Genomic DNA, 72,089 nt, shown 5'->3' with positions numbered 1-72,089 from the left:
TCTCCACGCCACCTACCTTTATGCCCGACACGCAATAGACCCTGCTATAGATGATTGTGGCCCTCTACACCTGACCTTATACCTTCACCACCGTGCAGGTCAGTTCTACGCCACTAACATGCCCACTCATACTAAAATCTCCACTACTCGCATGTCCCTTCCATCTATGCCTCACATACTCCCGGACTACAATTCAATCACACCCACCTGCTTCCTTACACCTCTCATCCACTCGCACCAACTACAACCTAGGAACATCCCAGCCTATCTCTCCCATAAGGAGACAACTACCAACCCATTCCCGACACTGACATCCCTCCAAGCACCTAACAGACCATGCCAACTCACCACTAGAAATTATTATTATTTTTTTATTTTATTTACAAAGTGTGTTAGTTGCAAGCACTCCTGGCGCCCATCAAAGCCCTGTACTCTGATACAACCATGAGAGTGCGACTAGACCAACAAGGCACACTCTCCGAACAAATACAGACCCAACGAGGAGTAAAACAGGCATGCCCATTGGCACCGGCACTGTTTCTTGCGTTCCTTGGAGACATTAAAAATTCTGAAATGGAGCTCCATATGTTTCCACCGAAAATTGGCAAACCCCAAATAAATAGACTTTTGTACGCAGATGATTTGATACTCCTAGACTATACACCGATAGGATTGCAACGCCAATTTAGCAACCTACAGTCATACATGAAAGAAAACAACTTGGAGATCAATGAAACTAAAACCAAATGTATGCCTGTGTCAAAAGGTACAAAAAGGAACGAAAAAATAAACCTGGTCCTGGAGGGAAGACGGATTGAAAACGTTGTGGAATTCAAATACTTAGGAGTGACACTAGATAACTCCAAGAACGAAACAGCTATGCAAAAATCTTTGAAAGAAAAAACTAAAAAACTCACGGCCCAAGGACTTGCAATTGACAGAAAATGTTGTCGATTTTCTTTAATTCCTGTACTAAACTTTTACAAGATGAAAGTTGTCCCGACATTGATTTATGGCGCAGATGCCATGCACAACATCCCAACCTCACTCTGGTCAATTTTAGAGGCCCGATTCTGGAGGAAAGTGCTAGGATTACCGAATAGCACTGCAATAGCTTGTATCAGAAAAGAACTAAGCCTACTTTCTCTAGCGGCCTCCGTGAGATGCAACTCCTTGAGGCTCTTTCGCAAATGTCAGTTGGCAGAACATCCGTCACTATACAACCTCATTTCCCGAGAAAGTTCGAATCAAGCTGCAAAATGCTAAACAGGTGAGTTCAACGGAACCTGGAAACTCTTCACAAAGTCGCCTTAGACGCAGAGACACTTAAAACAAACCCTGTGAAAGTGTTGAACAAAATAAAAGAGCTGGATTGAATCAAGGCTGGCGAAACAGCAGCTGCTAATAAATTGATGCGCCATCTTCCTCTAGTCCCGAGAAAATTAAACGACTTACTACCTCTCATAAAACAGTTTCCATCAAAACAGGCAAGGAATCTGCTGCTAAGAGCGAGACTGCACCTACTTCATACTAACGAAATTTTAACCACTCGAGGGTTATCCATTTCTAACGGCTGTCGATTTTGTGGTCTACCTGATGTGGTGGAGTCTGTTCGACATTTACTTCTCGCCTGTCCAAGCTTTTCGAAGATAAGAGGTCATTACTTTAGGCACTTAGTCTCGGACTTCGTTTTACAAGACAAAGACCTTTGCTGGTCCAAAATGATAATGGGAGACAATAGATCTTGGTTACTGGCAACTTATAACATCCTACAACATATACAAAACTCTTTTCCTACGCCAAAAGAACCAACGAATGACTGATGACCGTGGTCTGATGTACATAGATAAGAGTACTCTACGCCTAAAAGTTTGAATGGCTAACCTCTTCTTGCGACTTCAAGACCAGATTAATGAGACTACAAACTTTTTCTTGTGTCTGCTGTTACTTCTGCTTTATTGTAAAAATCTTTTTTGGATTAAAATACAAATAAAAAAAATTAAAAAATTACATGTAAACAAACAATTTGACATGATTTCATTTAAAAAGAAAATACTGAACAAGGGAGATACAACAGATTTGCTTTGACTTCTCATAATCAAATTTCACACTACACCATAAAATAAGAGTAAAATAGACAAAGGGTCCCTTTCATCAAGATCATATAAATTGATTACCTATAAAATCCGTCCATTTGGGAGTGAACCCCGTTAATCAACATAAAATTCCTATTAAACAATCATTAATTCCATGTCTATTAAAAACATATTCTACATCATACTTCAATATACTATTCATACCATGAAAGAACATAAGGTCTAGCATTTCTTTAATTTTAATAGCGCAATCATAAGAAAACTATTGCCTAATTTTAGATTCAGTTTTAAGAAAAAATTTACTGTCGCAATTATCAATGAATCAAAAGAGGCATTAAAAACCTCATGCCACATTTGTTCTTTCGTTAGCATTGATCTTTCTTTAAAATGTTTCATAAAATACTGTTTTCTCAATTCAGTTAACCCCACACATTCAGTGATTAAGTGAACGGTAATCTCTTGATGTTTATCTGATTTGCAAAATCTACAATCAGTAGACAAACCGAGTTCTTTAGAATATAGAGCAGTTCTAGATTTTGTTGCTAGGAGGTTAAAACGAAATCGTAAAACAGTGTCTGCATATAACCTATCAGGAAAATGTTGAATATACCAAGGAATGACATTCAGTGCTTTGCATAAAAAGGAACCTGCCTTGTACGCATTATAACTAGAACATCTATTTCCAGTAGTGATCCAGTCGTTCCTATGTAGCTTCAGTTTAGCTTTGTCCAGAAATTGCATTAAAAGGTCGATTGTAATATCAGCAGCTGACAGGAGTGTTTCACAATGAGCTTTCCATTTTGTAAAAGGAGTATTAGAGCTGCTTTTTAAAAGACCTTTTATAACAGGGAAAAAGGTTTTTGGATAAACTAGATCAGGTGTCTTGGGATGGGGAATCTTTTATATGAGTTCCATTCAAGTAAGAAAATTGCCTTATTTTCATTAGCATTGTCCAATTGTCAGCTCTAGGATTATAGTTGGAAGAGGAGTTTATAATTAAATTCATTTTGAAATCCCCGGCAATAATGGTCATTGCATTATTAACATTTAGCAATGTTTGATCTAGTAAGGTCTCAATTTTGTTTATAAACTGGGATTCGGTTGGTGAAAGAGGGTTCGAGTAGATATTCAAAACCGTCACCATCAGAAAAAAAGGATGATGTTTGTTTGTAGTTCGAATGATGACAGGTTGAATTCCATGATCAGGGGACGGCAGTTGATCAATGGGTAATTGGGAATCAATACGGACGGCGATTAGAAGGCCTGCAGCAGGTCTACCCCTGGCAGCCTTAGAGGCCGGAACTAGGGCAACCAGATGGTCAGGCCAAACAGAAGGCGACATTATCCAAGTTTCTTGCAGCAATACTAGGTCATACTGGTTGAGCAGTTTTGATTTGGATGTTATTAAATGGGAAAACCCACGAGTATTCCAAGAAACCATGGAGCACTCGTGGTAATTTAGTGAGGCTGAGAGCTAGTGATTATTGGCAACCCCATTCTTACTGTGAGCTAACCAAGCCCATTTTGAAGGGACAGTTTGGGGGTGAATAGAAGGAGCAGATTTACAGTTGCAGCACATATGTGTTTCTACCTTGCAGATATCAGAAGATTCCTTACATCCCGCCAGCATAGGTGGCGCAGTTGAAGTAGCTGGTTTTATCGGAGGGGCGACAATTTCAAGAGCTAAGCCTTTCTCACGCAGAAGGTGTCTCTGTTGCCAGACATAATTCTTAATTATTAGTGAAGGTATTACAACATCAACTATGTCCTGATAGGCTGGTTTAGGGTAGGATACCCTAAAGATAGCATTAGAGTTGATATGTCGTAGGGCTGGAATGAGCTGAAAAACAGCCAAAAGCGTGGCTCTGCTAGGAAATGGGTCAGAGAACACTCTGTCTACCATAGTGATTCTTAATTTTTCATCCTGAAAATGTTCCAGATAGTTAGGGTCAGCAATTGATGGTAGAGAAGCAGCTTCTAACACAGATGCCCTAGCAGCAATCGGGACTTGATCTGGCTGCAAAGGCACACTCGGGTTGCCATCATCGGGATTGGGTGCAGGAGATCAGGTGTTCTAAAGGAGGAGCCATCATAATTTAAATTGACGCAGAACTTGGGACTTTGAGGTTGAAGGCCAGGGTTATTTTCATGTAAACTTTGATAAATAGCATTCTGAATAGTTGAATTATTATGAGAATAGGCAGAGAGGATCATCAGTTCTTCTTTAGAGACAGAGTTGTCTACTGAATCAAACACAGCAGATGGAAGGTTTACAATAGCTGGGATAAGCCTCTGACCTTCCAGTGTCTTCTCTTTCAGCAGGGCCAATCTAGGAGACAAGGGGCTTTCCACACGCAAGATGGGATGCAAATTCTTTGCAGGTTCACAATTAAGTGACGGGTCCTGTGAAGGGTTCAGATCAGAAAGGTTAGCCATAAAGGCTTTTGTTTTAGATTTGTTTTTTTAGTTTTTTTAGGAATAGGGAGATTTTTCATTTTTTTCCGTTTGGGCTGATCAGAGGAAGAATTAGGATCCATACCCCGGTCAGAGGTCCTTTTTCTATTCCTTTTTCTTCTTCTGCAGGAGTTTTGAGATGGACGGCAAAAGACGTCATATAATTGGACCTCAGGGACAGGAGGATCAGGTATAACAACCTCCATATGCTGACTACTAAGAGGTAGCATATCATTTTCAAGGCCAATATTCACAGGAACATTGTTCTCTTTGGTCATCGGAGATGGAGTAATCACAATGATTTGCTCAGCTTCTAGAGAAGACACTGAGGGTACATTTGGAACAACGTCATGACATGAGCAGAGTTGTGCATTTTTTAGTATATTAGGAAGATTTAAAACCTGCCATTCAAGTTTGTTAGTCAATATTGATGTTACATTTTCTTGCGTTGAGGCTCTGGTTTCAATCATTTCAAATAATTTTGTAAGGGTAAAGATAGAGGTGTTAATTGCTGTTAGAGCTGATTCCAGAGCAGGATTGTTCACCGAAGGGAATCCAAAAGAGGGACGAGCCATTGGCTTGGCAAAAGAGGGAGCTGATGAGACATTTGAATCGGGTGGTAATATTATGTCATCAGGACCATCAGTTGGATAAAGGTCAGGTGATATTGAAAGTCTGGAATCCTTGAGAGGGGCACAGGAGTCCTCAGCAATGAGAGGGGGAACAACACCCGGCAATTGCGTAGAGTGAGCTAAAGGAACATTCGTAATTTGCAGTAACTTATGATGTTGAGGTAAGGACACATCCCTAAATTGCCTGGATTAATCGGAAGAACAGATCCAGACAGAACCTGGGAGTGCAAAGGGTTAGGGGTTGGAGGAATCATAGACTGAGATGCTCCAGACTCCGACTCCGAGTCAGATAAATGTATAGGACGAACCTCAGCTTCACAGGCGCCAAAATCTACAGGTCTAGATATTTGGTCTAAAGCGTATTCATGCATAGTGTGATCAGAGAGAAATTGCGCTTGCGAAGCTTCATTGGAGGAAACAACGAAATGAACATTAGGAGCTCCTTGATTACGTAAACGTGGAAAACATGGAGCGTGAAAATGCGTTGAGTGATCCATAGAGGCAGCGATGTGAAATCCCGGCCTTTGATTTACCGGCATGCGATACGGGTAGCAGGAAGGCATGCCGTGGTAAGTCTCATCATTTTTGCAAAGCTTCAAGAGTGGGGCTCAGGGAAGTATTTAGAAGACCTCTTTTTTTTTTTTTAATATATTATATTTTTTAATAAATCAACCTATGTAGCATGCAAAATATATGTATGCGCACTTCAGCAATGTCGGCAATATCTTAGTTGAGCCAGCGCTCGTTAAATGGGATGTAACGAGCAAGTCGAACGTCAGACAAACAAAAGGACGCTCTCACCTGGCAAAGCAGGGGGTTTGTACACAATGGAGCAGGGAACGTGGGGAGCGTTATAGAGTTGAGCAGCGATACAGCGGTCAGAGGACAGTACTCGCCTGTACTCGCTCGTGGTGTGTGCGCGCTGGTGCGCACGGGAACTGTGATTTATGGGAATTCCGTGTGACGTGAAGGGGCGGAGCTATAAAAGGAAAGAAAATATATTGTTTTAAGGCGTATACCGCTGTTCAGAAAAGATAATTTTAAAGTATTTTAAGGTATAAAGATGCAGTATGTATACCCAAGGGTCAAGGTCCAGATAGGGCGTGGAGAGAGCTAATCCAAAGCTCACATTTCCATGAAACAAGACGGCAATCCAGCAATCCAGCGATGGGCAGAGTCTGCAGCAGGACAGCTGGCAGTACTCGTCTGTATTGGCTAGTGGTGCGCGCACTAGCACTGCGAACCAGGTTCAGCAAGGCCACGTCCCTAACAGTCACCCCTACAACGAGCAAAAGAAACTACTACCTTAGCCATGCAACCATTAGAAACCCCACTAAGATTACCAAATCGAACGTCACCAAATCTAAGGACAAACACCCTTGCGCAATGCCCCTCCTCGAGTCCTAACCCATCTGACACCTGTACTCGGCTCGCCAGCCCGACCATCAAAGTTCAAGAGCACAATAACCTCAGAAAAGTGAACCAGGTAATACGAGGAGCGCTCATTAACACCAGGGCTCTCCCCGCACATGCCCTAGACATCGCAGACTGCATCACAACTGAGACACTGGACTTTATGGCAATTACCAAAACTTGGCTTCACCCAGCAGCAGGACCCTCCCTTGCACTAGCGGTCCCAGAAAACAACATGATCTACAGATCAGACAGACCCACGGCCGAAGGAGGGGAAGTAGCTATTATCGCAAAAAATACCCTCAACATTAGAGAGATGCCTAACACTGAGTTCCACTCGGGCGAAATACTCTGAGCCAAAATGACTTTATCACACACAGCCACACTAAATATGCACTTGATCTACAGGCCCCCGGGCCCTACACTATCTTTTGAGGACGATGTAGCCCAATTCCTCTCAACCAATACTAAACCTAGCTCCCAAACCCTCCTTCTGGGGGACTTCAACTTAGGTCTCAACGATCCTAACGTCATCAATGTACTAGCGCTTGCTAACTCTATCTCGGCACTAGGCCTCACACACCGGATAAAAAACCCCAACACATACTAAAGATCGCACCCTCGCCTGGTTAGCCGACCTTAATTGCCATATTGACATAACGTCCAATACCCGTTGCCCTTGGTCAGACCACCACCCCATCACCTTCAATATCACCAATGATCTAGGGACCAACACGGCCCCCTTAGTGGCCCCAGCTGCCCTATCTAGAAACAAACAAAATTAGTATGCTAATAACATACTACCTCCACTACTTCCAATTACAGCCCATCTAAACCAAGACAACAACGACCCCATCTACTTTAGTTGACCTCTACAACCAAACTGTACCGGCAGCGATCAACAAAGTTGCGCCACTATCCATGCGTAAACTCAAACCAGCAGCCCATCTCAACTCTTGGTTCATGCCAAAACTAAAAGCTCTGAGAAATGCTAAAAGAACAGCGAAGGCTAACTGGTACAAAGCACCAAATGACCTAAACAAAGTGAAATTCATCACAGCAGCCAAAAACTTCAAACAGGCAGTTATCCAAACAAAATGTTCCACTTACAACGATAGGATAACTACCATTAAACATGAGCTACCTCTGCCACAATCTCCCACTCATTTGAAGAATTCCGCTCCACAATTTGAACTTACCCCCGTCTCTGACTCTGAAGACCTAAATATCATCGTTAGCCTCAAACCATCAAGGTGTCAAGGTGGTGCTTGCCCTGCGGCGGTGATCAAGGATTGTGCGCCTGACCTAACCCCCTTCATTACAAGTCTTATTGACGCCTCCTTCAAAAGCAGTACTGTCCCATGCAACCTCATAAACGTGTGGGTGCTACCTCTACTAACAAAACCATCACTTGACCCCAACATTCCGACTAACTATAGACCAATTACAACAGTACACTTCTTACTCGAAATCCTAGATAGAGTTGCGTATCTACAGATCCAAGACCATCTGAAAGTCAATAACCTCCTTGGTTTACGTCAGTCAGGATTCTTGCCCCGACATGGCACAGAAACTGCATTCCTGTATTTGAATATTCAAATGGACGAGCTCATAGATAAAGGTAAACTGGTCCTGCACCTCCTACTTGACCTTTCAGCAGCATTCGACCTGGTCAACCATAACATTCTCCGTAAACATCTCTCCTCAGAGGCCAGCTTCTCACCAAATGCTATCCAATGGATACAATCCTTCCTCTCGGACAGATCGACTCGAGTATTCTCACCTAATGCAGAAGCACACCCAAGCCCAGTCACATGCATGGTTCCTCAAGGCTCCCGTGTCTCTCCGACACTATATAATATTTTCACGAAACCACTATTTGACCGTCTGGATAATCTGGGTGTCACCTACACTAACTATGCGGATGACACTCAAATCCTCATCCCCTTCACTGGCTCACATGACACGGACTCGGCATCCCTCAAAGCTATTTCTCAAACCATCCAAACTTCGATGCCCACAATGGCCTGTGCTTGAATGACGAGAAGACGGAACTCCTCCTCCTTGGGTCGCAACTCCGTCTCAACAAACTTGATGATTCCTTTAAAGCCTTCAATATAAATGGCAACACGATTCAAGTATCTAAGGCTGTAAAAACCTTAGGTTTCCACCTGGACTCTCCTTTGATCCTTACCAAACAAGTTAATGCCACAGTGTCAGCTGTCGCCTACACATCCAAGCTGATCAATGCTTGCAGACCATTCCTCCCACCTGACAGCTTTATCACACAAGCTAGAGCACTCATCTCATCGAGATTGCATTACTGTAATGTACTGTACGCCGGAACTAAGACCCAAAACATCACAAAGTTACAGGTGATACAAAACAACGCCCTTAGGGCATCCCTAAACATACCAAGAAACTCACACATCTCTACGACTAGAAGGAACATACACTGGCTCCCTGTTCAAGAGCGGATCCTCTTTAAAACCCTCACATTGACTCATAAATGCCTCCATAACATGGCCCCTATGTACCTGGCTGACAAAGTGGCTAGATCCCAATCCAGCAAACCTACACGCTCTGCTCACCGGCACCTGCTCTCCACACCCAGATTTAAACTACAGAAAGCTGGTGGTGGCAGTAGTTTCCCTTCTATAGCCGCCAGACACTGGAATACTCTGCCTGCCAAACTCAGGTCCCAAGACTCGTTCTGGACCTTTCCGAAAACAGTTGAAAACATGGCTCTTCTCGCTGGATACACAAAACGAAGCCTCCCTGAACCACCCGCTAGATAGCAACACAAACAACACACTCAAGCCAACCTTAACTTTCGAACAGCGCACATTATTCTCTCCCTAGCTGACTTCACTATGTAACCGCAGGAGCATTATTTTGCATTGTTGCCAGATGACTGACAACTGTATAACTGTGTAACTTGCTACTCTGTAACTGTAACCCTGTAATGATGCAACATGTACCTATGCATAACCATTGCTGTAAGAACAGCGCCCAGATGCCTCCGGGTTGGGTGTGCTATATAAATTGCAAAATAAATAAATAAAATAAATTACTGAGAGGTGTTGAGGTCGCACTTTGCATCTGCAGCTCCTACACACATGGGAATGAACATGACATACAGTGACTTTACAGGCATGCCAGGCACTAACTGGCATTAGAGGAGTTTGAAGCTGCACTTTGCATATGATGGAAACAACTGCACAAACGTGAGACTGCACATACCGTACTCAGCATTAGAGGGTATTACTGGGGCATTTGGAGTAGACTAGCTGTCACAGTGCATCATTCAGTGACCTAGCGATATCTATATGTGCGCTGTCTCTCCCACAATTTCTCTCTAGATCTCTCCTATGGTACAGGCTTTGTCTCTCTCCCTCTCTCTTTCCATCAGTGCTGTCTGTTTTTCTATCACCCCATTCCACATCGCTCTCCCTTGCTCTGTGTGTCTCTCTCTCTGCCTCCCCCTATCATTCCCCCTCTCTTTCTCTCCTGGCCCTATTGCCGTATCTTGCTCTCTGTCCATTGCCAGCTCTGTGGGTGTGGTGCTCTCTCTCTTTCTTTCTCTTTCCCTGTCCAGCTCTGTGGGTGTGCCCGCTCTCTGCAGGGTGGTGTGCCAGTGGGCAAGAGCGGTCTTTCATGCTGTCCCTCTCTCTCTGAGGTGTATTGTGAAGTGCACTCTCTTGGTTCTCTCTGTCTGGACAGTGTGGTGTGCTCACACTGGTTATCTCTGTCAGTGTGGTTTATCCCTCGGTTAGAGAACAGAACCTGCAAGATAGCACTAGTGTAGTCTGGTGTGCACTTTCCCTCAATGTCAGTGTGGTCTAGTTCTCTCTCTCCTTCTGTCTATGTCCCTCCATCCCTCTACTTCCCTGTCCCTTCCACCCCCAGCATCCTTCCCTACCAGTCCATTTCTGTCCCTCCCTAACACTCCCTCCATCCCCCTTCACCTCCATCTTTCTCCTCCCTCCTTCCCCATCTGTCCTCGTGTCCCTCTACCTCAATTCCCCCTTTCTCTCTGCCCCCTCTCTCTTTCCCTTGTCCCCCCTTTCTCTCTGCCCCTCTCTCTTTCCCTTGTCCCCCTTTCTCTCTGCCCCCTTTCTCTTTCCTTTGTCCCTCTTTCTCTCTGCCCCCTCTCTCTTTCCCTTGTCCCTCTTTCTCCCCCCCTCTCTTTCCCTTGTCCCTCTTTCTCTCTGCCCCCTCTCTCTTTCCCTTGTCCCTCTTTCTCTCTGCCCCTCTCTCTTTCCCTTGTCCCTCTTTCTCTCTGCCCCCTCTCTCTTTCCCTTGTCCCTCTTTCTCTCTGCCCCCTCTCTCTTTCCCTTGTCCCTCTTTCTCTCTGCCCCCTCTCTCTTTCCCTTGTCCCTGTTTCTCTCTGCCGCCTCTCTCTTTCCCTTGTCCCTCTTTCTCTCTGCCGCCTCTCTCTTTCCCTTGTCCCTCTTTCTCTCTGCCCCCTCTCTCTTTCCCTTGTCCCTCTTTCTCTCTGCCGCCTCTCTCTTTCCCTTGTCCCTCTTTCTCTCTGCCCCCTCTCTCTTTCCATTGTCCATCTTTCTCTCTGCCGCCTCTCTCTTTCCCTTGTCCCTCTTTCTCTCTGCCCCCTCTCTCTTTCCCTTGTCCCTCTTTCTCTCTGCCCCCTCTCTCTTTCCCTTGTCCCTGTTTCTCTCTGCCGCCTCTCTCTTTCCCTTGTCCCTCTTTCTCTCTGCCCCCTCTCTCTTTCCCTTGTCCCCCTTTCTCTCTGCCCCCTCTCTCTTTCCCTCGTCCCTCTTTCTCTCCTACTCTCTCTTTGTTGATAGATTTTGTTTGTTGTGTAATTTGGACAGTGCTAACGGCCACACTCGGGCATCAAAGTACTTGCTAACCTGACCCCCGGTTTGAGGAGGAGAGAATGTTCTCAGTTTATCGTGGAAGGCCAAAAATAAGCTTGAGTTCACAGCCTGGCCGCCTGTACTTGGTAGGAGCTGCCCTTGGCATTATTTACATTTAAAAGACAGAGTTGCAGGCAGATATTTGTCATTTGAGCGAAGGTGCCCTGGTATTTCACCCCATTCTGCCCTGCGGGGTAGGAGCAACAGGTGAGACACCATCTCATTTCAGAATATCCCTTCATAATAGTAGAACAAGTGTTAGCTTGCAAAGTGCAAGTAAAATATAGTGCCTTCAAGGGGATAAGCAAGTGATGTTCCTTTATTGTATCCTCTGAGGATATGGCATACATGACTTACCGTAATCGTATTTCTGATGCGTATACCTGCTTAGATTCACATGCCATGCATAGTTCGACATCAAGTGGTAGTCGCAGAGTATTGCATGACTTGTTTTCGAAATTCTAAATAAAAAGGGAAGTCGACTAGTCGTGTTTGTAATAATATCCCTTGTGTGATGTGTACTGTACCCATGGTCCTTCATGCTTCGAGGTCCCTCAGAATGTTTTGTTTCTGACATGAGGGAGCATGAAGTGTTTGCGTGAGTACAAGAAAGTCAAAGCATAAAAGATAAAGGTGACAGACATCTATGCACCTTGAACTCCAGGCGGGGAGGAAGGCTGGCGCATGTGAATCTAAGCAGATACATGCATCAGCAATACGATTACGGTGAGTAATGTATGCCTTCTGAGGCTTGTGGATCTGCTTAGAATCACATGCAATGCATAGATTAGCGAGCAGTACCTGGAGGAGGTAGGTTGTGTGAAGGGACAGTGGCAAATGGATGTCTTAATAACGCTTTACCCACCTGTGAATCTGCTTTAGAGTGTGTGTCTAAGCAGCAGTGTTGTGTGAATGGAACTCCAAGTAGCAGCATTGCAAATTGCATCTAATGGAACATTTGCAATGAAAGCTAGAGTAGCCCCTGTGCCTCGAGTAGAGTGGGCTCTCGGTGTGAAAGGTAAGGATTTTTTAGATAGTGAGTAGCAAACTTGGATGCATTTGACTATCCATTTTGTGATAGCGGATTTAGAGACATGATCTCCTTCTCTACCAGATGCTATAGAAACAAAGAGCTGATCCGTTTTTTGTAGGGGTTCCGTTTTGTTTAGGTAGTGCGAGGGGTCAGAAATGTGAGCCGGACAACTTTTAGATTTTTCAAAACATGCCGTTGTATTAAATCAAAAGTGCAATCCAAGGCCACACTTGCCCTAATCTAACAGGGATTAATCTGCCTAAATAAACTAAGGCAAACACTCCAGCATAACATTTCTGGCCCTTACACATATACATAAACATAAACAAGAAAACATGGCAATACTTGTATTAGCAACACATTCAAGTCTTTGATTGTATCCTGAGCGAATTCCCCTTCCCCAGGTTTTAAGTCAAGGTTAGTTCCGTTGAATAACACAAAACAACAACAAAATCCAGGGTTGAAGCAAAGTTCCAACACCGTTTTTGGCCAAGTCAGTTTGTTAAGAAAAACGTCCAACACTCCACAGTTCAACACAGAAAAAATAATTTTCCTCCAGGAAATGCACAAGTCAAAGTTCCTTAAACAGTATCAATGGGATTCTTGGTTAGGATATTTTCCGTCACAACTTAGTTGATTCAGAAAACACAGTTTAGTTGAAATCTCATCACAGTGCTTCTCTCTCAGCACCATTAAACACAACCACTTCTTTGTCAGGAAAAGGCCACAGTGTTTCTCTCCTAACACTGTGAGCAACACCTGCTTCCTTCACAGTACATTCAAATTCTGCCTGGGTCACTTTATACCAGGACTTTGACTTCCACTTCTGCCTGGGTCACTTTATACCAGGACTTCCACTTCCACTTCTGCCTGGGTCATTTTATACCAGCACTTCCACTTCCGCCTGGGACACTTTATACCAGGACTTCCACTTCTGTCTGGGTCACTTTATACCAGGACTTCCACTTCCACTTCTGTCTGGGTCACTTTATACCAGGACCTCCACTTCCTCTTCTGTCTGGGTCACTTTATACCAGGACTTCCACTTCCACTTCTGCCTGGGTCACTTTATACCAGGACTTCCACTTCCTCTTCTGTCTGGGTCACTTTATACAAGGACTTCCACTTCCCCTTCTGTCTGGGTCACTTTATACTAGGACTTCCACTTCTTCTTCTGTCTGGGTCACTTTATACCATGATTTCCACTTCCACTTCTGCCTGGGTCACTTTATACCAGGATTTCCACTTCCACTTGTCCCTGGGTCACTTTATACCAGGACTTCCACTTCTGCCTGGGTCACTTTATACGAAGACTTCCACCTCTGTCTGGGTCACTTTATACCAGGACTTCCACTTCCTTTTCTGCCTGGGTCACTTTATACCAGCACTTCCACTTCCGCCTGTGTCACTTTATACCAGGACTTCCACTTCCACTTCTGCCTGGGTCACTTTATACCAGGACTTCCAATTCCACTTCTGCTTGGGTCACTTTATACAAGGACTTCCACTTCCACTTCTGCCTGGGTCACTTTATACCAGGACTTCCACTTCCACTTCTGCCTGGGACACTTTATACCAGGACTTCCACTTCCACGTCTGCCTCGGTCACTTTATACCAGGACTTCCACTTCCACTTCTGCCTGGGTCACTTTATACCAGGACTTCCACTTCCATGTCTGCCTGGGTCACTTTATACCAGGACTTTCAATTCCACTTCTCCCTGGGTCACTTTATACCAGGACTTCCACTTCTGCCTGGGTCACTTTATACCAGGACTTTCACTTCTGCCTGGGTCACTTTATACCAGGACTTCCACTTCCACTTCTGTCTGGGTCACTTTATACCAGGACTTCCATGTCGTCTTCTGCCTGGGTCACTTTACATCAGGACTTCCACTTCCACGTCTGCCTGTGTCACTTTATACCAGGACTTCCACTTTCACTTCTGCCTTCGATGGAAGTCGGGCCTGAAAGCACAGGAGAACTGGATTCAAGATCTGGTACGGTCTTCTCCCACCTACCCTGAGTTCGACCCTATGGCCCTCGCCTCACCTTATTGTAATATTTGGCATGCTCTCCGTCCTGCCTTCCTTGCAGGGGTGCGTAGTCTTCAGTGGGCTTGGGCGACTGAGTTACTTCACTAGCGCAAGCCCATTCAAGTGTCTTTAAGGTAGGTCTTATTGCAGCAGTCTTTGTATGTTACTGTCCTTGCCTTCCTTTCTTTGCGGTTAATGTCTTTTCTTTACCCCCCCCCCCCTAGGTGAGCGGGAGATTCGGCGTGTCGTGCTGGTTGGATTGAGCACCTGCCGGTATGGATGGCGCAAGAAGCGCACTACGATTTGGTAAGAAACGCGCTAAGCGCGGCGCTGCTTCGCCTTTTACATGCTAACCTGTGTTTCTTCTCTCCTTACAGGTTGCGGTGGTCTTCTCCAGTACGCGTGGTATTCCGGAACGATGCCGGCCAAGAGGTGGCCAACCAGGTGAGGTTCTTGTGAAGACTAGGACTTACGCCGTAAGTAACCTTTTCTAACGTGGTCTTTCTCTCTCTCCCTTCAGGTTGCTTCGTTCCGGTGAGTATGTGGTGTCCAGAAGATGCTGATTGCTGGATGGGCGACCGCGAGTAGCAGAAGCATGGACGAGCGTCGGTCGGACACAGGATGGAGTTCGCACATAAGAGTCTATTAATGATGTTCCTTTTTCTCCTCTGCAGACTCGTTGCTCCGATGATTGCTGGTATCAAGGACATTGGGCACGGTGAGCGTTACGCTGCAGGCTGAACAATAACGCAAAGCATGTTCTGTTGCTTGGGTGTGGTTTAAATAGCCTCCCAGCAAAGTAGTCCAGGTAAAGTAGTCCCAGGCTACCACACCCAAAACACTATACCGCATAGTCTAGTTCTAGGGAACTAGACTGTGTGGGTGCCTCCATGTTGGCTGCAGGCCCAAGGAAAAGTAGTCCCCTTCAAGGATGTTCTTTATACTGAATATGAGCCTGGCGCCAAAGGCGCCAGGACTGACTCCAAGAGAGTCTTGGAAGGTAGTGCAAGGCTCCCGAGGCCCTAATGGAACCCCGAACCTTGACCTTCCCTGCCATATGGGCATGCCAGTGGGGGTTTTGGTTAAGGGTTGCAACAGCACTCCCCCCAAGGCCCCTCCCATGGTGGTTCTGCCTGGTCCTGGCTTGGTTGGAAAGTTCTGATGAAATGCCTTAATCAAACGTGGTGCATGAATATTCTCGCTGGGTTCCCAGGATCTGTCTTGAGGGCCATAACCTTTCCAATCGACTAAGTGATATAATTTGGATCTGGTAAATTTAGAATCCAAGATTTCCTTTACTTCGAACTCTGGGTCCCCATCAATTATCACGGGGTCTGGTGGTGTCATAACCCGTCTACCAGGTTGTACCGGTTTCAGGAGTGAGACGTAGAACACCGGGTGGATACGCATATTGGCTGGTAATGCTAACTTGACAGCTGCTGGGTTGATGATGGATTTGATGGAATAAGGTCCCAGATAGGGAGGATGGTAGGTCTGGGTTCCTTTTATGGGTATGCATTTTGCTGCTAGCCAAACCTTGTCTCCTACCTTCTAGTCGGGGGCCTTTCTTCGGTGTTGGTCAGCAAATTTCTTTTGTTTGTGCTTGACTTGGATTAGATGCGCTGTTGCCCTGAGAGATGGTTGTATGAAGAGTTTTTACCGCTGGCATTTCCAAACTCGGAGGAAGGTCTAGTTCGGAAGTACGTGGGTGTCTGCCGTATAGGGTGTAGAAAGGGGTTTGTCCCGTGCTGGAATGCAACGAATTGTTGTAAGCATATTCTGCTATCCATAACAAATCTCTCCAAGTCCCTTCCACCTGATGCAGCATGCACCGCAAGTATTGCTCGAGGGTCTGATTGGTTCTTTCTGTTTGGCCATCTGTTTGGGGGTGGTGGCTGGTGGATAATCGGATGTTGATTTGAGCCATAGAATAGCATATTTTTCCAAAAGTTGGACACAAACGGGCTGCCTCAATCAGACACCAGGACCAATGGGAAACCATGTAGCTTAATAATATTTTCCAGGAACACTTTTGCTAAGCTTGATGCATTAGGGAGGCCTTTGAAAGGGATAAAGTGTGCCATTTTTTAAAACAAGTCTACTACTAATAAAATAGTGTTCAATCCTTGCCTGGGAGGCAAGTCTGTAATGAAGTCGAGAGAAAGTGTGTGCCATGGTGCGGGAGGAATTTCCAATGGTTGCAGAAGGCCAGCTGGTTTCTGCTTTTGCGATTTGTTTTGTGTACACACACCACGCGACTGAACATATTGAATGACGTCTTGATGCCAAGTAGGCCACCAATAGTTGTGTTTCACTTTGGCTAGGGTTTTGGCGATTCCGGGGTGACCCTCTATCAGAGAATCGTGGAATCCGAAATTATTTGCTGTTGTAGTTCCTTTTTAGGCACATATAGACGTTCTTTAAAATATGGCAACTGGTCCTTAATGGTGTATTGTTCTCCTCGAATACGCCATTCCAGCAAGGTATTAAGACTTATTACACGTTGGATCTCGTTTCGGAGTTCGGTCTGTGTCAAAGCCGTCGTGAGGCCTAAGTGCTTGTGTTCAGGAATGATGGCTACCGGATCTGGAGTTGCATACACCTTTTCGTCAATGCTCATGCGAGATAAGGCGTCAGCCTTCTCATTCCTTACTCCTGGTCAGTAAGTGATTACATAATCATACTCGGCGAAGAAAAGGGCCCACCGTAATTGATGTGAGGATTGAGCTTTTGCTGTTTTCAAGTATTGCAGGTTCCGATGGTCCGTGATTACTGTGACCGTTTGTCTGGCCCCTAGGTGATAATGTCGCCATGCTTTGAAAGCGGATTCAATGGCCAGGAGCTCCTTGTCGGTGATGGCATAGTTGAGTGCAGGAGGTGAAAACTTTCGCGACCCGAAGGCCACGGGGTGTAACTGGCCGGTTTCAGGGTCCTTTTGTGACAGAACAGCCCCCATCGCCATGCTGGAGTCATCAGTTTCTACGATGTAAGGGAGGTCTGGACGAGGGTGTTGTAGGATTGGAGCGGAAGTGAAACTTCTCTTAGGCTCTTGAAAGGTTCTTTCGGCTTCTTCTGTCCACATGTATTTTTTATTGTTTTTTCGTAGTAGCAACGTAATCGGATGTACAATATGAGAGAAGTCTGGGATGAACCAGTGGTAAAAGTTTGCAAAACCCAGCATGCTCTGGGCCCCTTTTAACGAAGGTGGAGAAGGCCACTTAAGAATGGCATCCACTTTGTGTACATCCATTCTGATGCCTTTCAGAGTGAGGATGAAACCAAGGAATTCCACTTCGGTTACGTGAAAAAAGAATTTTTCAAGTTTCACATATAGTCGATGTTGGCGGAGTTTGGTGAGAACGGAGCGGACGTGCTTGACATGATCTTGTCTCGAGGCTGAATACACTAGAATGTCATCAATGTAGACCAAGGCGCAAACATCGAAAAATTCCCGCAGGAGATCGTTCATGAAGTATTGGAAGGCCGCGGGAGCGTTGCAAAGTCCAAAAGGCATTACCAGGTACTCATACAACCCATATTTGGTACGGAAGGTGGTTTTCCATTCATCTCCTTTTTTAACTCGGACCAGGTGGTACGCTCCTCTGAGGTCTAGCTTGGTATAAATCTGGGCATCCTTGACTTGGTCTAACATTTCGGGAATGAGTGGCAGGGGGTAACGATTCTTCATGGTGATCCGGTTTAATGCGCGATAGTCGATGCAGGTCCTCAAATTCCCTTCCTTCTTTGGTACGAAGAATAAGGGACTGCCTGCCGGTGATTTAGATGGGCGGATAAACTTGTCTGCCAAGTACTGGTCTAGATAGGATTTCAAATGCAGGTTTTATGGTTCTGTGAGTGTATAGATTCTGCCACAAGGGATTTGCGCACTAGGTATGAGGTCAATCTGGCAGTCATAGGGCCTGTGCGGCGGTAGTGTGTTAGCTTGCTCCTTCTGGAACACGTCCTGGAAATCTTGATATTCTCTCGGGAGAATGCGAGTCGCACCAAGTGTTGATGCCGCTATTCTAGGAATCTCAGAGATGCTGAAAGTGGGTTTCTCTTCATGATAATAACAGGTAGGAGCGCAGTCATCGGGGGAAGGTCAATTTTCTTGCACGCCAGTCTAGCTGAGAATTGTGAGCAACTAACCATGGCATCCCTAATATTAGCCGGAACTGAGGCGCCTTGATGAGATTGAAGTAAATGGATTCCCGGTGTCCATCCTGGCACAACAGGGTTACTCCTGCTGTACATTGGGTTACTGGTCCGGAAGCAATTTCTGTCCCATCCATGGTGGTTACCTTCTCTGTGTTCGGCTTGAAACATAAGGGAAGCCCCATCTCTGCTGCCAGTTCTTGATCAATGTAGTTCCCAACTGCTCCGCTGTCTATGTATGCCTCAAAGGCATGCCTCCTAGACGGTTGATGATGATTGATTAGGATTACTGGTATTGCAAAGTGTGAGGTGGGTGGCTCTTTCTTCTCACTCGACAAACTGACCTCTACATTTGTCGAGCTGGGTAGTTTTCCGACTCCTTGCTCTCATCCTTCTCCGTGGCCCCTACGGTTCTTCTTGGAGGCTTCACTGGGCAGTCCTTTAGGAAGTGTCCTGGTTTTCCGCAGTACAAACATAACTGCTGTTGCCTTTTCTTGTCCCTTTCTGCTTTTGTTAACAGTGGTCGTATACCTCCGATTTGCATGGGTTCTACAGTGTTTTCAGACATGCATGAAGCACTATCCCTAGGCCGCACATGCACGGCCCGAGTGTCTGACCTGGACCGATCTGCCTTCCGGTCTTGTAACCAGTGATCTAGTTGCACAACCAGGTTGATAAATTCGCTACAGTCTCTAGGCGGATCAACCACCTGGGCCAGAACGTCCTTCAATTCTCCTCATAGGCCTCGGTGAAACAATGTGGTTCTTTTGTCTTCGGGCCACCTAGTTTCAGCACCTAAACTATTGAAGGTTGGAATGTACGTTAATAAGTCTTGATTCCCCTGCCGGAGTGACAAGAGTTCATTGTCTACTGCTTGCTCTTGGGTATGACGAGCATTTCTCTCTGGAACCCCCCCAAAGTCATGTAATAATGGATCATCATGGCTCATAAGCGGCACCGACCAATCCGCTGCACTTCTGCTTAGGTATGACAAAACAAAAGCTACCCGTGCCTGATCGTTGGGGAATGCACCTGGTCTGCAGAGGAAATGAAGAAGACATTGATTCATGAATGCAGCATACTTCCTGGGGTCGCCTGAGAATCGTTGCGGTGACGCTAAAGGAACTGCTCCGGGTAGTGTAATCTGTACTGGAGCAGTGGATAAGGCGGGTTCTTGTGCCAGTGGATTAGGATAAGGCGGGTTCTTGTGCCAGTGGATTATTTCCAGGCAATGGAGTTTGTCCAGCTTGTGATTGTAGTAACTGCCTGCTGAGTTCCTCAGTGCGATCCTTGGTTACGACTAGGTCCCTCCGTAGGGCATTAGTCTCTTGCCTGGCTAAATGAACTTCGGCGCGTAACTGTCCTAATAATTGAGCCAATTGGTCGATTTCTGATGTCTCCATGGCGCCAGGTGGATTATGTTTTAGAGTCTTCGCGTTCTGTTACGCTCACCTGGTATCCACAGGGACGCCACTCAGCCCTGGTTGCTTGATTTGCGCCTGGAACCCTCTTCCCGATCCCGGGAAGGACTGGATTCAAGATCTGGTACGGTGTCTTCTCCCACCTCCCCTGAGTTCAACCCTATGGCCCTCTCCTCACCTTATTGTAATATTTGGCGTGCTCTCTGTCCTGTTTTCTTTGCAGGGGTGCGTAGTCTTCAGTGGGCTTGGGCGACCGAGTTACTTCACTGGCGCGAGCCCATTCAAGTGTCTTTAAGGTAGGTCTTATTGCAGCAGTCTTTGTATGTTACTGTCCTTGCCTTCCTTTCTTTGCGGTTAATGTCTTTTCTTTACCCCCCCCCAGGTGAGCGGGAGATTCGGCGTGTCATGCTGGTTGGATTGAGCACCTGCTGGTATGGATGGCGCAAGAATCGCACTACGATTTGGTAAGTAACGCACTAAGGGCGGCACTGCTTCGCTTTTTACTTGCTAACCTGTGTTTCTTGTCTCCTTACAGGTCGCTGTTGTCTTCTCCAGTAAGCATGGTATTCCGGAACGATGCTGGCCAAGAGGTGACCAACCAGGTGAGGTTCTCGTGATGACTGGGGCTTACGCCGTAAGTAACCTTTTTTAACGTTGTCTTTCTCTCTCTCCCTTCAGGTTGCTTCATTCTGGTGAGTACGCAGTGTCAAGAAGATGCTGATTGCTGGATGGGCGACCGCGAGTAGCAGAAGCATGGACGAGCGTCGGGAGGATACAGGATGGAGTTCGCAGGTACGAGTCTATTAATGATGTTCCTTTTTCTCCTATGCAGGCTCGTTGCTCCGATGATTGCCGGTATTAAGGACACTGGGCACGGTGAGCGTTACGCTGCAGGCTGCAGAATAATGCGAAGCGTGTTCTGTTGCTTGGGTGTGGTTTAAATAGCCTCCCAGCAAAGTAGTCCAGGTAAAGTAGTCCCAGGCTACCACACCCAAAACACTGGACTTTGTGGGTGCCTCCATGTTGGCTGCAGGCCCAAGGAAAAGGAGTCCCCTTCAAGGATGTTCCTTATACTGAATATGAGCCTGGTGCTAAAGACGCCAGGACTGACTCCAAGAGAGTCTTGGAAGGTAGTGCAAGGCCCCCGAGACGCTAATGGAACCCTGAACCCTGTACTTACCTGGCATGTGGGCATGCCAGTGGGGGTTTTGGTTAAGGGTTGTGACATTCACTTGGACTTCCACGTCAACTTCTGCCTGGGTCTCTTTATACCAGGACTTCCACTTCCACGTCTGCCTGGGTCACTTTATACCAGGACTTCCACGTCTGCATGGGTTACTTTATACCAGGACTTCCACGTCAACTTTTGCCTGGGTCACTTTATACCAGGACTTCCACTTCTTCTGTCTGGGTCAATCTATACCAGGACTTCCACTTCTTCTTCTGTCTGGGTCACTTTATACCATCATTTCCACTTCCACTTCTGCCTGGGTCACTTTATACCAGGACATCCACTTCCACTTCTGCCTTGGTCACTTTATACAAGGACTTCCACTTCCACTTTTGTCTGGGTCACTTTATACCAGGACTTCCACTTCCACTTTTGCCTGGGTCACTTTATACCAGGACTTCCACTTCCACTTCTGCCTGTGTCACTTTATACCAGGACTTCCATTTCCACTTCTGTCTGGGTCACTTTATACCAGGACTTCCACTTCCACGTCTGCCTGGGTCACTTTATACCAGGACTTCCACTTCCACTTCTGCCTGGGTCATTTTATACCAGGACTTCCATTTCCACGTCTGCCTGTGTCACTTTATACCAGGACCTCCACTTCTGCCTGTGTCACTTTATACCAGGACTTCCACTTTCTCTTCGGCCTGGGTCACTTTATACCAGGACTTCCACTCCTGTGTGGGTCTTTTTATACCAGGACTTCCACTTTCTCTTCTGCCTGGGTCACTTTATATCAGGACTTCCACTTCTGTCTGGTCACTTTATATCAGGACTGCCACTTCTGCCTGGGTCACTTTATACCAGGACTTCCACTTCTGTGTGGGTCACTTTATACCAGGACTTCCACTTCCACTTCTGATGGGTCACTTTATACCAGGACTTCCACTTCCACTTCTGCCTGGGTCACTTTATACCAGGACTTCCACTTCTGCCTGGGTCACTTTATACCAGGACTTCCACTTCCACTTCTGTCTGGGTCACTTTATACCAGGGCTTCCACTTCTGTCTGGGTCACTTTATACCAGGACTTCCACTTCCGCTTCCGCTTCTGCCTGGGTCAGTTTATACCAGGACTTCCACTTCCACTTCTGTCTGGGTCACTTTATACAAGGACTTCCACTTCTGCCCGGGTCACTTTATAACAGGACTTCCACTTCCACTCCTGCCTGGGTCACCTTATACCAGGACTTCCACTTCTGCCTGGGTCACCTTATACCAGGACTTCCACTTCTGCCTGGGTCACCTTATACCAGGACTTCCACTTCTGTCTGGGTCAATCTATACCAGGACTTCCACTTCTTCTTCTGTCTGGGTCACTTTATACCATCATTTCCACTTCCACTTCTGCCTGGGTCACTTTATACCAGGACATCCACTTCCACTTCTGCCTTGGTCACTTTATACAAGGACTTCCACTTCCACTTTTGTCTGGGTCACTTTATACCAGGACTTCCACTTCCACTTTTGCCTGGGTCACTTTATACCAGGACTTCCACTTCCACTTCTGCCTGTGTCACTTTATACCAGGACTTCCACTTCCACTTCTGTCTGGGTCACTTTATACCAGGACTTCCACTTCCACGTCTGCCTGGGTCACTTTATACCAGGACTTCCACTTCCACTTCTGCCTGGGTCATTTTATACCAGGACTTCCATTTCCACGTCTGCCTGTGTCACTTTATACCAGGACCTCCACTTCTGCCTGTGTCACTTTATACCAGGACTTCCACTTTCTCTTCTGCCTGGGTCACTTTATACCAGGACTTCCACTTCTGTGTGGGTCTTTTTATACCAGGACTTCCACTTTCTCTTCTGCCTGGGTCACTTTATATCAGGACTTCCACTTCTGTCTGGTCACTTTATATCAGGACTGCCACTTCTGCCTGGGTCACTTTATACCAGGACTTCCACTTCTGTGTGGGTCACTTTATACCAGGACTTCCACTTCCACTTCTGATGGGTCACTTTATACCAGGACTTCCACTTCCACTTCTGCCTGGGTCACTTTATACCAGGACTTCCACTTCTGCCTGGGTCACTTTATACCAGGACTTCCACTTCCACTTCAGTCTGGGTCACTTTATACCAGGGCTTCCACTTCTGTCTGGGTCACTTTATACCAGGACTTCCACTTCCGCTTCTGCCTGGGTCAGTTTATACCAGGACTTCCACTTCCACTTCTGTCTGGGTCACTTTATACAAGGACTTCCACTTCTGCCCGGGTCACTTTATAACAGGACTTCCACTTCCACTCCTGCCTGGGTCACCTTATACCAGGACTTCCACTTCTGCCTGGGTCACTTTATACCAGGACTTCCACTTTTGTCTGGGTCACTTTATATCAGGACTTCTTCCACTTCTGCCTGGATCACTTTATACCAGGACGTCCACTTCCACTTCTGTCTGGGCCACTTTATACCAGGACTTCCACTTCCACTTCTGCCTGGGTCACTTTATACCAGGACTTCAACTTCTCCCTGGGTCACTTTATACCAGGACTTCCACCTCCTCTTCTGCCTGGGTCACTTTATACCAGGACTTCCACTTCCACTTCTGCCTGGGTCGCTTTATACCAGGACTTCCACTTCCACTTCTGTGTGGGTCACTTTATATCAGTACTTCCAATTCTGCCTGGGTCACTTTATAGCAGGACGTCTGTTAGGAAGGAATTGATGTAGTAACAGTGTGGGAGACTACGCAACACTTATCTGCTTGGTATTAGGTAGCCCACTTTTTGGTATAGGTCTGTACTACACAAGTTGGTAGTGTGACTGAGCAGCCAGGACTATCTCAAGAGGGGTAAATGTGAGCTTTAGCAATGAAATTCGTAACTACAAGTAACGCTAACAGGTAACTACAAGTAACCAAGTAACAGTGCTATCAAATGGATTGAGTCCTTCCTGAGTGAGAGAACCATGAGAGTCTTCTCCCCCTCAGCAGCTGACGACCCTACACCCATCCTATGCGGTGTTCCACAAGGGTCCTGCGTCTCGCCTACCCTTTACAACATCTTCAGCAAGCCACTGTTCGACGATCTGGACCAGCTGGGTATCACCTACACTAACTATGCAGATGATACTCAGATTCTCCTCCCACTTTCTGGGGATTACGGTACGGACATGGGTTTAGTGAACAAAGTTTACCTTATCATCCAAGCATGGATGGCCACTCATGGCCTGTGCTTGAACGATAATCAGACTGAACTTATAATTCTGGGCTCGCAGGCTAATATCAAAAAACTAGGCCAAGAATATTCATCATTCAATATTGACGGTAACACCATCAAAGTCTCCAAGGAAGTAAAAACCCTTGGATTCTACTTGGACACCACACTGTCCTTTGATAAACAGGTCAAATCCCTTACCTCTGCCACGGCCTACACCTGCAAATTACTCAGAGCTGGTAAACAGTTCTTCTCTGACAATAGTGGTCTGATCCTGGCTAGAGCTCCAATACTCTCCAGAATCGACTACTGCAATGCTCTCTACAGTGGTGCCAACAAATCTACCATTCAAAAGCTCCAGACCCTACAGAATAACGCCCTAAGAGCAGCACTAGGCATAAATAAGAAAACTCACAACTCCTCCTTGAGACGTCAACATAAATGGCTATCCACATCTAACAAAATACTACTAAAAACGCTTTCCTTGACACATAAAGCCCTTAACAACGCAGCCCCCAGCTATCTCATAGATAAACTCCAGAGAAGAACTTCTCTCAGACCTACTAGAATTGGGAATACTAATTGTCTGACTATTCCTAAATATAAGCTCACCACCATTGGGGATAACAGCTTCACTGTTAAGGCAGCTAAAAGTTGGAAATCATTGCCTCAGGAGCTGAGAGCAGACCAACCCTACTTACATTTCAGGGAACATTTTATAAAACATATCACTGCTACGGATCCTTAGTCTCCCACCACCCTTAGAGGACTTGCACACTTCCTTAGTGACTTGGTCATCCTGCAGTAACAGCGGACTACTGTACTCATTTTGACTTTTGCATTAATCTCTGAAGACCTTGTGCATTGTGATCCACTTGGGAGCCTAGTATCTTGCAAAGTGCCCCACGTGGCACATTTATCCTCTGTACATTGCCTACTGATCATTTATTTATTTCATTGGTTATTCTTTTCTTCGTCTTATCTTGTACATTGTATATATCCTGTATTCATGTAAAAAAACGGTATATTTTGCTATTATGTAAATTTTGTAACCTGTGTATACGCAACTATGTAAGTCTTGCATCTCCATATAACTACGCCCTTTTACTCACGAGTCTGGTGCGCTTAACAAATGAATAAACAAACAAACAAACTAACACTCAAGGTTTCAGTTGTAATAATTGTTTATTTAGTTAACATCAAGTTTTAAATGAGCATTCTTTAAAAGGCAATTCATGAAATAATGTAAATATACTTTAAAATCACTTTTCAGGATCAGCACAAGTTAGTGGATAATCTTTGGATATGCAAAACAAGCGGGTGTCTGGGGAACTCTCTATTAGCACAAACACAGCCCATTGACTTGTTCTTGGGTGGATGGCCCCTGGGAGAGTCTCAACCGAGAGGGTAATTCATAGAATTTCGCACAAAAGTGGCGCACGCGGCTGGCGCACAGTGTGCGCGTGCGAATCTCTGCGCCAGCCGCGTGTGCTAAAATCCATTTTATCGCACAGCGTATTCATGGATTTTAGCCTCCAAAACCAGCCGTGGCGCAGCGACCCTGCAGCAGCGCCAGTTACGCCCCCAAGAACGCCCTTGCGCAAGGAAAAGCCATCAAAATTCCCAATTCATCGCAAAGGGCTGCGCTAACCCTGGACCAGTTCACAGGGCTGCCAAACAGCAAACGCCAAGCGGGGAACGTGTATTTCAGTGGTTCGCGGGAAGTTTCACACGCGATTGTCCTGGGTACGTGTACATCAGGGGTGCGCGGGAAGTAACACAAGCGATTCCATCAGGGCACGTGCATTCCAGGGATGCGCGGGAAGTATCACATGCCAAATCAGCAGGGTACGTGTATTTCAGGGGTGCGGGGGAAGTATCACACGCGATTCCATCAGGGCACGTGTATTTCAGGGGTGCGCGGGGAGCACTACACGTGATTTGGCCGTGTGGGTCCTCCCAGGTGTTCCCTCTACACCCTCCACGGCCCCTGCAGCCAGCCCACACCACAGGGGACTACCCTGCACCCCTGCTCATGTCCCGCAGGCAGCCCATCCACCATGGCCATGCCCCCCAGCCAAGCCACATATCACCTTGCACTACTGATCAACAACGCATGTCTCCCAGCACCCTCACCCCCTAGCACTGTGGGGCACCTGCCAGCAGGCCCCCACACATGTCCAACTCATGTCCCCCTGCACCCCCACCCCCCAGCACTGTGGGGCAACCTCCACCAGGCCCCCACTCCTGTCTACCAGCAACCCCACCCCCCAGCATCCAGGGGCACCCTCCACCAGGCCCCCACTCCTTTCTACCACCCCCCCCGACCCCTCAGCAGTGCGATTCACCTGTGTACGTGTATATCAGGGGTGCGCGTGTAGTCTGACACGGAAATTCATCAGGGTACGTGTATTATGGGTCAGCGTGAACTTCCACACGCAATATCAGCAGGGTACGTGTATTACAGGGTTCGCGGGAAGTTCCACACGCGATTGCCCTGGGCACGTGTATTTCGGGGTGCGCGGGAAGTTCCACACGCGATTGTCCATGGTGCGTGTATTTCGGGGTGCGCGGGAAGTTCCACACGCGATTGACCATGGTGCGTGTATTTCGGGTTGCGCGTGAAGTTTCACACGCGATTTCAGCAGGGTACGTGTATTCCAAGGTGCGCGGGAAATTCCACACGCGAATCCAGCAGCCTACGTGTATTCCGGGGGTGCCGGGCAGTCCTACACGTGAATCGGCCGTGTGAGTCCTCCCAGCTGTTCACTCGACACCCTCCACGGCCCCTGCAGGCGGCCCACACCACAGGGGACTACCCTGCACATGTCCCGCAGGCAGCCCATCCACCATGGCCATGCCCCCCAGCCAACCCACATGTCACCTTGCACTACTGCCCACCAACGCATGTCCCCCTGCACCCCCACCCCCCAGCATCCAGCGGCACCCTCCACCAGGCCCCCACTCCTGTCTCCCTGCATCCCCACCCCCCAGCACTGTGGGCAACCCTCCACCAGGCCCCCACACCTGCCCCTGCACCCCCACCCCCCAGCATCCAGGGGCACCGTCCACCAGGCCCCCACTCATGTCCCCCTGCACCCCCACCCCCCAGCATCCAGGGGCACCCTCCACCAGGCCCTCACTCATGTCTCCCAGCACCCCCACCCCCCTGCATCCAGGGGCACCCTCCACCAGGCCCCCACTCATGTCCCCCTGCACCCCCACCCCCCAGCATCCAGGGGCACCCTCCACCAGGCCCTCACTCATGTCCAACTCATGTCTCCCTGCACCCCTACCCCCCGCAGTGCAGGGCACCCTCCACCAGGCCCCCACTCCTGTCTCCCTGCACCCCCACCCCCCAGCACTGTGGGACACCCTCCACCAGGCCCCCACTCATGTCCCCCTGCACCCCCAGCCCCCAGCATCCAGGGGCACCCTCCACCAGGCCCCCACTCCTATCTCCCTGCACCCCCACCCTCCAGCACTGTGGGACACCCTCCACCAGGCCCCCACTCATGTCCCCCTGCACCCCCACCATCCAGGGGCACCCTCCACCAGGCCCCCACTCCCGTCTCCCTGCACCCCCACCCCCCAGCACTGTAGGCCACCCTCCACCAGGCCCCCACTCCTGTCCCCCTGCACCCCCATCCCCCAGCATCCAGGGGCACCCTCCACCAGGCCCCCACTCATGTCCCCCTGCACCCCCACCCCCCTGCATCCAGGGGCACCCTCCACCAGGCCCTCACTCATGTCCAGCTCATGTCTCCCAGCACCCCACCCCCCTGCATCCAGGGGCACCCTCCACCAGGCCCCCACTCATGTCCAACTCATGTCCCCTGCACCCCCACCCCCCTGCATCCAGGGGCACCCTCCACCAGACCCCCACTCCTGTCCCCCTGCACCCCCACACCCCAGCATCCAGGGGCACCCTCCACCAGTCCCCCACTCATGTCTCCCTGCACCCCCACCCACCAGCACTGTGGGCCACCCTCCACCATGCCCCCACTCCTGTCCCCCTGCACCCCCACCCCCCAGCATCCAGGGGCACCCTCCACCAGGCCCCCACTCATGTCCCCCTGCACCCCCACCCCCCAGCATCCAGGGGCACCCTCCACCAGGCCTCCACTCATGCCCCCCTGCACCCCCACCCCCCGCAGTGCAGGGCACCCTCCACTAGGCCCCCACAAGGTCTCCCAGCACCCCCACCCCCCACCAGCCAGGGGCACCTGCCAGCAGGCCCCCACTCATGTCCAACTCCTGTCCCCCTGCACCCCCTCGCCCCTGCATCCAGGGGCACCCTCCACCAGGCCCCCACTCCTGTCTACCAGAAGCAGTGCGATTCGCCTGTGTACGTGTATTTCAGGGTTGCGCGTGTAGTCTGACACGCAAATTCATCAGGGTACATATATTATGGGTCCGCGTGAACTTCCACACGCTATATCAGCAGGGTACGTGTATTACGGGGTTCGCGGGAAGTTCCACACGCGATTTCAGCAGGGCACGTTTATTCCAAGGTGCGCGGGAAGTTCCACACGCGATTGTCCATGGTGCGTGTATTTCGGGTTGCGCGGGAAGTTCCACACGCGATTTCAGCAGGGTACGTGTATTCCAAGGTGCGCGGGAAATTCCACACGCGAATCCAGCAGCCTACGTGTATTCCGGGGGTGCCGGGCAGTCCTACACATGAATCGGCCGTGTGGGTCCTCCCAGCTGTTCACTCGACACCCTCCACGGCCCCTGCAGGCGGCCCACACCACAGGGGACTACCCTGCACATGTCCCGCAGGCAGCCCATCCACCATGGCCATGCCCCCCAGCCAACCCACATGTCACCTTGCACTACTGCCCACCAACGCATGTCCCCCTGCACCCCCACCCCCCAGCATCCAGCATCCAGCATCCAGGGGCACCCTCCACCAGGCCCCCACCCCCCAGCACTGTGGGCCACCCTCCACCAGGCCCCCACTCCTGTCCCCCTGCACCCCCAACCCCCAGCATCCAGGGGCACCATCCACCAGGCCCCCACTCATGTCCCCCTGCACCCCCACCCCCCTGCATCCAGGGGCACCCTCCACCAGGCCCCCACTCATGTCCAACTCATGTCTCCCTGCACCCCCACCCCCCGCAGTGCAGGGCACCCTCCACCAGGCCCCCACTCATGTCCCCCTGCACCCCCAACCCCCAGCATCCAGGGGCACCCTCCACCAGGCCCCCACTCATGTCCAACTCATGTCTCCCTGCACCCCCACCCGGCGCAGTGCAGGGCACCCTCCACCAGGCCCCCACTCCTGTCTCACTGCACCCCCACCCCCCAGCACTGTAGGCCACCCTCCACCAGGCCCCCACTCATGTCCCCTTGCACCCCCACCCCCCAGCATCCAGGGGCACCCTCCACCAGGCCCCCACTCATGTCCCCCTGCACCCCCACCCCCACCCCCCACCAGTCAGGGGCACCTGCCAGCAGGCCCCCACACATGTCCCCCAGCCAACACATCACAATCTAGATCCCTGTGCCTTATGGGCAGCCTCCACATGCCAAACACCCACCCAAGTATTGCATCCACCCACTTAGAAATGGCAATTACATGATACAACCCCAATGGCAAGTTTGTAAATGAACACCTGTCCCTCACATACACACAATGGGTGTCAGTGAATGTGAAATCCCATATCATGATATGCATGAAACCAATGAGATGATACTACACATTGAAGTTTGAAGAAAAAATATGTGTTAAAAGCAACATAAATTTAATCAAAAATAAACAAACGAAAATGGGAATTAAAAAAAAAAAAGCAGCATGTCCGCAAAATAATGTAAAACCACAAATCAAAAGGTGTCCAAAGTCACAGTTCACAAAAGTAAATCCAATGGAAAATTAAAATCGAAAACCATTGCTCCATGGGTAAATTATAAAAAAAAAAATAGAAAATCCAGATAAACAATCCAGGGTCCATGATCCCAACAGAAAAAATGAAACCTATCTAATAACACTACCTAATAAAAAAAACTATATACAAAAATGTGGCCCATTGTCCAAAAGGTCCAAAAAAAATGCAAAACCAAAGGAAACCTAACACTAACTACAGAACTATTTACAAGGGCAGCGGGCCAGTCCGACGGCTCACTTCGGGATGTTCCGGGCCAGGGCATCATCGAACTCCTGCTCAATGTCCCGGAGGCGGTCCTCCTCCATGGCCCAGAGGGTCCGCACGGCCGTCGACATGTTCACCTCCAACTCCCTGCGGATTGCCGCGAGGCACTCGGCCCGCCTCAGGGCCCTCCGCATGGAGTTCTCCGCCCTGACCATCGTGAGCCGTGCCTCTTCCGCCCGCTGCCGCTCCGCATCTATGGCGTGGCCCAACCGCTGCCACACAGAAGACACTTCCCGTCCTGGGTCCTCCTGCCCTCCGGCCGATGCCTGCCCCTCCGATGTCGAAGGCCCCGAGCCATCATGGCTCCCACCTCGTTGCTGCTGCTGCTGTGCCTGTGCCCGTGCTCCTGCTGCCTGCACTTCCTCCACCGGCTGGGGTGCAGTCGTTGATGTGGCCACCCCTGCTGGACGTCCGACTCCCGACTGTGGCAGGGATGCCTCCTCCACCAGCCTGGCCGCACCGTCAGAGGCAGCTCCACAGGGCACCCAGGTGACTAATGGGTGGGAAGATGGCACAGAGGACGACTGGCGCATAGGGGGTTCAGTTGAGGAGGGGGTCGGAGCAAGCCCCAGCAAACGGAGGAATCCGGCCTGGGTGACCTGTCCCAGTAGGCCGACACGGTCAACGAGCCATTTGAGATGACGTGCAGTCTCCTCATGAAAAGACTGCAGGTCACCTCGCATGGCCCGTTGACACAACACCACACCTGTCAGGACAGGCTCAACCCGGACCTGGATAGCCACGTCCGCAGGCAGAGGAAGGCCAGTTGTTGTGAGCTCATCCCCTGCCTGAAAACGGGTCTGGACGTAGGCATCCCTGCTGGTGCAAGATGATGCAGTGACAGGATCAGGGACAGGATTGCACACAGGCACCTCTGCGGCGGCCTGTGCTGCCCCCTGTCCCTGGTCCTGCACTGCACCACTAGCACCAGTGGGATCCCCACCACCAGACCCCATCTCTGTTGCTTGCACGGCCTCCTCTTCCATCAAACCCCCCACCAACCTGGATGACTCCGTGCCATCTTCCCCCGTTGTTAAGCGGAAAACCTGTGCAGTTCCCTCTGGGACCACTGCAAAAGATTTAGGCTTACAGGTGTTGGCAGTAAACCCACTTGGTAGCTGTCTGTACCACACAGATTCACCTGGTAGCTGTGGCTGAGCAATCAGACCTCTCTCAAGAAAAGTTAGGCAGTATGTAGAGTATACAAAATAGGGCAATTTACACAGTAGAACAAGCAAACACGGAACAGAGCTTGGGTGTAAAGATATATAGGTATTTATTTATAACAACACATCTATAGAAAACACTCTGGCACTAATACGGCAAACAACTTCAATCACAATTACTATAAGTAAATCAATCCCCCTAACAACAGTTCGACAAGTCTAGGTTCAACGGCACCACTTATTTACAGACAGACAGAGGTGAATGCTTTAACCTAGATGACACCCTAGTATTCGTTAGGATGGGAGAGAGAAGGCAGGGTATGAAATCAACTCGGTACCAACACTTTTACGAACAAATGCAAGGCAAGTAAGGCAGGGTCTACTGTAGATCGCAAAGTCAGAAGCCACGTCCACTCGGAGAGAGGCAAGGCGATGTGTCCCAAAAAGTATCACAGTGGAAATGCACTTCGAGTCTTTGGCGCAAAATGTCACAGAAAGATTGGATCAGTTCAGAACAGAAAGTTACGAAGGCTTGGAGGCGACCCAATGGAGAGGCGAGGATTAAGACACCTCACGCTAACTGACACAAGGGAAGCCAGGCGGACACGGTACCTTGTATGTGGAGAGACAGCTCTGGCGGGGGCAGATGTTCCTGGTGGTGGATGCAAGTCGGGGCTTTGCCAAGAGAAGAGATGCTCTCGTCGTCGAAGGAAAGTTGAAGATCGTTGCACCACCAGGGAAGAGACCAGCCGCGGAGTGCTCCGTCACAAGGCACCACCTTGTGGTCGCGGTACGGGTTAGTGGCTATCCGGTTGCCGGGGTGCTCAGCACGGGCAATTCAACCACTACGCCCTGGAAGCGAAGAAAAAGCAAAGGGGACTGGTTGTTCCCACCAGTCAGTGGAAGAGACTCTCCGGCTGGGAGATCTCCTCTGTCGTCGGGAAGTGGTAAGTCGGTTCAGCAGGGCTCCACCGGAGGTGTCGCCATTGCAGGTCGGCTCAGCTTTACCCTCGTCGGATTCTTAGGTCCTGTGGCGACCTTTGAAGATCCAGTCCCAAAAGCCCTGCTTTTATGCAGAAAACCCCCATTCATTCAGCCTAGCTGTCAATCAAAACACGCTAAGTGGTGAGCGGGATGGCTCACCACTTGGGCCAATCACACCAGAGTGCGACTTGAGTTGGCAAGGCAACTCAGTCCAGGGTGCCTAAACCCCCTCCCACACCCCCTGTGGTACCCAGACAGAATGGCACCACTTTGGAGGGCCTCTGTGCAGAAGCCTGCCAAAAGTGGAACAAAGGGCTCAACCTTTGGTTTAGGAGTCACAGAGACGAACACAGACGCCATTTTAAAAACCGAGTTCTGGCAGAAAATACCAATCGATAGATTTATTTAAGATAAATAAACCGGTGGTATGTTAGAGATTAACGAGAAAAAGTATTAACCTCCAACAATGGGAAGAATCCCATAGGGTTATATTCGGGGTCGAATATAACAAGTAGTTTCCACTGCCACCAGCCAAAACTCGACGAGGGGGGACGGGACAGTGCCCCCTCGAATAACAGACCCAGGGGTAATCGAATTACCCCTACCAGTACGTCCACAATAGGATGGTTTGTACTAGTTCTGTTAGTAAATTTAGGTCTAGTACAGCCAATGGTGACTTTACATGCCCGGGGAGACAGTAGTCAGTCCCCGGGTATGGAGTCTATGGTGGGGATCCTCTAGGACGCCCCAGTGTTACGGCACGGAGGGTGCGGTGTAACACACATAGAAAAACATATGAGACCCTATGGGGTAAAAGACCCCATAGCCCATAGAACACATTGACATTCAAAGGAATTAACCACATTCATGTCCAAGAGTGGGAGAAAAGAGTCTCACTCTTGGCAGGATGGAAAAAAACAAACTCCAGAAATCCAGCAAAGCTGCTGGGGGACTCACTAGGTTAGGAAATTCAGCCTAAACAGAGAATTCTCCCTAACACCCGTTGGGCCCTGTGGGGTCCCAGCTGCCCCTTCTGCTGCCGAGGAGTCCAACTCCGACCTCCGCCTCTTGGACCTCCCCCCGGCAGCTGCGGCCTGGGACGCGGCACCGGACTCCTCACTCCCCGACGAGATCACAACCTGGGAGGGGAGCCGGGCCTTGCGTCACCGGCTGGCGGTGCGATCCCCGCTGCTGTGCTCCACAGCACCTTCTCCGCCCTCTTCATCAGTTGACGCTGCAGACAGGGAGAAATAAAACACAGGCATCAGGGCACTGTACAATGGACACATACACACATGACAGTTCTACATGAGTGGCATTGGCAAACCTCAGACATGGCATCACAATCGCCAACACACATGTCATTTCAACTCGCACACATGAGCCATACCACAGCCATATCGCAACAGCCAGCACCATCCATACACATACAACAGCATGAGCAGGCAAAGGTGAGCCAGACATCACATGCAACACAGGGAGTGCACTACACATGCACACACCCCACCACACTTGCATGCATGTGTACACCTCTGCCAACTGTCGCAGTGTTCAGATCGGCATCCATGTCACATCTGCCAATCAGGCTTCCACATCCCGCTGTCACATGCATCCATGTTGCATCACTGTTGGACCCTTGTCAAATACACACACATGCACATGTACACAGTGCTGATGCATGCAGCTGAAAACAACATCCATGTGGGACATCACGAACATGCCTACTTACATACACATTCATCAAAACATGTGTACCCACACAACTGCATTTGGCATGCAAGCCTACACACACAAGCACCATCCATGTCTCACACATGAGAGCCCTTGCATGTCTTAGCCTCACGGCCATGTACACCCCCACCCATACTTGGCCCCATAAAAACACATGTGCAACCTGCACACTACTGGCACATCACCACACACACAGCTTACAATCATGATGCATGTACACTTACCGCTCGACTCCAGACGGGTCTGCCTCTCAAGGACCTGGACGTGGAGCACTGGGATATGCGTTCCAGGACCCTCATCTGATCTTCCGACAAGTGGCCCCGGCGCCCCTTAGCATCCGCTGCCTTCAAGAGGCGCGGGGCCTTGTTGAGGGTCCTGGACCTGAAGTCCTCCCAGCGCTTCTTGACATGATGGAATTGTCGGACTGCAACCCCCTCCGCGTTGATGGCAGTCACGATGTCCGTCCAGATCCGAGTCCGTCCTTCCTTGTCGGCGCGCAAACTTCCGAAGAGGGCATCATACTGCCCCAGGACTTGCTCCACCAGGACACCAACTTCGGTGGCAGTGAAGCTGGTGCCCCTCTGCCTCTCTAGCCGGGGGTTGTCAGTGGTGCCAGATATTGCAGTGCCCGACATGACAACCCCAGAGGCAGGAGTGGGTGGGCAACTGGGTCCTGGGGCTGGGCTGTGGAGCGATGGAATCCCAGTCGGGAGTCTTCGGTTCCAGCAGGGGTGGTCACAGCAACAGCACCCCTGGCTGATGTGCAGGCAGCAAATGGCAGGGCACGTGGGCAGCAGGCAATCAGGCAGCAGCAGATAGCAGGTGGGAGCGTGCTCGGGGCTCTGGGGGGCAGTAATTCGGCCTTCTGGGCAGGAGCGTGGTCTTCCGTGTGCTTACACGTGGCCAGCTTGATACGGAGTGATTTGGCACGTGAAAATCCAGCACGTCTGCGTGTAATTCGAGGAAAGGGCCTTAGCGCGTAAGCGCGTAAGCGCGTCAGCACACGTACGCGAATTCATTGGCCCAAAGGCCACCAGCGCGTATGTGCGTCTGTGACGTGCGTGAGCGGGTGTTTCCCTGTACACGGTTGCATGTTACACGTCCAATGACTGCACGTCAGAGTGTCAGCTCGTGTAATTGGAGGATGAGGCCTTAGCGCGTACACGCGGAAGTGACGCTGGACGTGTGGGCATGTTTAAAAGGTACGTGTAGAACGCCATTTCCTTGTAAGTGCTTTTCGTGGAGAGCGAGTGGGTGAAATCTGTACTTCTTGTCGGTTCACACGCGATTTACTTCACGGCGTTCCAAGTTCGTACTCCCTGTTACCTCTGACAGCTTTTTCTCTTCTTGTCTTTTTCCTTGGCCTGTTTCCTCAAACAGCGTTCACTTCTCCTGTTGTCCTGTCTCCTCAGACAGCGTACAATTCTTCTTTTGGCGGGGGTGTTGCCAACGCGCACACGTGCGTATTTTTCACGCGATTTTTCCTGGCAGACGGTGAGTCGCGCACGTATTTGACATCTGTGCTTGCCCCGTGTGTTGCCTACCCCTTCAGAGGTCAGTCTAGGCTGCGTGTGACATGCATACGTTCATTTTTGTGTTTCAGGGTGCCACAGCGTAGTGCAGGTTTTTTTTTTCCACGCACGTGGTCTAGGAGGGGTTGCGTGCACATTATCTCCCTTTTTCGGGGTGCCTGTGCGTTGCGTGACCCGTCATCTTCCCCCAGGGGTCACATACAGCCTTGCTACAGCACTAGGGTACGAATTCCATTTAGTACCCTACCCCTTTCACCCCCAATTGCCCAGGACAATAGTTTACTGCAACTCCCATACGCACAACAACATCAGTGCCATGGTTGGGAGGCAAGCACACGGTAAGGGTGGCAACGGTGGGCGAGCCACAAGAGGTTGCCGTGGTGGATACGGTAGGGGATGTGGCCAGGACTTGCAGGGTGCCCCTAGCCCCCATGTGTGGGTGACCAGTCAGGGACACCCATGCCCCCCCCCGGTTGAGGGTAACGTGGCTGACACCATCCCTGCTCAGCCCTTGTTGGACCAGCCCATTGTGGCACCAGACCTGGGACAGGGTGACTCCATGGCTGACTTCCAGGTCAGCAGGTCTAGACCACGTGTGGCGGTGCATGTTGGTGTCACCAGCCCACGTGGATCAGGGGCAGCTATGTCATCTGCTGCCCCGAGTAGGCAGGGTGGGGAGGCTGCAGGGGCAGATGCGGCTCCATCCACCCCAGCTCTGAGTCTCCCAGCCAGGACAGTGCCGGTCCTAGTCCATCCTGCTGACGTTCCCCCTGACTACATCACACTTCAGCTAATGCCTGCACCAAGTCCCGTGGTGAGTGTTCATTCCCACACTCCTAGTCCACAGGGGCTCCTGCCCCTAGTGTCCAGAGCGGCGTAGGACACTCAGTATCACCACCACCTTCCAAGCGGAAGAGGAAGAGTGCTCATCCAGTACAGGCTGATGCCCCAGACACGGCTACACAGTCCGGCCCACCAAGGAAGCCCAGTTTCAATCAGGCCGAACTTGATGCACTTGTGGAGTATGTGTCCGCACATGACAGCGAAATGGTGATTACTGCAGGATGCAAGACCACACCTGCACAACGTCATGCACACTGGCAGACCATTGCGGAACTCATAAGTGCCCTTGGATTCGTGAGGCGCACAGCTAATGATTGCTACAAGCGCAGGGAAAAGAAAAAGCTGGCCTCAAGTCATGCCGCAACTCTAGTGACTGGAGGTGGGTCTCCGGCAGAGGACATAGAACTCACTCCACATGAGTATGTTGCTGGGACCTACGTCACGGAGGAACAGATCCAAGGCGTGGGAGACCTGCCAGATTACGAGGCATTGTCCGGTGAGTGCACATGCATGTGTGTGTCATCCATGTGCATGGTGTGTGTGTGAGTGCTTCTGATTGAGTTCCAGGTGAGGGGGTGTGTGCCTGAGTCGTTTGGGTCACCCATGTGCTTCATCCAATACATTCTGCGCACCAGGATTTGGGTGTTGCAGTATCCCTTCTGGCAACAGTTGACATTCAGCCCAACCTCACGCCAGTTGCCCTTGAAGTGTCATCTTGCCACAACATAGTTGCATATTATTCTGTGTTCATTCAGGCTGATTGTCTGCATTCAACAACTTTCACTAGGCATTTCTCAGTCCTATTGTCACATGTGTGACATGGCTAGGGTACATGCCATCTGTGTGATGGCATGTGTCATGTATGTGTATTGGACATGCCAATCACAGGCCAATGTGTGATGGCACTGCTAGGCAGCATGCAGCAAATTTGTTGGTCTTCCATCTTGGTGTCATCAATGTGTGCCATTTGCCCCCCCGCAACAGTGCATGCATGGGAGGGTTATAGTCAGGTGGGACATGTGTCAATGAAGTACTGTTTCTGTTGCTTCTCAGCCCTAATTGTGTGCCATGGTGCTAATGCCTGTTCCCATTTCTTTTCTTTCATGTATTTGCAGGGGATGACGCACTTGATACTGCTGGGGTTGTGGAGATGGTGCAGACCCAGGAGGGGTCTCAGGCCCGACCGGGTACCAGTGAGGGACGTGGTGTGGTGGTGGGTGAGAACCCACACTTGCTGCAGACCGTCATCTCGAGGGGTGTCTCTGGGTGCACCTCCCCCGAGCTCTATTCAGCTGTCGATTCGGATGATGAGACCTATGTGCAGTCGCAGGTAAGTGTTTCTGGGAGGGATTCTGTACTGTCCAACCCACCTGCACCAGGGGTAGAACCCTCAATGGGGATGTCAGTGTTGGTAGGTCCGCCTTTGGTGGTTACGGATGCAGGGTCACACTCCGCTACATCTGATCCTGTTCCTGGGCCAGCAGATCAGAGGGGGAATGCAGTCCTGCAGCCTCAGGCAGTGCCGGCACAGCAAGGCGCAGTTCGCCTTGCCCCAGACAGGTGTGGTGCCCGCCGACGCGGTGGCCGTACGCCACCTGGCAATACCACATGGGAGCAATCCATATACGGTATGGCAAACCAACAGGCAGCATCAACTGAGATGATGGCTCAGGCCATGGATAGGGTGGCCACTTCCATTGTCCCCCAAGAAAGGCTGATTGAACAACTACAGCAGGCAACAGACTCCATTAGCCAGTCACACAGGGAGGACATGTTGGCGTCCAACAGGGACAGGCGGGCGGCACTGGAGACTCTGCAGGAAGCCATTTCTATTGAGTCCCAGGGCCACAGGGAAGCCCTGAGGGTGGAACTCCCTCAGCTCAGGGCAACTCTGGTTGAGCTTGAGGCTTCAGCTAACATGAGGACAGAACAGCAGCTGGAGCGGCTCACACGTACGCTCTCAGCTGAGATGCAGGCAACTAGGGAGGAGGTCCGGGCATCCCATGAGTTGTTGCATGGGGACCTCCGCACGATTATCCTCCAGAACCAGACCTTCCACAACCGCATGCTTGCTGCCATGGAGGACCAGACTAGGGCTTTGCATGGGCTGCCTCCCATAGTTCACCACCTCCTGATGCAGCTGCAGAGGGTGAGGAGAGCGACAGCAGCGATTCTCCCACAATAGGGTAGCCGTGCAGGCCATGAGCCCATGGAGGTGTTTTTTTTTTCCGCAAGATCCACACAGGTGGGTTTTGGTGTGCACCCTGTCCTCGGACCTCCTGGGTGGCCTCCCCCACCCCCCCGGGCCCATTAATGGCCATTTTTATTTTTTATTTTTATTTTTGATTCTTGATTTTTTGGACAGTGTGTTGCCTTGTGTGGCTCCCGTGGGCATACGCTGTATTGTGGCTGGGCACATGCAGGCTTGTCCTGAATTTGGGTCAGATGCTTGGGTTTGTGTGACACACACCCCTCCTGCTTCCCGTTTCCATGGGCTTGCAAAGGGTGTGCCCAAGTGACATTGACGTACACGGTGACGTTGGACTCCCATTTGATGTGTGGGCAGTCTGTAGTCAATACTGTGTATACATTCCTAGTGCATATTATTGTTGTATTGTACACTGCATGGTGTATTGATATGTGCCTCTGCATCCATCTCATCCTCCTAATTTGCAGGTCCATTTCTCATGTCTTCACAAGGCGGTCTACTTTGGAACTGGAGTCCATGTTGTAAGCAGTGCACCTACACTTTTGCTTGGCGCTAACACTGTATAGTTGGAAGTGTTTGGAGTGCTGGCATTATCAGGTAGTGAGGCTACCAATTTTTTAAGTCCGTACTGTCATGTTTATGGTAGGTTGGAGGTTGTGTAGGTGATTAGTATTATTGGTAATGTGTGTTGTTGGTCCTGCATTACTGTGAGCATTTCATGTGTGGCCAGTTTCCATTAGGGACACTGTAGTTGGTGACACTTGTGTCATGTTGTGGGGATTAATTTGTTTGCTCTCACATAGCATGACAGGCCATGGTGTGTTGTGTGGCGGTGCTGGGGAGGGGTTGGGTGACATGGCACTGTTCTCATGTTGTATTTTGCAAGTGGATATTCATTTTTGCTGCATAGAAGTGTGTCTTTTGATGACACTGCATTGGTGGTGTTTGTGTAGGTAGGGATGCACACATTGTGACACTTCCACGTGAACAATCTCAGGCTGCTATGGTTCTGACAGTTGACTGTCCCTTAATTCATCAGAATTGTCAGATTGAGTCATCATTGATTGTCAGATGGTATGTGCCAGGGCTGTGTTTTCTATGTGAAGTAATTAGCCACCAGCTCCGTACGGGCTGCCTCACCCCGTGCCCTTTCCCCTCCCATGCGCAGCGGGCGTGCATGTGGTTGGGGATGTGGGGGCACCACCATGTCCACAGCCAGGCCCCGGCGTGTTGCAACATTGTGCAGGACACATGCTGCCACTATGATCCTGCACACTACTGGGGGAGCGTATAACAGCTGCCCGCCAGAACGGTCAAGGGAGCGAAAGCGTGACTTGAGCACTCCGAATGTGCGCTCCACTATGCCCCGGGTTGCAATATGGGCTGTGTTGTATCTTACCTCGGGAGGCGTGATGGGGTTCCGAATTGGCGTCATCATGTGGGTGCTCAGAGGGTAGGCACTGTCCCCTGGGGAGGTGGTGATGGGGATCATTAGTGGGGTAGTGACATTACTCTGTATCTGTCATGCATGCATGTGCTGTGGCATTTATACTCACCAAGCAGCCATGCATCACCATGCCGCCCAGCTTCCATGTCCCGGTTTAGGGTTGACATCCTGTAAATGAAGCTGTCGTGGGTGGACCCTGGATAGTTGGCATATACTGAGGTGATGATTCCCTTGGCATCACATACTACCTGGACGTTGATGGAATGCCAGTGCTTGCAGTTTCTATAGATGTGCTCAGATGCCCTGGGGGGACGTAGAGCCACATGGGTGTAATCAATGGCACCTAGCACTTTGGGGAATTGTGCCACGCTGTAGAAATCCTGGCTGACAGCCTGCCTTTCTGCAGGTGTTCTGGGCAGGTATATGTGTCTGCGGACTGATGGGCGTGCAGTGATGATGGCCAACACCTGGTGTAGGCACCGTGACTGCGTGGCCTGTGACACCCCACCCACTATGGCACTTGTCCGCTGAAATTATCCGGTAGTCAAGAAGTGCAGTACATTAAGGACCTTCTCAAGGGGGCTGAGTGCTTGGGAGCACAGGGTGGGTGATGTGAGGTCATCCTCCCACTCACTGACCAGGTCGAGTATTATGTGTGGTGGAAACCTGTACCTCCCATACACCTGGTCATCAGGCATACCAAATAGGCTGGTTCTGGGTGTGAAGATTCTGGCCCCGACTATCCTCCTCCTCCTCCTGCGGTATCCCACGGCCACTGCTCCTAGGAACGATATGTTCATCCTGGCGTCTGAGCTTGTTTGTTATTTGCGCACTCTTTTATGCTGCGCGGGACGTGCACCGTGTTTCCGGATTGGACCTTTTTTTCTTGGCGCGTTGTAGGCGACCGTGTAAATCTTCCCGCCCACCCCAGGAATACACATGACACGCTCTCCCAGGCCCAGTCGTGAGTAAATATTCCCGACCACCCCAGGAATACACGTACCCCACTCTCACAGGCCCAGTCGCATGTGAAACTTCCCGCGAACCCCGTAATACACGTACCCTGCTGATATCGCGTGTGGAAGCTCACGCGGACCCATAATACACGTACCCTGATGAATTTGCGTGTCAGACTACACGCGCAACCCTGAAATACACGTACACAGGCGAATCGCACTGCTGGGGGGTGGGGGGTGGTAGACAGGAGTGGGGGCCTGGTGGAGGGTGCCCCACAGTGCTGGGGGGTGAGGGTGCTGGGAGACATGTGTGGGGGCCTGGTGGAGGGTGCCCTGCACTGTGGGGGGGTGGGGGTGCAGGGGGACATGAGTGGGGGCCTGGTGGAGGGTGCCCCTGGATGCTGGGGGTGGGGGTGCAGGGGGACATGAGATGGACATGAGTGGGGGCCTGCTGGCAGGTGCCCCTGACTTGTGGGGGGTGGGGGTGCTGGGAGACATGAGTTGGACATGAGTGGGTGCCTGGTGGAGGGTGCCCCACAGTGCTGGGGGTGGGGGTGCTGGGAGACATGTGTGGGGGCCTGGTGGAGGGTGCCCTGCACTGCGGGGGGGGTCGGGGTGCAGGGGGACATGAGTGGGGGCCTGGTGGAGGGTGCCACTGGATGCTGGGGGGTGGGGGTGCTGGGAGACGTGTGGGGGCCTGGTGGAGGGTGCCCTGCACTGCGGGGGGGTGGGGGTGCAGGGGGACATGAGTGGGGGCCTGGTGGAGGGTGCCCCTGGATGCTGGGGTGTGGGGTTGCAGGGGGACATGAGTTGGACATGAGTGGGGGCCTGCTGGCAGGTGCCCCTGACTGCGGGGGGTGGGGGTGCTGGGACACATGAGTTGGACATGAGTGGGGGCCTTGTGGAGGGTGCCCCTGGATGCAGGGGGGTGGGGGTGCAGGAGGACAGGAGTGGGGGCCTGGTGGAGGGTGCCCTGCACTGCGGGGGTGGGGGTGCAGGGAGACATGAGTTGGACATGAGTGGGGGCCTGGTGGAGGGTGCCCCTGGATGCAGGGGGGTGGAGGTGCAGGGGGGCATGAGTGGGGGCCTGGTGGAGGGTGCCCCTGGATGCAGTGGTTTGGGGGTGCAGGGGGACATGAGTTGGACATGAGTGGGGGCCTGCTGGCAGATGCCCCTGACTGGTGGGGGGTGGGGGTGCTGGGAGACATGAGTTGGACATGAGTGGGGGCCTGGTGGAGGGTGCCCTGCACTGCGGGGGGTAGAGGTGCAGGGGGACATGAGTGGGGGCCTGGTGGAGGGTGCCCCTGGATGCTGGGGGGTGGGGGTGCTGGGAGACATGAGTTAGACATGAGTGGGGGCCTGCTGGCAGGTGCCCGTGACTGGTGGGGGGTGGGGGTGTTGGGAGACATGAGTTGGACATGAGTGGGGGCCTGGTGGAGGGTGCCCCTGGATGCAGGGGGGTGGGGGTGCAGGGGGACAGGAGTGGGTGCCTGGTGGAGGGTGCCCCACAGTGCTGGGGGGTGGGGGTGCTGGGAGACATGTGTGGGGGCCTGGTGGAGGGTGCCCCTGGATGCTGGGGGGTGGGGGTGCTGGGAGACATGAGTTGGACAGGACATGAGTGGGGGCCTGCTGGCAGGTGCCCCTGACTGGTGGGGGGTGGGGGTGCTGGGAGACATGAGTTGGACATGAGTGGAGGCCTGGTGGAGGGTGCCCCACAGTGCTGGGGGGTGGGGGTGCTGGGAGACATGCGTTGGTGCGCAGTAGTGCAAGGTGACATGTGGGTTGGCTGGGGGGCATGGCCATGGTGGATGGTCTGCCTGCGGGACATGTGCAGGGTAGTCCCCTGTGGTGTGGGCCGCCTGCAGGGGCCGTGGAGGGTGTAGAGGGAACAGCTGGGAGGACCCACACAGTCGATTCACGTGTAGGACTCCCCGGCACCCCCGAAATACACGTAGGCTGCTGGATTCGCGTGTGGGATTTCCCACACACCCGGAGTACACGTACCCTGCTGAAATCGCGTGTGGAACTTCACACGCACACCGAAATACACGTACCCTGCAAATTTGCGTGTGGAACTTCACGCGCACCTTGGAATACACGTACCCTGCTGGAATCGCGTGTGGATCTTAACTCGCACACCGAAATACACGTACCCTGCAAATTCGCGTGTGAAACTTCACGCGCACCTTGGAATACACGTACCCTGCTGGAATTGCGTGTGGAACTTCACGCGCACACCGAAAAACACGTACCCTTAAAATTTACGTGTGAAACTTCCCGCGCACCTTGGAATACACGTACCCTGCTGAAATCGCGTGTGAAACTTCCCGCGCACCCCGGAATACACGTACCCAGGCCAATCGTGTGTGGAAGTTCCCGCGCACCCCGTAATACACGCACGCGCTATTTTTCACACAGCGGGTGTCCGTGTTTGTCAGTACCACTTTGCAACTCATTTGTCCTAGAGGGCCACAGTATGGATCATTCGTCATAGCTGTATATAGGTGCTTTTTGTTAGCGCACATTTTGGCACACATTTATTTCAGGCGCAGGGACGCTACCGCCTGCTTTCTTGTGGCGGACTTGTTTGGCCCTGTGCGCGTCTTTGACCGTGCGCTGGTTTGCCCTATTCGATTCCATGAATACGAGTTGTAGGCGAGCGTGTGGGCGTTCCGCGCACAGGCCTCATGTACTTCCCCCGTTACGCCCATATTTTCACGCGTTGTTCCCCATTCCGAGTGTTACGCCCCGTGTTCCGCCTACTTTTGTTATGTGCGCCGCGCTATGTGCGATTCCGCAGCGGCCATGGCGCAATCCGTTGGATGACCTGTGCGCAGGCGTTCGCCGCGCACTTTTTCAGCGCACATCCAATATTTTTCTCACGCACGGACTTCCATGAATCGATGTGCGCTGGTTTCCCTGCGATTTTCGCAGTTGCACTGCGATTTTAGCACTTTTCCTGCGAATCGCACGTTTTAGCACCTCTGCACCGGAATTTTCGGCGCACATTAATTCCATGAATCGTGCCCCAAGTCTTTAGCTCACTGTTCTTTTCACAGAGAAGACATTTCCCCGCATATCAGTCTTTGTCCTGCCCAGGGGCAGTCCAGCACCGAAATGCTAGGCAATTCTCCTCTGAACAAGAGTACCACTGCAACCCCATACACGTGTTTCAGCCTTGTTGGGCATCATCAGTGAGGTGAAGCTGCGCCTCTCTAAGAACAGTGAGCAAGGGGTCCAAGTCTGGATCGCCCTGGTAACTTAGGGTAGGACCCAAAGTTAATTTATGCAAAACAAGGGCGGGTCTGGGAAACTCTACCAGCACAAACACAGCCCATTGACTTGTTCTTGGGTGGATGGCCCCTGGGAGAGTCTCAGGGAGAGATATGCTTCTTCCACAATTCCTTCACCCTGAGGTGTGTTGGGGAGAATTCTCATTTATGGCTAATTTCCCTCACCTAGTGAGTCCCTCAGCAGCTTTGCTGGATTTCTGGGGTTTATTTTTTCCACCTGGCAAGAGTATGAACCTTTTTCCCACTCTTTCATGTGTTTTGCCATGTGTTTTTCAACTGTTTGTGTGATCTTGGGCTCTGGAGGCACACCACTCCATGAGCCCAAATTTGTGTGTGTGTTACACAGCACCTTCGGTGCAGTGACACAGGGTTGTCTCTAAGACTTCCCACTGACTGGGGCTGACTACTGTCCCCCGGAAACAGGTAAAGTTGCCATTTACTTTATGTAGCCATTTAAACTGCAGACTCAGTACACCCCATCTTACATGGAGTACTGGAAAGGGTTAATTCCTACTCCTTTCTGTCTGCACCTCTTGGAGCTTTGTTTCGCTCCCTTAACACTAAGACTTGGCTGGTGGCAGTGGTACCTATCCTATGTTTTCTACCGCGATTATAGTATATAAACGTGGTATTGTTTTAGGCTATTGTATTAGCCTCGAACTCAAATCCGCTTGACCAAATACTTTTTAATTTCGCTCCGGTCGGGTTTTATCACCATTTCTTTTTGTTAAAATTCTTCTTGTGTTTTACTTTGCGCGGCAAACCAGGTTTGCCTTCTTTGTTCGCCGACCTTTGGCGGGCTTCTGTCCAGAAGCCCTCCTTTGGCGTCTGGGTGTCTAGGTGGGCTGAATGTGAGGGAGGGGGTTAGTGACCCCCTGCAGAGGGTCTCCTTGGAGACCCAAGTCGCACTTTGTATTGATTGGCTGAGGTGGTTGTCCAGGTCGGACAACCCCCCTGCTGAGTGATTGACAGCCAGGCTGTTTGAATGGGGGATTTTGGCATAAAAGGCAGGACTCTTGGGCTGGAAGTCAGAGTCGCCACTGGAACTGCAAGGAACCGAAGAGAAGCGGAGAAGAAGACGGCTGCTGCAACTCCCGAGTTCCGGTGAAGCCCTGCTGCAGTCCTGAGCTATCTACCCTTCAACGACAAGAGAAGATCCAGTCCGGAGTCTTCTTCCCTTGAGCCTGGTGGGATCAACCAGCTCACCTTTTACAGTCAGAGGATCCTCTTCTTGGTCGAAATCGCTGCACACAGCTGTAGTGGTCCGGATAGCCATCTGGAGAGCCTTTCCTGTTTTAAAGGAGCATACCTTTTATTCACCGTTGCTTTGCTGATGCTGGCCTCATCCCTGGGTAGTGCAGATCACTCCAGACGTCCTCCTTCTTGTCCCCACGACTGAAGCTCCAGGAACCGTGAGTCTGCAGGAACTACCAGGAACAACTGCCGTGACACCAGCTTTTCTTCAAACGAATAAGGTACTGTGTCCGACTTTGAGGAAATGGGGTGAACCCTTTTCTCCACACCAAAGGCTTGTCCTTATCTTCCTTCCCTCTTATAACTTTTGCCTCCCTTTCGACAATATCTAAGTACTCCTGGCAATCTCGAATCGTGAACTGTTCTAACCTTGTGATCCTCGACAACAGGACCCCTGTACCATTTGACACTGGCACAGGCCTAATGACTTTTATCTATGTTTTAGAAAGTATCCTCTGATTCTATCTGCCTTCACAAAAGTATTGCCTATGATTTTTATCCCCTATTTTCTTGTGTTAATTCATGTGCTAAGTGTGTTTGACTTCGGTAACATTTCTTCTCGCGGGTACGCCTTTCTTTCGTAAGACCGAACTGTCATTACTGTCAAAAAGTGATCGCGTATTAACCCACGGTAACGTCTTTGTTTCACAACACCGGTCCGTCAAATCCAATGTACTTACCCTGAATTGAACTGCACAAGGGGAATTGGTTGTGTGTAGTATATTTGAAGTGTGACTTTAATTTAATAGAAGTGAAGTGTTTTATGAACAGATGGTTTAAAAATAAATGTACTTATATTTTTTACCTGAAACCTTGAGTCAGTGTTTGCTTGAGTCACAGTGATTGTAGTCCTTTGTGTAATCTCTACTAATGCTCATTTGCTCTTGAGATAAATCTGGCTGCTCCGCTACTGCTACCACTCTAACTGTGTAGTACAGGCTTGTACCAAAGGTGAAATTGTACTACCACCCGTAGTCTTAATCTTGTGTAGTGGTCCCTAAGGGCACTGCCCAGGATTCTGCCTAACACTGGTGTACAGCGGTGGGAGTTTTAAGTATAGTGATTACACTTAGAGTGCTGCTATTACCTTGGGTCAACTAACCACAATGCTAAACACCACAGAAATCTGTTAACTGAAAACTCATGTCAAATATGGAAAACTACAGTGAAGAGAGTCTCTTAAACTACACTGCTGAGGTTTTAAGAACCATGTGTAGAGAGAGGAGCCTCTCTGGTAAAGGAAAACAATCTGAACTGGTTGCTAAATTATTGGGAAAACAAAGTCTGGGGAGTGGGGCAGAAGGACCTACTCCTCCAGCAAATGTGGATACTGATGTTTCTGATTCTGAGAGTATTGGATTAGAAGAAATAGATGAGCCCTTGTTAGGAAACCCTACAACTCCCTTACCTGCTCAGAAACCACAACCTCTGTCCACAGGGACCCCAACAGGTCCTACACTCACTCCTGAATTTATTGCACTTGAGAAAATGAGACTTGAATTAGAAGTGAAACGTATTGATGCACAAACTGCCATGAAACATCAAGAATTAAGGCTCAGAGAAATGGAGATGCTCATGCTTTAGAGATGAAGAAACTGTCTGTAGAAAATGCTTCTCTCCCAGGATCTTCTAGGTCTTCCAGTCCTAAGAGACCCTGTATGCCAAAGGAAATGATTGGTATGTATGAGACTAAACTTGATGTTTTGAATTGGTTAGCAATGTTTGAGTACAATCATGGGATTCAGGGTATCTCAGGGAATCAGTGGATTCCTTGGCTTTTCTCTAGGCTCCCCCCTGTTGCAAGTGATGCTGTAATGGAGTTGGGGGAGGTGGATAAGCAGGATTATGTGTGAAGCTAGCCTTGATAGCTAGATTTGGGAAGATCCCTTCCCAGTACCTTAAGAGGTTTAGGACCCTCAACAAGCATGATGGTACCCCTTGGGCTACCTGGGTGTGTGACTGTTTGAAAAACTTAAGATGGTTGGGTTGAGGGTTACAAAGTGAACACTTATGAAGGTTTGGCGAATCTTGTTATGTTCAAGTCAATTTATGATGCCTACTCTCCTGAGCTTAGACAGCACTTGGCTGATTCAAAGGAGATAGATCCTAAGAAGTTAGCTAAGGCTCCTGACTTGTGGGTTGCCAAACGGGCTACTCACAAGGATTCTGGGGCAACTCAGAAAAAGGATGAGGGAAAGCAGCCAAAGAAAGACAACAAGGAGAATTCCAATAATTCCAGTCCAAAAGAGGGCCCCAAACAGAACCAGGGTAAGCCACAAGGGAAACCGAATCAGGCTAGTGTACCATCTGGTGCTAAACCAGGTGGAGGTCAGAGTAAGCCTCCATTCAATAGGACATTTGGTAAATGTTTTGTTTGTGAAGCTACTAACCATGTGAAAGGGGATCCCAGATGTAAGGGTAAACCTTCAGGGGTCCAGACTGTCTCCTTAGCATAGCAATTTCCCTACTTTCTCTATCCTCTGTATGATATTAGTAATCAGTAATTAGATCAGATATTAGCTATGGCTGCAAAACACAACACCCAAATAGAACTCGTATCTATGATTCAAAGGAATCGTAGATTACGGCTACAGGCAGAAGCCAACTGTTCTCTCAAAAAGGACAACTCCTCTCATACCACACTTGGTGGAGTAAGTGATTATGTTCTCTCCAGTACAACATGTGAACACCTGAATACTAAATCAGCTGACTGTGATAACACAGACACACCACAAGGGGAACACACACCAACAAATGTAAATAAACAACACCCTCCAACCCATACAAATGGCAACACTCTCAAATGCGGCCTCTTGAACACACGTTCCATGGTACTACACGCAACCGAGATTGCTGATAACATCATACATAATAATTATGATCTCCTTGTCCTAACTGAGACATGGCTTCATGACACAGCTTTGCATGCTACACCTCTTGCTACTCCAGCAGGATATAAGTGCTTACATGTTGACCGCAAGTCCGGACGCGGAGGTGGGGTTGCGATTATTTTTAAATCTTCTTTAGATTTTTATATATCATCTCCCCCCCCCCCAACTTCATTCATGCGAAGCAATTCAACTTAAACTTAATACGGACACAACTCACTCTCTGAGCCTTATAATCATCTATAGACCCCTAGAGAAACTCCTCTCTTTGAGGAACAACTGTTAGCGCTCATAGGAAGTATATGTAAAATTAATACTGCTGCTGCTATTTTAGGAGATTTCAACCTATGGGCAAACAACCTTCACGACACAGAAGTCCAATCCTTTCTTCAAACACTCTCCTCCATCGGTTTTGTACAGTCAGTGGATAAACCTACCCACAAAGCTGGAAACACACTTGATTGGATTCTTACTAGGAATATTACACCCAGTGTAACTAACATAGATTCATGCCCATGGTTCGACCACCTCCTGGTGCATTTCGTAATAGCACTATAATTTAACCTGACCCCGATAAAAACCAGTAGTATAATTGAATCACGTAATATAAAAAATATTACAGTTGATACTTTTAAAACTACCATACAGCCCATGCTACCCCCTCTGGGAGGTAACTTATCATTGGAAGACTTTACCATTGCCTTTAGAAACGCAACCAACGAGGCCTTTGATATCCTTGCCCCCCTCCGACAGATGAAAAGTAAGAAGAAGCAAGGCTTTAAACTTCAGCTCACACCTGATATAATCTCTGCCAGAAAAAACAAACGGAGATGCGAACGCCAGTGGCATAACCACCCGTCCCCCTCCACCCTATTGACCTATCAAGTCGCAGCCAGAGAATACAAACGTCTTGTGGTGGAGGCCAAACAACTGTCTCTTAATGACAGAATTGAAAAAGCTGCAATAAAATCCAAAGAACTCTTTACAGTCCTTAATGAACTTAAAAACCCCAACAATGAACATAGGCTCTCCATAAACAATGAATGGTGCCAAAACATACTCTATAGCTTCACTCACAAAACTGAACTCCATCAAGGACGCATTAGGGATAAAATTGAGTCTCGGTGACTAACTGAATTATCACTACCCTCTCTTCCAGAACCCCCGCATCATGGTATAAAACCTTTCTCCTTTACTAGCATGACAGAGTCAGAGGTTCTAGCGATCATTGAAGGCCTTAAACCTACATCATGTAAGGGAGATATCTTTCCCACCACACTTTTTAAGGAATTCGCTAATACCCTCACCCCATGGGTAACAGAACTCGTCAACCGCTCTTTTCAGGAAGACGTTGTTCCTATCAGTATAAAGGAGGCATGGATCACCCCTCTACTTAAGAAGGATAATCTTGACCCCCTGCTACCTGAGAATTATCGTCCCATCACGAATGTTCCTTTTATACTTAAAATATTGGACAAAATAGCTTATGTACAGCTGGAGAAATTTGTCGAAAATAATAACATTCTGGCCAGGGAACAGTCCGGTTTTAGAGCCAATCATGGAACGGAGACAGCACTGCTAGATCTTAAGGCCAATATAACAGAAATACTTGAGGAGGGCAACTCTGCTCTGTTGCTCCTGCTGGATCTTTCCTCCGCGTTCGACTTGGTCGACCACGAACTATTAGCTGAAAGACTCCAAAAAACTGGCTTATGCTCTCCTGAAGCAGTACACTGGCTAAAATCGTTCCTGGGCCCGAGGAATGCGTGCGTCGCGAAGGGATCTTTTAAATCTTTAAAAAATTCTGTGACATATGGTGTCCCTCAGGGATCGCACCTATCCTCACTACTTTTTAATATTTACATTAAATGCCTATGTGATCTGCTAAAATCAATGGGTATACAATTTGCTAATTATGCCGACGACACGCAGATAGTGATTAAACTATCTGGGGTCTACAAGGACGATCTAGCTACTGTAAATGAAATCTATGATACCATTCAAAAATGTATGGCTCTTAACTCTCTTGCCCTAAATGACAAAAAAACAGAGCTGCTGGTTATTAGTACACCGTTTAGGCATAAAAATATGGACTCAGATTACATTGCTTTTGTAATTGGCGGTAACAACATTCATGTATCGGACTCCGTAAAGACACTGGGAGTTTACTTTGATACTTATATGACCTTTCAGAATCATGTATCTTACCTCAAGTCATCATGCAGCTTCTTCACACATCTCCTATGGCAAATAAGACCATATTTGTCCGAAGCCAATAGAGCATCCATTGCAGCAGCCATAGTCAATACCAAGTTAGACTACTGTAATAGCCTCCCGATAGGCACTTCAAAAAGAAATATTAAGAGTCTCCAAACTATACAGAATGGAGCTGTTCGAGCTGTATGTGGCCTAAGTCATCTAACTCACATTACAGAGCACCGCAAAAAGTTACACTGGCTCTTCATTGAGCAGCGGCTCAAATTCAAAGGATTAGTTATAGGCCCTCATTAGGACCCTGGCGGAGTGGGTTTCCGCCAGCGCTAATCGCGGCGGACCCGTCCGCCGTACTACGAGTTCCCTTAGCGCCATGGAGGTTTTCTCCGCCTGGTTTTGCCGGGCGGAGAAAACCATGGCGCTAAGGGACCTCGTTGTTAATTACGCCGCCGTACTTTACGGCGGCGTAATTAACTCCTTCCCCACTCCCATTATACCCTATGGGGCAAGAATGGGAATGGGGAAGGGTAAAATGGGGATTGGGGATTTACCGCTCCGCCAAGGTCGGCATGGGGTGGTAAATCCGCCAACCCCTATGGCGCTATCGACGGCTTTCCGCCGTGCTTCGCGGTGCATTTAGCACCGCGAAATCCGCCAGGGTCGTAATGAGGGCCATAGTCTTTAAATGCCTCTCAGGCAAAGCCCCGGAATATCTATAAACCAGGCTCCAGATAGCGCTTCCTAAGCGTACGCTACGCTCAAACAATCTTCTGCTATTGGCACAACCACGTACCCTCTTGAAGAAATTGGGTGAAGCAAGTTTTGTGGCCTGGGGCCCTAAGAACTGGAACACAATTCCTCTTCATCTTAAACAGTCCACGACACTGCAACAATTCAGAAAACGTCTTAAGACCTTTCTTTTTGATGCTTAAATCCCCCACCTGGTGCCGTAGATTCACTGGCTACCCCTCAGGACCTGTTAGTCGCCATGACCCATAGCGGCTACTCTCTTCTCTCCTTTCTGGCATTTTTAGTGTTATGTGTTTGTATTTGTTCATGTAAGTGCCCTGATACCTTTGGGTGAGTGATTGCGCTATATAAGAAATTCCTTAGTTAGTTAGTTAGTTAGTTAGTTAGTTAGTTAGTTAGTTAGTTAGTTAGTTACTTAGCCTTCTCCCAGGTGAAAGAAGTACCTATGACAAGTGGGAACTTTCAATTACTGGCTGATGAACCCATGAGAGTCTCAGCCAGTGTTTCTTTAGTGTCCTTGGGTCTTTGGGAACAACAGAACTTAGATGTCTATAACTCAATCCCAGATAATACTAAAGAGTATTATAAAGATAGTGTTCTTGTGAATGGTCAGGAGACACCTGCCATCAGAGACACTGGAGCCAGCATAACTGTGGTTGATGAATGTTTTTTCAAGGTAGGGGATGTTGCTAAGGCACCCAACACCTAACCAAGTTAGCTGGAGGCCCTCTGCAAATGGTCCCTCAGTTACCAGCTCTCATCCAGTGCAATGACATGACTGTCAGAATACCTGTTAGTGTGCAGAGTGACATACCTGGGAGAGTCCTGTTGGGTAATGACCTGAAAACCCTTGGAGTTGTGTCTAGTACCCCTATGCCTCCCAGTAAAAGGAAGCAGGAGCTCACAAGGTCTGCTAGGGAGAGAACCTTGAGAGGCTCTCCTGGGGACTTGATAGAAGAAGCCATCAACCCAAGTCCACAGGACTTACTTACTGCTATTGCAAGACAAAACGAAACAAAGGGGAAACCCAGGTCTACCAGCAAGAAAACAGCAAGCACCCCTGTGCCTACAAGGACATCACCAAGACTGTCCAAAGTCACACCTGTGACTCCTCCACCAGCTGAGGCTGAGTGTGAGGTTCAACCCTGCATGGTTCAACCAGATACTGAGGACTTAGATCTGGAGGAAGATCTTACTCTGGTTGGAGATCTTGACCCTGTTGAACATCCTGAGCTGCAGTCTTTACTGGCAGATGGTGGACCCAACAGGGCAGACTTCAGCAGAGGACAAAGAGAGTGTCCTACTCTTGAATGTCTTCGCCTACAGGCAGCTTCTCAGCTCGATAGGGAAGAGCCTGGGAATTAAAGGTTACAGTGGGAAGATGGCCTCTTCTACAGTGAACCGACTGAGTCAACCCCTGAGGACTGCAAAAGACTTGTAGTGCCTCTAGTGAACCGACTCCAGTTCCTACAGTTAGCCCACAAGTTACCTTTGGCTGGTCACTTAAGTTTTAAGAAGACCAAGGAAAAGCTCTCTCTTTACTTCTACTGGCCTAAGATGGGGTCAGAAGTAGACAAATTCTGTAGGAGCTGTCACACTTGCCAAACCTCTGGCAAGAGTGGAGCCAAGAATGTGGCACCCTTGGTTACTCTCCCAGTGGTGGGAGTCCTTTTTGAGAGAGTCGGGATTGACATTGTTGGTCCTCTTGACCCTCACACACCTTCAGGTAACAGGTTTATCCTGGTTGTAGTAGACCATGCTACTAGGTATCCTGAAGCAATACCTATGAGAACTGTTACGGCTCCGGCTGTGGCTAAGGCCCAACTTGGTATTTTTACCAGAGTAGGTTTTCCCAAGGAAGTGATATCTGACAGGGGATCAAATCGTATGTCCCACTACATGCAAGCCATGTGGAAAACCGGTGGAGTCACTTACAAGTTTTCTACTGACTACCACCCACAAACCAATGGATTGGTGGAGAGGTTTAACAGAACTATGAAGAGCATGATAGGTGCTTTAGAAGAACCCCTTAAAAGAAAGTGGGACCTTCTACTGCCATGCCTTCTCTTTGCATACAGAGAAGTCCCTCAGGAGGGAGTAGGTTACAGTCCTTTCGAACTTCTCTATGGCCACCCAGTCAGAGGTCCATTGGCCCTGATTAAGGAGGGGTTGGAGAGTGCTCCTTCCCCCAAGCCAGTCAGAGTGACTGACTATGTGATAGGTCTCCGGAGGAGAATGTCACACATGATGGCAGAGGCAAGTGATAACTTGAGGGCTGGTCAAGCTCTGGTCAAACATTGGCATGACCAGAAGGCTAACATGGTGGAGTTTACTCAAGACCAGCTTATTCTTGTTATGGTACCCACAAGGCAGAGGGCCTTGCAGGACAAATGGATAGGACCCTTCAAAGTTGTGGGTAAACTTGGAGAGGTGAATTATCTGGTGGACTTAGGCAATCCTAAGGAGGCTCCCAGAGTCTTTCAGACCAACCGTTTAAGGCGTATGTCTCTAGACCTGAGATAGAAGCTTTGCTTCTAGCTTCAGCTCAAGAGGAGGAGGAGAGTGAACCTCTTCCTGATCTCCTCGGAGGCTTACCTTTAAATGAGAAAGTGGGAGGAGTTAATCTCTCTTCCAGTCTAACATCTGACCAGCAAGAAGAATGCAAATTACTGTTAAATCAGTTGCCTCCCTGTTCTCACTTTTGCCAGGCTTGACCCCTTGGGGCCAGCATGATATCCTCACTGGGGACTGTTTGCCTGTGAAAAGCTGGGGATACAGAATGTCAGACAATGTCAGAACCCACATAAGGAATGAGGTCAACAAGATGCTTGATCGTGGGGTTATAGAACCCTCTACTAGTCCATGGTCTAGCCCAGTTTTGCTTGTACCAAAGGCAGGATCCAAGGAGTTGAGATTCTGCGTGGACTATAGAGCTCCAAATGCAGTCACAACGACTGATGCGCATCCTTTACCTAGGACAGATGAGCTTGTGGATAAACTTTGGTTCAGCCAAGTACCTCAGCACATTTGATCTAACCTCAGGCTTTTGGGAAATAGCCCTGACAGACCATGCCAAGGAGAAAACTGCATTCTCCACCCCAGCAGGCCTCTACCAATTCAAGGTAATGCCTTTTGGACTAAAGAATGCACCTGCTACATTTCAGAGGATGGTCAATCAAGTTCTGAATGGGATTGAGGACTTCTGCATGGCATACTTGGATGACATTGCAGTGTTCAGCCCTACATGGAAAGAACATATTGATCACCTAGGGTATGTTTTGCAGGCTCTTGAGCAGGCCCATCTGACAATAAAGGCAAGTAAATGTCAAGTTGGTCAGAGCAAAGTGGTCTACCTTGGACATGAGGTAGGAGGAGGTGAAGTGAGGCCATTGCCTAGCAAAGTACAAGCTGTACAAAACTGGGCCATCCCTACTACTCAAACCAAAGTGAGAGCCTTCCTAGGTCTCACTGGGTACTACAGGAACTTCATAAAGAACTATGGGACCATAGCTTCTCCCTTGAATGTTATCTCTTCTCCCAAATTTCCTAAAAAGGTTAAGTGGAATGAGGAGTGCACTCAAGCCTTTGAAGGCCTGAAGAAAGCCCTTTGTCAAGCTCCAGTCCTAAGAGCTCCTGACTACTACCAACCCTTCATTGCAAACTGATGCTTCAAATGCAGGTATAGGTGCAGTCCTTAGTCAACTGGATGAGAAAGGTAGGGAACATCCCATTTGTTTCATCAGCAGGAAGTTAAAGGATCCTGAGACAAGGTGGGCAACAATGGAACGCAAATGTTTTGCTATTGTGTGGGCACTGAAGAAGTTTAGACCATACTTCTGGATCTACTTTCATTATTCATACTGACCACCAACCCTTGAGATGGCTGATGCAAATGAAAGGGGAAAACCCTAAACTACTAAGATGGTCAATCTGCCTGCAAGGGTTTGATTTTACCATTGAGCACAGAGAAGGAAGTCACCACCAAAATGCTGATGGTCTATCTAGGATGTTTTTAGCGACTAGAGGTATGAGATCCATCCAGGAGTGGATTAAATCCTCCTGTCCCTTAGTCTAGAGGGGCGAGTGTTGGGGAGAAGTCTCATTTATGGCTAATTTCCCTTACCTAGTGAGTCCCTCCACAGCTTTGCTGGATTTCTGGGGTTTATTTTTTCCACCTGGTAAGAGTGTGAACCTTTTTCCCACTCTTACATGTGTTTGCCATGTGTATTTCAACTGTTTGTGTGATCTTGGGCTCTGGAGCCACACCACTCCATGAGCCCAACTTTTTGTGTGTGTTACAAAGCACCTTCGGTGCAGTGACACAGGGTTGTCTCTAAGACTTCCCACTGACTCCATTGTTCTGGGGCTGACTACTGTCCCCCGGAAACAGGTCAAGTTGCCATTTACTTTATGTAGTCATTTAAACTGCAGACCCAGTACATCCCATCTTACATGGAGTACTGGAAAGGATTCATTCCTACTCCTTTCTGTCTGCACCTCTTGGAGCTTTGTTTCGCTCTCTTAACACTAAGACTTGGCTGGTGGCAGTGGTACCTACCCTATCTTTTCTACCGTGATTATAGTATATAAACGTGGTACTGTTATAGGCTATTGTATTAGCCTCAAACTTAAACCCGCTTGACCAAATACTGTTTAATTTGGCTCCGGTCGGGTTTTATCACCATTTCTTTTTGTTAAAATCCTTCTTCTGTTTTACTTTGCGCGGCAAACCAGGTTTGCCTTCTTTGTTCACCGACCTTTGGAGGGCTTCTGTCCAGAAGCCCTCCTTTGGCGTCTGGGTGTCTAGGTGGGCTGAATGTGAGGGAGGGGGTTAGTCACCCCCTGCACAGGGTCTCCTTGGAGACCCAAGTCACACTTTGTATTGATTGTCTGAGGTGGTTGTCCGGGCCGGACAACCCCCCTGCTGAGTGATTGACAGCCAGGCTGTGTGAATGGGGGATTTTGGCATAAAAGGCAGGACTCTTGGGCTGGAAGTCAGAGTCACCACTGAAACTGCAAGGAACCGAAGAGAAGTGGAGAAGAAGACGGCTGCTGCAACTCCCGAGTCCCGGTGAGCCCTGCTGCAGTCCTGAGCTATCTACCCTTCAACGACAACAGAATATCCAGTCCGAAGTCTTCTTCCCTTGAGACTGGTGGGATCAACCAGCTCACCTTCTACAGCCAGAGGATCCTCTTCTTGGTCGAAATCACTGCACACAGCTGTAGTGGTCCGGATAGCCACCCGAAGAGCCTCTCCTGTTTTAAAGGAGCATACCTTTTATTCACCGTTGCTTTGCTGCTGCTGACCTCATCCCTGGGTAGTGCAGATCGCTCCAGACGTCCTCCTTCTTGTCCCCACGACTGAAGCTCCAGGAACCGTGAGTCTGCAGGAACTACCAGGAACAACTGCCGTGGCACCAGATTTTCTTCAAACGAATAAGGTACTGTGTGCGACTTTGAGGAATTGGGGTGAACCCTTTTCTCCTCACCAAAGGCTTGTCCTTATCTTCCTTCCCTCTTATAACTTTTGCATCCCTTTCGACAATATCTAAGTACTCCTGGCAATCTCGAATCGTGAACTGTTCTAACCTTGTGATCCTCGACAACAGGACCCCTGTCCCATTTGACACTGGCGCAGGCCTATTGACTTTTATCTACGTTTTAGAAAGTATCCTCTGATTCTATCTGCCTTGACAAAAGTATTGCCTATGATTTTTATCCCCTATTTTCTTGTGTTAATTCATGTGCTAAGTGTGTTTGACTTCGGTAACATTTCTTCTCGCGGTTACGCCTTTCTTTCGTAAGACCGAACTGTCATTACTGTCAAAAAGTGATTGCGTATTAACCCACGGTAACGTCTTTGTTTCACAACACCGGTCCGTCAAATCCAATGTACTTACCCTGAATTGAACTGCACAAGGCAAATTGGTTGTGTGTAGTATATTTGAAGTGTGACTTTAATTTAATAGAAGTTAAGTGTTTTATGAACAGATGGTTTAAAAATAAATGTACTTATATTTTTTAACCAGAAACCTTGAGTCAGTGTTTGCTTGAGTCACCGTGATTGTGGTCCTTTGTGTAATCTCTACTACTGCTCATTTGCTCTTGAGTTTAGTCTGGCTGCTCCCCTACTGCTACCACTCTAACTGTGTAGTACAGGCTTGTACCAAAGGTGAAATTGTACTACCACCTGTAGTCTTAATCTTGTGTAGTGGTGCCCAGGATTTTGCCTAACAAGGTGACTTCATACACAAGGAGAGTAATGGCATTTATGCATCACACTAGTTATGCTTTACAGATTCTGAGGTTACAGAAAAGAAAGGCTTAAGGAAGGAAAAGGTTAAACAGGTTCTCAGGATATGTGAGGACACTTAAATCTTCCAATGAAATCTAGACAAGCCTTTCCCAGCAATAACAGTCTAAACCAAGTTACCCCCTATGAGGGACAAACAATATCAAAGGCAATGGACTAGAAGAGTCTGCAGGAAGCCAGGACAGCCAAAGTAAATTGGAACACAGTCTATGGAGCTGAGGCACTTCTTAGAATCAAAGTCTTGCACAAAGTTAGAGTTTGTTAAGGAGAATCACTTGTAGCGTCACAAGCTGTTAAGCCTGTGAAAAACAGAGTTGGAATCAACTCTAAATATAAGCCACTGCAAATCTCAACTGAGAAAAGCAGAGCTCAAAGACACTGAGGTAAGTACCCCAAGTCTAGACAGTACCTCTGGTTTGAAGAAGAGTGGTCCAGCTGGATTCTGTCCTGTTGCAGTGGTGCAGACCCTGGGTTCCTGATCCTCAGTCGTGGAGACAAGAGGGAGGACGTCAGGAGGGCTCCTGCGGCGGCAATTTGGAGGTCTTTGGCAGCTATGGGCTCTTTTCAGTTCAGCAGCACTTAGCGGTTTCAGCGCTTAGTAAACAGCACTGTCGCGGATCTCGGATACCGGTTGGGCTTCCTTCACTCCTTGGGTCCTACACTCTGGTGAGGGGACACGAGCTCTGGTCGTCGTCCTTCTGGAGGCTCCTTAGCAGACTCCTGGAGCTTCTAGCTGGATTTCAGACGTTTCACTCGACTACAGATTTTTCGGCCTCCTGGCACTCGGTTCTTGCAGCAGCAAAGAAGTACAGCCAGTCGGGGAAGATGGTCCAGTGGAGTTTGTCTCTGGGTTAGTTGGTCCCACTAACCCAAGGGAAGAAGTCGTCCCATCTGGAGCTTCTCTGTCAAATTGAAAAAGGAGTTTCAGCACAGCAGCAAATATATCTTGTACTTTAAAAGACCCAGATACTAGACTCAACATATCACAAAAGCAGGAGGATAGTTTAGGAACTCCCGGGATAACTACAAAGGACTTTTGACTTTGGTTGTGTATGCAGTCTAGGCTAAGTCATAAGCATTTAGTTTGTAGCAAGAGGGAATGCAAGCACTGATGAATGACTGTGTCTCTCCATTTTGAGCTACAAATAACTTTTGAATTTTCTCTTTTTGGAATCCTTTTCCTTTCTCTTGAAACAGAAAGTCGTAAAGGGAATTATGACTGATATGACAATTAAGATGTTGATTTAGGCACAAGACGTTGTATGAGATTTCGATTTACACTACAACTGAATTGGTTTTCGGAAATTGCACATGTTATCGAGAATACTTGTTTTTGTACTGTATATTTCTCTTGACTTGTCTTCTTTTTAACCCAAACATTATAAATTTTTCTATGTACACGTAATATTAAAAATCTATTTGTATGTTTGCTTTGAGCTCTTTTTCCTTCACATGATTAAGCCCATACATGTAAGAGAATTTAGAGTGGTTCTCCCAAGATTCTTAGTCCTTAAATTGCCTCAAACTAGGAGTCAGGACAAGGAAGGAATAACATCTGACATCCACAAATAAGTGGAGCATCACAACCCAGTTAATTTCTTTTCAACTTTGAATTACGGATAGGGGCACACTTTTGTTTGATATATCAGAACAGCAGCAGGGCTTCACCGGGCAGTTCAAAGGTCCAGGAGGATGCAGCAAGCTTCGTTCACGGTTTCTTCGTTGGGTGTTTCTGCCAGTGGTCGACTCTGCCTCTAGTCCCAAAACCCTCGCTTTTTAAGCAGGTTTCTCCCATTCATGTACAGCCTAGGCTGTCATTCACACAGCAGGGTGGCTGTCCTGAAAGAACAGCCAGCCAGCCAGCCAATCAGGACTGGTTGCATTCAGGCACTCCTAGAGACAAAGGACAGGGGAGTTTCAGGAACCTCCCTCACATCCTGCCTTTCCAGACACACTGGAGCCAAAGGCAAAACGAACTAAGGGCTCAAACCTGGCACAATGCACAGAGTAAAACCCAAGAAAGACCTCACAAACATAAAATGGCGAGAAAAAGACGACCGGGGCCATTTTGATGAAATGGTCACCCATGGGTGCTATACTGCAGCTGAGGATTCCTCCTGCAGTAAAAAAGCACAATGGTATTAATATTAAACCACTGCCACCAGCCCTTTAAAGTAGTGAGAGTAACATAAAAAATGTTACATGAGAATGTAGGATAAGGGGCTACTAGGTAACCCCCCAGCACTACACATAAAATGGAGTGTGCTGGACCTACAAAGAGAAAAGGCAAGTAAAGTCAATTTCACTTTACTATTCTTGGGAACAGTAGTTCACACAAGAAAAGGTATTTAAACCTTATGAGAAATCTAAAAGGATTTCTCTGTGACACTGCACGGGAGGTGCTGTGTGTCATCATACAAAAAGTAGATGCCTATGGGGTTTGTCAGACTCCAAAAACAGTGGAAACACATAATCCAAATCAGGTCAAAACACATGAGAGAGTGAGAAAAAGGTCTCACTCACTCCAGGGTTAAAATTAAAAAGCCCTAAAGTCCAGCAAAAGAGCTGAGGGTTTCTAAGGTTGAAGGGAATTAGCACAGAAATTAGAATTCTCCATAACAACTTCCACTTCTACTTCAGTCTGAGTCACTTTATACCAGGACTTCCACTTCCACTTCTGCCTGGGTCACTTTATACCAGGACTTCCACTTCCACGTCTGCCTGGGTCACTTTATACCAGGACTTCCACTTCCACGTCTGCCTGGGTCACTTTATACCAGGACTTCCACTTCCACTTCTGTCTGGGTCACTTTATATCAGGACTTCCACTTCTACTTCTGTCTGGGTCGCTTTATACCAGGACTTCCTCTTGTGCCTGGGTCACTTTATACCATGACTTCCACTTCCTCTTCTGCCTGGGTCACTTTATCCCAGGACTTGCACTTTCACTTCTGCCTGGGTCACTTTATCCCAGGACTTCCACTTCCACTTCTGTCTGGGTCACTTTATATCAGGACTTCCACTTCTACTTCTGTCTGGGTCGCTTTATACCAGGACTTCCTCTTGTGCCTGGGTCACTTTATACCATGACTTCCACTTCCTCTTCTGTCTGGGTCACTTTATACCAGGACTTCCACTTTCACTTCTGTCTGGGTCACCTTATACCAGGACTTCCTCTTGTGCCTGGGTCACTTTATACCATGACTTCCACTTCCTCTTCTGTCTGGGTCACTTTATACCAGGACTTCCACTTTCACTTCTGTCTGGGTCACCTTATACCAGGACTTCCTCTTGTGCCTGGGTCACTTTATACCAGGACTTCCACATCCACTTCTGTCTGGGTCGCTTTATACCAGGACTTCCTCTTGTGCCTGGGTCACTTTATACCATGACTTCCACTTCCTCTTCTGCCTGGGTCACTTTATCCCAGGACTTCCACTTTCACTTCTGTCTGGGTCACTTTATACCAGGACTTCCACATCCACTTCTGTCTGGGTCACTTTATACCATGACTTCCACTTCCTCTTCTGTCTGGGTCACTTTATACCAGGACTTCCACTTTCACTTCTGTCTGGGTCACCTTATACCAGGACTTCCTCTTGGGCCTGGGTCACTTTATACCAGGACTTCCACTTTCACTTCTGTCTGGGTCACCTTATACCAGGACTTCCTCTTGTGCCTGGGTCACTTTATACCAGGACTTCCACATCCACTTCTGTCTGGGTCGCTTTATACCAGGACTTCCTCTTGTGCCTGGGTCACTTTATACCATGACTTCCACTTCCTCTTCTGCCTGGGTCACTTTATCCCAGGACTTCCACTTTCACTTCTGTCTGGGTCACTTTATACGAGGACTTCCACATCCACTTCTGCCTGGGTCACTTTATACCAGGACTTCCACATCCACTTCTGTCTGGGTCGCTTTATACCAGGACTTCCTCTTGTGCCTGGGTCACTTTATACCAGGACTTCCAATTCCTCTTCTGTCTGGGTCACTTTATACCAGGACTTCCACTTCCACTTCTGCCTGGGTCACTTTATACCAGGACTTCCACATCCACTTCTGCCTGGGTCACTTTATACCAGGACCTCCACTTCCACGTCTGCCTGGGTCAATTTATACCAGGACTTCCACTTCCTCTTCTGCCTGGGTCAATTTATACCAGGACTTCCACTTCCACTTCTGCCTGGGTCACTTTATGCCAGGACTTCCACTTCCTCTTCTGCCTGGGTCACTTTATACAAGGACTTCCACTTCCTCTTCTGCCTGGGTCACTTTATACCAGGACTTCCACTTCAGTCTGGGTCACTTTATACCAGGACTTCCACTTCCACTTCTGCCTGGGTCACTTTATACCAGGACTTCCACTTCCACTTCTGCCTGGGTCACTTTATACCAGGACTTACACTTCCTCTTCTGCCTGGGTCACTTTATACAAGGACTTCCACTTCCTCTTCTGCCTGGGTCACTTTATACCAAGACTTCCACTTCCACTTCAGTCTGGGTCACTTTATACAAGGACGTCCACATCCACTTCTGCCTGACTCACTTTATACCAGGACTTCCACTGCCAACCCATCCTATGTTTTAGGATGCTCTGAGCCCCCCTGACCCCTTTTACAAAAACACTGTGAAGAGGTTGACTTGAGAGTAACAACATCCACTTACACACATCATACTGGACATGTCCCGCTAATCGAGTCAGGCAAAGTTAGGCACTCAATGCTAAGTGCATACACCTGATACCTATTAACTCTCCTCACACGGATAAAAGGCAGCACCCAAAGACACACTGTGAGCAAGGCGGAACACGAATACGAGCAGGGCTTCTGAGAAAAAGGCAAGCCTACTGGTGCAGAACGACGGACCGAGGGACAGAAGCAGCGGATCGGAAACCCCAAGAGTTCCTTACCGGAGGTCGTTGCCTCCGACCGTCCCCAGATGACACGTGGTGTAGGACAGATCCCACAAGTGAAGATTTCATTGTGTTCCGAGGCCGCCAGAGACCCTCCCGGGTGAACAGCAGAGTTGGGGAGGCGAGGTCAAGCCTGTGGTACTAACCTTGACTCGTGAACTGAAAACTGTAAAAACCCAGAAGAGACGCACACATCCAGTGAGTTGGGAAAGCGATCTGAAAGACGGGTGTGTGTTAGAGGTTTTTGAAGTGGCAACATTTATCGCAAGTGGAGGCTGTGCGTGTGTGAATGAAACGCGAGGAAAGGCAGACCTCAGAATGAACTTTAAAGTGAACAAGTAGCTGTGAAGACAGCGATACTAAGTAACAGAGTGGTCCGGTGAAAGGAAGTAGCCCACCCAAAAGTCTCCGTTACAAGTGAACTGTTTGAAACATAAGTGTATGATCAGCAAAAGTGAAATAAGGAAGAGAACTCCCAGAGAAAGAGGGGAAAGTGAAAGTTGAACTGTGAACATTTAGTAGAGGTGGTCCTACGAAGGTCATAGTTAATTCCATCGCACAATCGAAAGTATTCGACTTGCTTGAATTGAAGAGACATTCTGAAAAGTGGTCTGAGCCCGACATAGGGAGACCCAAAGTGAGACAAGCGTAAGGGAAGGGAACCCCCTTGCTTGTTTGTGTGGAACTATATTCTGAAAAGGGGTCCGAGCCCGACAGAGGGAGACCCAATCTGAGACAAGCTTGCGGAAGGGAGCCTCCTTGCTTGTTCATGTTGAATTACATATGTTGAGGGGTCCGAGCCTGAAAGAGGGAGACCCAAAGTGAGACAAGCTTGGGGAAGGGAGCCTCCTTGCTTGGAGCCTACTTGCTTTTTCATGTTGAATTACATATGTTGAGGGGTTCGAGCCTGAAAGAAGGAGACCCAAAATGAGACAAGCTTTGGAAAAGGAGTGTCAGGTTTGACTCTTACCTGAGGTTTTTGCGTAAAGGTAGGTGAGCTTCTTCTTCTAAGTTTGTCCCGCAGAAGTGCATCCCGCAGGTAGGGGTGGTCCTCTTTAGTAGCCACACCGCTCGACACTGGCTGTTACTGGCTGTTACAGCCTGCCTGACCCCCAAAGCGTACCCCAAAGGAAAAGGGAAAAACCCACAAAGGGTGAAAAAACCCTTTGTTGTCAGATGATATTTCCTTAGTATGGATCCTTGCAGAGAGCAGTGTCCAAACAGGTAATCAGCACGAAATAGAAGACTGGGAGGAAATCCGCTTTCTGGCAATATCTGAGGAAAGAAATTGAAGAAGGTGGCGGAATGGAGAGAACGTAGGTTGAAGGATGGAAGGAAGAAGTACAACGGGACCAGAGACCAGGAGCGCAGGGAAAGAACACACCAGCAGAAGGACCCTAGTCGAAGGACAAAACAAGAGGGAAACATCAGGCTTGAAAAACAAGCAGCGCTGAACTAAAGGTGCCAAAGTTGCCTTAGCGTTGAGACGCGTGGTAATGCAGACCCAAGTTTACTTTATCGAACGCTGCAACTCTGCGGCGCCTGAAACAGGAAACAGGAAAGGCACGGCCAAGCATGTCCGCCATGTTGGGTGAGCCGCTGAATGCCGTGAAATGTACAGCCCAAAAAGGACGATTCCTCCACCTTCGCCACAAGGACCATCGCAAACCAGGGAAACACATGACAAGGAGCCCCTTACTACTTTGTGTTGAACCTTATTTTTTGAGAGGTCTGAGCCCGGCAGAGGGGGAGCTTTGTGAACTGTTTTTGATGAAACCTTGTTTTTAAGCCAAACAAAAGAGACTTAAACGTGGAAGGCCAGGTGGGCCTCGATCCACGTGGTGAACTGTTTATTGTGATAGAAGCTGAGCCAGAGTGTGTCATCCTGCCTACAGGGACAGCCTTATTCCGTGAGGTTTAACATGGGAGGAGAGCTGGTTCAACCACACTTACTTATTTGAACATTGATTTTCCTTTCACATACATTTCTCCTTTTTACACCTTTGTACAAAGAATAGGGCAGGTATTAGGTTTTGTTAACATAGGCCATTTTGATTTGACAGACTCCACTAGGACTACGTTAATTATTATTTGGTGGTCGAGACTATTCCCATCTTAGTTATAGGGCAGAAATGGAGTTTCTCCAACCCCAACCATTTCAATAAAGGTTTTACAAATTGTACCCATTGTGTCAGTGTCATACTTGTGATACCATGCCTCCACTACATATGGTGCCAGAAGAGGGATACGACTCAATTGAGACAAATTGGGGTCCCCTAAAATTCCAGAAATGTAGTCACAGAGCCCCAGATGCCTCTACCGCCACAAAAGAATCCATATTCTTTGAAATCTGTAGCAAGAGAGAAGCCACTACCCTCCAGGGAAAAGAGGGATGATTCCCACTGACTTAGTCCTAATACCCCCGTAGGCTGTTATACAAGATTGGCCCCAAAATCTGTCCTGGCCTGGTAGTTTGGTTTAGATGTCCTGGCAGGCGTCATAGATCCAGACTTTCAAGGCGACATAAATGTTCTCCTACAGAATCATGGCAAAACTGCATTTGAAACACACTGTGGGGACAACATTGCCAGGGGAATTCTTGAGAAGGCTCTATTTCCCTGTTTTAAGGAAGAAAGTGAAGCCGAGGAAACAGAGGTAGCTTAGGCTTTGGGGAGGCTGATGAAACACCTATCCCGAAGGCAAAAAGGGAAGAGGAACCTACCATCCTTCCCGATCTAGCCTTCGCCCAGCAAAATGATCCAGCACTTGCAAAGGCTTTCTTACAAGTGATTCCTGAGGGTGAAGGACAAGAAAAGGGGAGCCCTTTTTCTTCCTGAAATAGGGGTTATTGTATAGAAAGAAAACCTCTAGGGAAAGCCTAAGTAAAACCCAGTTAGTAATACCCAAAACCCAAAAAGCTCGAGGTTGCACATTCTCATTTGACTGGGGGACATTTAGGACAATCTAAAACCCAAGCTGACATCAGTGGGAAATTGTACTGGCCAGGTATCCAGGCCGACATAAAGAATTTCATTCAGACACGTAAAATATGTCAGAAAGAGGCACCTTTTCCCCTCTCACAGACAGATCCCCGATTGCGAGAGCACATGAAACTCGTCCGGACTCCAGTCCACACTCACATGCAGAAAGCCCAACCCCAACAGAAGTCCACCTACGACAGGAAGGTGAATTTAAGATCTTTTTCAGTAGGACAGAAAGTATTAGTACTCCTATCGACATCTGAAAATAAACTTGTCTCAAAGTGGCATGGGCCATAGGAGGTGCTAGAGCAAACAGGAACCTGTACCTATACAATAGCCCAGCCAGATAGAAAACAGAAAACCCACCTTTACTACGTAAATCTCTTAAAGGAGTGGAAAGAAAATCCTTCCGCTGCCACCTCCTCAATATTGTCTTGTTTGGTACCAGAGGAGATAGACAAATCTGAGCTTATGAGCCTATTCCCCAAGAACTATCTAGACAGAAACAAGAAGAATTGAACAACCTTATTATGGCATTCCCCAATGTATTCTGCGAGAAACCATGGAGAGTATGTGGTACTTCTCATTATATCAGAACTCCAAAGGGAAAAGTGGTCCATTTGAAACCATATAGACTCCCAGAGGCATGAAAACAAATAGTGGTTGAGGAAGTAAAAAAGATGCTGAAGCCCAACAATACCGAGCCCTCTTCAAGTCCATGGTCCTCCCCTATTATGTTGCTAACTAAACCCGATCATTCTTGGAGGTTTTGCATAGACTTCAGGCACGTTAACGCCATCTCTGCCTTCAATTTCTATTCTATGCCACGTATCAATGAGTTCATAGATAAACTTGGAAATGCCACATTCCCATCAACCCTAGATTTAACCAAGGGATATTGGCAGGTCCCAGTATACGGACCTGATAAAGTAAAGACCGCTTTATCAATACCCCTCGGATTATTCCAGTTCAAAGTCATCCCTTTTGGCCTGGATGGTGTTCTAGCCACTTTCCAACGACTCATGGACAGGATATTACGGCCCTACTCCGATTTCTGCTGGGCCTACATTGACGACATAGTCATTCATAGTAAAACTTGGGAAGACCATCTTTTCCATCTTTCTACTATTATGAGGACCCTCAGCGAGGCCGGCTTAACCACAAATCCATCCAAATGTAAGCTGGCTCAATCGGCCGTGAAATACCTAGGCTTCTTTGTAGGGAATGGCAGTGTCCAGCTCCAACAGGAAAAAGTGAAAGCGGTCCTAGATGCCCCCATACCTAAGACCAAGAGAGACCTCAGGGCATTGCTAGGATTAATTGGTTATTACCGTAGGTTTATCCCAAATTTCTCAGATAGAACAGCTAAATTAACAGACAAACACAGAAATGCAGAGCCCTAGAAGATTCACTGGACTGCTGAGGACAATGCATGTTACAACAACCTAAAACAAACTTGGTGCCAAAACCCAATCCTAAAAGTATTAGACTTTTCAAAAGAATCTGTATTTCAAACTGATGCCTCTCTCACAGGGTTAGGAGCAGTGTTGTCACAAATATGCGATGGTTTAGAACATCCCATCGTATTTACTAGTCATAAACTCTTCCCATGTGAGAAGAACTACTCTGTTTTGGAATAGAGGCCCTTGCCATCCAATGGGCAATCGTCCATCTAAGGTACTATCTTCTAGGGAGAAAGTTCAAACTTGTCACCGACCATTCACCTTTAGTGTGGATAACTCAATGAAAGGACCCGAACCCTTGAGCCATGCAATGGTTCTGAGACCTGCAACCCTTCTGTTTCACTCTCAACCACCGAAAAGTTAAAGAGCAGGGAAACGTGGATTTCCTTTCCCGGCTTCCCTGTGAAACAGATGCGGCTACATCGCATAGGGGAAGGGTATGTGAGAAACCAGAGGGTGTCTCACCCGTTAGTTCCCAGGGATCTCTCTCTCAGGTGGCCAGGGCACGGCCATCGCCTTTGGATCCAGACCCTGGGGGTAGACCAGTGCGGGAGGATCACCTGGGTGAGGGGTCTTCGGGGATTGAGGGTGAGGCCGCAGATGGTGAGATACAGTATTCCCCTCTATTTTGTTTATCCAACAAATCCTATGTTTTAGGATGCTCCGAGGTCCCAACCCCATCCTTTTTACAAAAACACTGGGACGAGGAAGAGGGTGACTGAGAGTAACAACATCCACTTACACACATCATACTGGACATGTCCCGCTAATCGGGCCAGGCAAAAAGTCAGGCACTCGATGCTAAGTGCATACACCTGAAACCTCACACAAATAAACGGCAGCACCCAAAGAAACACTCTGAGCAAGGTGGAACACAAGTACGAGCAGGGCTTCTGGGAAGTAGGCAAGCCTACTGGTGCAGAACAACAGACCGAGGGATGGAATCAGCGGGTCGGAAACCCCAAGAGTTCCTTACTGGAGGTCGTTGCCTCCGACAAGCCGCGGACAACACATGGAGAATGCCCGATCCCACAAGTGAAGATTGCATTGTATTCCGAGGCCGCCAGAGACCCTTCCGGGTGAACGGCAGAGTTGGGGAGGCGAGGTCAAGCCTGTTGTACTAACCTTGACTCATGAACTGAAAATGGTAAAAACCCAGAAGAGACGCACACAACCAGTGAGTTAGGAAAGCGATCTGAAAGACCGGTGTGTGTTAGAAGTTTTTGAAGTGGCAACATTTATCGCAAGTGGAGGCTGCGTGCGTGTGAATGAAACGCGAGGAAAGGCAGACCTCTGAATGAACTTTAAAGTGAACAAGTAGCTGCGAAGACAGTGATACCAAGTAACGGAGTGTTCAGGTGAAAGGAAGTAGCCCAGTCGAAAGTCTCCGTTACAAGTGAACTGTTTCAAACATAAGTGTATGATCAGCAAAAGTGAAATAAAGAAGAGAACTCCAAGTGACATTTAGTCGAAGTGGTCCTGTGAAGGTCATAGTTAAATCCATCGCACAATCTAAAGTCTTCGACTTGCTTGAATTGAAGAGACATTCTGAAAAGGGGCTCGAGCGAGGGAGACCCAAAGTGAGACAAGCGTGGGGAAGGGAACCCCCTTGCTTGTTTGTGTGGAACTATATTCTGAAAAGGGGTCCGAGCCCGACAGAGAGTGACCTGAAGTGAGACAAGCTTGGGGAAGGGAGCCTCCTTGCTTGTTCGTGTTGAAGTACATATGTTGAGAGGTCTGAGCCCGACAGAGGGAGACCCAAAGTGAGACAAGCTTGGGGAAAGGAGCCTCTCACTTCTTTGTGTTGAACTTTATTTTGAGTTCTGAGCTCGGCAGAGGGGGAACTTTGTGAACTGTTTTTGACTAAACCTTGTGTTGGAGCCAAAGAAAATAGACCTAATCGTGGAAGGCCAGGCGGGCCTCAATCCACGTGGTGAACTGTTTATTGTGATAGAAGCTGAGCCAGAGTGTGTCATCCTGCCTACAGGGACAGCCTTACTCCATGAGGTTTAACATGGGGAGGAGAGCTCGTTCAACCACACTTACTTATTTGAACATTGATTTTCCTTTTGCATACATTTCTCTTTTTTACACTTTTGTACAAAGAATAGGGAAGGCATTAGGTCTTGTTAACATGAGCCATTTTGATTTGACAGATTCCACTAGGACTGCGTCATTAATTATTTGATGGTCGAGACTACTCCCATCTTAGTTATAGGGCAGACTAGGAGCTTCTCCAACCCCAACCATTTCAATAAAGGTTTTACAAATTGTACCCATTGTGTCAGTGTCATACTTGTGATACCATGCCTCCCCTACAGCAAGCAATGGTCACGATAAAAACCCTTGCTTCCCTGAAACCAACTACCTGCACCGAAAACATCATACCCCCAAAAATGATACTGGAGCACCCCGACATCTACGCCCCAATATTAACGAAAATTATCAATACGTCATTTAGGGATCAGATAGTCCCTCAGGACATAAGAAGGGTCAAGGTTACCCCCCGGGTCAAAAAACCAAGCTTGGACCCAAGAGACCCTAGCAATCTCAGGCCAATCACATACTGCAACTTCATCCTGAAGATTATGGATAAGAGAAGCCACAGCACAACTCCAAGCTCATGTAGAAGCATCTGTATCCCTTCATCCCCAACAGTCGGGATTAGACCAGCACATAGTACAGAGACTGCTATGATAGACCTTCAAACTAAAATGCTAAGTATCATGGATAAGGGGAAAACTGGTCTCCTCATTTTACTTGATCTTAGTGCAGCATTCGATCTGCTGGACCACAATCTGCTCAAAACTGCGCTGGAAAAACAGCCAACTGCTCTGTAAAAGCGACAGGTTGGATCATTTCTTTCCTAAAAAACAGAATCTCACACTGGGGAGACAAATTCTCCATAGAAAAGGAAATTCTTTGTGGTGTTCCACAAGGGGCCAGTATGTCCCTGTTACTATTCAACTTGTATCTGAGATTCCTCTGTCACGTATTAGACCACATAATCATTTTATTCACCAACTATGCTGATGATACTCAGCTGGTGATAGAACTCAGCGGAGACCACAAGATAGATAACGAGCAACTGCTTAAGGTCTATTCCATTATAGAACTATGGATGGACACAAACTGGATGTGCTTGAACGGCAAAAAGACTGAGTTAATGGTATTCGGATCCCATCAAGCCAGAGCCATCCTTCCCCCTCAATACTGTGCATTTCAGATAGAAAACACCCACATTCCGGTATTGGACAAAGGGAAAACCTTAGGCATGATGCTAGAGGCATCCCTGGGCGCCGAGTTGCAGGCCCAATATATAAAGAAAACCTGTACATACTATCTCAGACTTCTCAAAGCCATCAGGCCCTACCTTTCGGAGGGCAACTGTGCCACTGTGGCCAGAGCAACCATACTTTCGCGCCTAGACTATGGCAATGCATTGATGTTAGGATCCAATAAAAAATGCCTCCAAGTATACCAGATCATACAAAACAATGCTGTAAGGATCATTAAGAACAAAACCAAATTTGACCACATCAACGATTCCAGGAAAGAGCTACACTGGCTCAAAATTGAAAATAGAATTCAGTTTAAGGCCCTGACCCTGGCGCACAGATGCATCCACGGGAAAGCACCTGAGTACTTAAAAACCAAAATACATCCATATGCACCCATCCGCTTGCTCAGATCATCAGACCAAGGTATGATCTCAGTAGCTACCCACAAGCGTAAATTGGGCCTAGGGAAATCCTTCCCCACCATTACGGCCGGGCTATGGAATAATCTGCCCGCCAATATAAGAAAGGAAGCCAACTATCTGCGTTTCCGCAAACTGGTGAAGACCCACCTCTTCAACTAACTCCCACACCAAAGGTTCTTTCAGCTCCTACACTGTTCGTCATGTACCGTGTTTTTTCTTTCTGTTCGTACTCTGTGTACTTGTTTCTGCGCCCCGAGACTCGCGACTTACCGGCGCATTAGAAAGAAATAAATGACACTTTATCTCCTGAACATCAACTTTCTTATAGGGCCACTTTTCAACCACTCTTGTCTTTGTTAAGCCACAAACCAAGTACTTTCAATGCAAACTCTATTGGCTTTGAGAGTGTTAGTTAATGAATAGTTGCTGTTGCCTTCACACCATAGTCATTAACTTACAAGCTCTACCTTTAAAGATGTTATATTAGCCTCTTTTCCTATGCGAGTTATTCTAAAATAAACCTTTACTTTAGCTTCTTTTGGCTGAGGGCAATGCTTGTCCAACTCTCGGCTTATTGTAATGCTCGTTTTCTTTGGGTCACAATATTGAGGTTTAACACTCTGTTCCACACATATACAATGTTATTGTGGCTTTACTCAGGCTTGCCTTTTGTGTTAAAATCCCTTTTAGGCACATGCAAACATTTTTAACTTTGTTAAAGTTGTTTTGATCATTTATAATGTTCAAAACCTCCTTCCACAGCGTATTCGTC

Source organism: Ambystoma mexicanum, chromosome 13 (genome assembly GCF_040938575.1).
Source record: "Ambystoma mexicanum isolate Mex_15411 chromosome 13, UKY_AmexF1_1, whole genome shotgun sequence".
NCBI lineage: Eukaryota > Metazoa > Chordata > Amphibia > Caudata > Ambystomatidae > Ambystoma > Ambystoma mexicanum.
The sequence above is the reverse complement of the archived record's forward strand: the minus strand, read 5'-3'. Positions refer to the sequence as shown.